The sequence below is a fragment of the Rana temporaria genome, chromosome 1, assembly GCF_905171775.1.
Source record: "Rana temporaria chromosome 1, aRanTem1.1, whole genome shotgun sequence".
NCBI classification, from domain to species: Eukaryota; Metazoa; Chordata; class Amphibia; order Anura; family Ranidae; genus Rana; species Rana temporaria.
In genome coordinates, this window is record NC_053489.1 from 142957781 (window position 1) to 143029869 (window position 72089).

The window sequence follows — 72089 nt, forward strand, 5'->3', positions numbered from 1 at the left end:
ATTGGCTATTTAGCAATTTGAGTTACCAAGCAATTGAACAGGTATAAAAACGCAAACATTAATTCAAAAAAACAAATGAAATACTCAAAGCCCTCTGGGTCTGCCTTTCAACCATAAAACAAATATATACAAAAAAAAAAGAAGACTCTCAGAACAAACAATACATAACATATAATACGTTTTATTAACCTCCCTGGCGGTATTGCCGAGTATGGCTCGGGGTGAATTTTCATTACCAAAAGCGGTAACCTCGAGCCACACTAAAGTTACTTACCTTGTCCCCAGAATCCTGCGATGTCCTCCCTCTGTATCCACGGGCTGTGTCCTGTGCCCGATTCATCACTGTGCCCAGGCTCCGTTCCCTGCAAACATTGTAACGCATAGGGACGGAGCCCGGCGGCAAATTAAAAAAAGTGAAAAATACAGAACACACAATACACTGTAATCTATCTGTAAGATTATATTACTGTATCACATCATTTCACCTCCCTTTGTCCCTAGTGATTTGTCCATTGCCCTGCATGCAGTTTTATATTATACTGTTTTTTTTGTTCTTTTTGTCTGGAAACTTGAGATGTCCATTACATAAAAAAAGTGTCCCTCTACGTCAAAAGTGGTTTTAGACCAGATAGAAAATAGTGATAATGAATTAGAATCACTAGCAGAATTGAGCTATAGTGATTTGTCATCAGACACTTAACCACTTCCATACCGGGCACTTATACACCTTCCCGCCCAGACCAATTTTTAGCTTTCAGCGCTGTTGCACTTTGAATGACAATTGCGCGGTCATGCTACACTGTACACAAACAAAATTTTTATCATTTTGTTCCCACAAATAGAGCTTTCTTTTGGTGGTATTTGATCACCTCTGGGATTTTTATTTTCTGCAAAAAAAAAAAAAAAAATGACCGAAAATTTAGAAAAAAATATTTTTTTTGTTTCAGTTATAAAACATTGTAAATAAGTAAGTTTTCTCCTTCACTGATGGGCACTGATGGTACTGCACTGATAAGGTGGCACTGATGGGCACCGATGAGGTGTCACTGATGTGGTGGCATTGATGGGCACTGATGATGGGCACTAATATGCGGCACTGATAGGCGGCACAGATGGGCATGGATAGGCGGCATGGATGGGCACGGATAGGCGACACGGATGGGCACGGATAGGCGACACAGATGGGCACGGATAGGCGGCATGGATGGGCATAGATGGTGTGACGGTATCGGTATGATATCCCCGTCAACGTTCCCTTCTTCCCATAACGAAAATCACCCCAATATTCCACGAGGAGGGATATCCCTGGAATCGCCCAGAAAGCCACACATGAGACCAGCTTACTGCTTGAACAACACAGACTTTAATGTTATCACACACAGCTTATATGTCATTTCCAAAACTGTTACAATGACAAATCTCCGCCCCCCTCACACTGTGGGGGGTCTTCAATACAGCTCCTTTGAAATAAAGATATTTCTTTGAACTACTCAGTAGCTAGCCGGCTCGGCACCGCATATAGAGAGATAATTATCACAAGGAAGCAATCAGCATAATTAACACAAGCCACTTATCTAATCACAGTAACCAGTAAACACAGGGCTAGAACAATTAACATTTGAAACAGGGCTAGCTGCAGAAGAGTAATTACAATTAACAGCCTTAAACAAGCAGGGAAGATTAAACTGAAGCATATAGGTAAAAAGTCCATCACAATGCATTTGAAACAGGGCTGGCTGCAGAAGAGTAATTACAATTAACAGCCTTAAACGAGCAGGGAGGATTAAACTGAAGCATATAGGCAAGAAGTCCGTCACAATGGCCCCCTTTTTTCTCCCTGCTCCGGCAAACCCGGTTGGACCTTCCCTGGTCCAGTAGGGTTGACGGGTTCAGAGCTTTAAGTCCGAGGTTAACTCCATTTGGCATGACTGACCTCCCTTGACAACTGCTCCCGACTCAGGTATGCCACCGGGTCGTCAGATCACACGCCGGTCAGTCCCCAAGTCTTTGTGCGATCTGCAAAGTCACCAGAAGTCAGTGTGAAGACGGCGAATGGGTCTGTGCGCCGCCATCTAGGTGTCCCACTATGGGAGGGGCAGGTTATGGCTCTGAAGTGACAGTCACAGGAGATTCATAAAAAGAAAAAGTTATATTTGTTGAAATGCTGTAGCACTGGTGCTCAGAGTCCGGGGGGGGAGGGGACTCAGAGCCCCATAAGGTCAGCCACCCCCTGCTCCCTCCGCAGCCGCCGGTTCTCCTCTTTGAGCTTCTCCAGCTCCATCTCCAATTCATGGAGCCTGGGGGGGTCAGCCCGCTGTGACCTCAGGTGGTTGTTCTCCTCCTCCATGCGGCTTATGCACTCCTCCAGCTCTATGTACTCACGGATCAGATCCTGCTTGCTCATGTCCTGCAGGCTCTCCACGTGGTCCTTCATCATCAGGAACTGGGTGGTGGTGTAAGGGGCCACCGGTGGGCCCTTGGCGAACATCTCGGCCCGCATCTGGGGCGCCCGCTGCGATTCCATCTCCTCCAGTCGCTTCTTCTCCTCCCAGGTCAGCTTGTTATACGGCTTCCAGGACCTCTTCTTCGTGAAGGGTGGCCGGCGGTGCCTCTTTCTGCCCAGCTCCCTCCAGGGCCCCTCCGGCTCAGGGCTGTCGCCCATGACCAGCTGACAATGGTGTTCCCTGTTGTCCGTAATAACAGATTGTACCATGAGGGCTTCGTAAGGGGTGCCCAATGGTTCTTCCTGACCCAGCTCCTTTGGATCCCAAGCCGAGTCTACACAATGGGCTGCTGCTGGTGGGCGGTACCCAGGTTGAGACCAATTTGACCTGGTGTTGTCATTTATGGGGCAATTATGCTTGAAGTGACCCAACTGTTTGCACCGGAAGCAGCGTTGTTCATTGTCCTCCTGGCGTGGGTAGCGAGGGCTATATGTCATCGGTCTGTTAGGCGGTTGGTATCTAGCGGCTGGTGGGTGTGAGGGCGCCGTTGGTTGTGGGGGTTGTACCCGTGGTGTGACCTGGTTTGTCTTGCGAGTATCCGCATATTCATCCGCCAACTTCGCGGCCTCTGGTAGAGTCATGGGCCTGCGATCTCTCACCCAATCCTTGACGTCCGTCTGGATGTGATTGTAAAATTGCTCCAGGAGCATTAGTTGCAAAATGTCCTCTGCGGTGGTGGCCTGGCTGCTGTTAACCCAGTTAGAGGCCGACAGGGACAGCTGGCATGCCCATTCTGCGTAAGAGTCTTCCATGGTTTTGCGTGAGTCCCTGAACTTCTGTCGGTGGGACTCTGGGGTTACTGCATAACGAGCCAGGAGCACTTCTTTAACCCTGGCGTAGCTATGGATATCCTGATCTGGCACGGTCCGGAAAGCATCAGAAGCTTTGCCTGATAGTTTGCCTGACAATATTGCGACCCAGTCTCTTCTAGCTATTCGGTGCAGGTTACATTGTCGCTCAAAGTCTGCCAGGAAGTTATCAATCTCACAGTCCTTTTCATCAAAAGCTTTAAAAGCGCTAAACGGAATCTTCCTTGCGTCTGCTGTGCTGTACTCACTGTTCGTAGAAGGTGCGGCTGCTTGTTGGACTGCTGCCAGTTTTAACTGTAGCTCTGCGTCCCTTATTTGTTTATCCTTCTGTAGCTCCGCGTCTCTTATTTCTTTATCCTTCTGTAGTTCTGCGTCCCTTATTTCTTTATCCTTCTGTAGCTCCGCGTCTCTTATTTCTTTAGCCTTCTGTAGCTCTGCGTCCCTTATTTGTTTATCCTTCTGTAGCTCTGCGTCTCTTATTTCTTTAGCCTCCTTCGCTAACAGGTCCATCACTTTCAGTACCACATCTGGCGTTGGGTTCGGGCCGAACCACGCTAGCTTCTCTCTCATTAGCTTGTTGGTTGGTGACTCCTCCTGAATCACTGGTGTCTCCATCTCTTGTACTGCTGGCGTTGCTGCAATCCCGTTCTCCTGGTCTAGTTCCATTAATTCTGCTATGATGACCCGCTTGGTTTTGTTGCTAGCAATCCTTCCACGAACTTCCAGTAGTTCTTTCAGTGTATTTCTTTTAAGCAGGGTGTAGCAGCCTTCCATTCACTGTTCCCAGTGTCTGCTTGGAATCCGGGTGTAAAGGAGAGTAGAGGGAAGATCCCGCTGCTGCCAACCAATTGTGACGGTATCGGTATGATATCCCCGTCAACGTTCCCTTCTTCCCATAACGAAAATCACCCCAATATTCCACGAGGAGGGATATCCCTGGAATCGCCCAGAAAGCCACACATGAGACCAGCTTACTGCTTGAACAACACAGACTTTAATGTTATCACACACAGCTTATATGTCATTTCCAAAACTGTTACAATGACAAATCTCCGCCCCCCTCACACTGTGGGGGGTCTTCAATACAGCTCCTTTGAAATAAAGATATTTCTTTGAACTACTCAGTAGCTAGCCGGCTCGGCACCGCATATAGAGAGATAATTATCACAAGGAAGCAATCAGCATAATTAACACAAGCCACTTATCTAATCACAGTAACCAGTAAACACAGGGCTAGAACAATTAACATTTGAAACAGGGCTAGCTGCAGAAGAGTAATTACAATTAACAGCCTTAAACAAGCAGGGAAGATTAAACTGAAGCATATAGGTAAAAAGTCCATCACAATGCATTTGAAACAGGGCTGGCTGCAGAAGAGTAATTACAATTAACAGCCTTAAACGAGCAGGGAGGATTAAACTGAAGCATATAGGTAAGAAGTCCGTCACAGATGGGCACTGATAGGTGGCACAAATGTACTAATAGTATGTGTTGTACTAATGGATGCCAATCAGTGCCAAACAATAATGCCTGCCAACCAGTGATGCCCATTGTGGGCACTGATTGGCATCCATTTGTGATTGTTATCCCTGGTGGTCTAGGGTGGCATACCTGTGGTGGGCATCCCTGGTGGTCTAGTGTGGGCATCCTCGGGGGGGCTGTGCTGATAATCGATCAGCACAAACCCCCCCTGTCAGAGTAGCAGCCGATTGTCTCTCCTCTACTCGCGTCTGACAGACGCGAGTGAGAAAAAGCCGATTACCAACTTTTCCTGTTTACATCGTGATCAGCCGTGATTGGACACGGCTGATCACGTGGTAAAGAGTCTCCGTCGGGGGCGCACAGTGGCTCAATATCCTGAGTGGATGTCATATGACATCCACTCAGGATATTGAAACCACTTTGCCGACGTCTTTTTGCATAAGGCGGGCGGCAAGTGGTTAAAGTGACGACAGGGACGATTTCAGTGTTTTTATTTATTTTGATATTATCATATTATTATTTGTTATTATAGTTTTTTATTATATTATAATTTTGTGTTTCAAACTTTAGCATACCCGGGATGTCTACTAGACTCTTGTTTGGACAGATTTGAGCAAGTTATTCCAAAAGGCCCGTACACACGATCTGACTTTTTGACAACAAACCTCAGACAGACCTGTTTTTGCAGACAATCGCTCCATCGGACAAACTTTTTCATCGGACAAATGTTGGCCGTGAGAACAGACAAACTTTCCAGCAACAAATGTCATATGTGAGCTAATCCGATCGTGTGTACACAAGTCCATCGGTCTAAAGTAAAAAGTACAAACATGAATGCTCAGAACCAATGCTAAAGATCAGACAACAATTGCAGAAGTTGCCCAAAGGGTGGCGACAAAGAGCAGAAAAACCACGTAGTACGTCTATTACGTCATTACGTTCGTGTTTGTTCCTGCCGTCTGTATGCATACCAAGTTCACGGACAATGCCCTTCGGAGCAAAATCCACGGAAAAGTCAGTTGGAAGTCTGATCGTGTGTATGGGGCTTAAGAGTTACAATACAAAATGCCAAATATCCATGCGCAACAATGTTGGGATGTTTGGAATACACATGATTAGATAGTTGGACTATGTTAGTCAGGATTGTATAAATGTTCTGTATTGTTGGGCCCTGCGTGGCCACGGACTGGGCTAGTGTCATGTTGACATAACCCAGATGTTACTGTATATGTTATACATAAAATCTTGATAAACGAAATAAAAAATAAATACAAATATTGCGACAGAAAAATTAGGGCCGATATACAAATTATACGTATAAAATTTCCATCTGTTTATTTTTATTTTTTTATATATACCACTAGCTTCAAAAACAATCCTGGCAGCTTTGTTGGCCGCACCAATTTTAATGGAGTGAGAAGAGAAACAAATCCAGCCTAAAATTAAGGCAATCCAAACACTTTCTAAAGACACTATTAAATTGAAACTTGGCAAGAAGGGAACCATCTAATTCAGACCTGGGCAAACTACGGCCAGCGGGCCGTATACGGCCCGGCGGACCTTTTAATCCGGCCCCCGGGCAGTGTTGCCAATAGGGTTGCCCCGATACCGAGTATTAGCGGGAGTACTCGTACTCCCGCTAATACCCCCGATACTAAAATAGAATACTTCCCCCCCCACCTGACGCCGAAACCGCCGCCGCTGCCACGTTAATCACTGCGGCGGGGAACATTACAGACAGCGTTCGTTTGAACAGCTGTTTTCCCCGCCGCGCATAGACACTCCCCCTTGGACGGATCTGTCCAATCGCGAGCAAGGGGGAGTCACATAGACACTCCCCCTTGCTCGCGATTGGACAGATCCGTCCAAGGGGGAGTGTCTATGCGCAGCAGGGAAAACAGCTGTTCAAACGAACGCTGTGTGTAATGTTCCCCGCTGCGGTGAGAACAGTAGGTACGGGGGACAATGGCTGCTGTACGGGGGACAATGGCTGCTGTACGGGGGACAATGGCTGCTATACTGGGGACAATGGCTGCTATACTGGGGACAATGGCTGCTATACTGGGGACAATGGCTGCTATACTGGGGACATGGCTGCTATACTGGGGACATGGCTGCTCTACGGGGGACATGGCTGCTATTCGGGGGACATGGCTGCATTTGGGGACACATTTTAAAAAAAGTATCGGTATTCGGTATCGGCGAGTACATAAACAAAAGTATCGGTACTTGTACTCAGTCCTAAAAAAGTGGTATCGGGACAACCCTAGTTGCCAACCGTCCGTAGAATTACGGACAGTACGTAAATAAAAGGCACTTTTTCCCTGTTCGTAAAAGTCCGTAATAAGGGAAATGTGCCCGTAAAAAGATCCGAATGTGAGCCGCAGCGCAGGCAGCGTCTAGTCCTCCTACATTATGCATAGCCTCGCCCTCTCTGACTGCCCAGCCCACCACCACCCGCGCAGCCAATTATCAAAGCGCATTTTCGCGCTAACAACACTGCTGCCAGCCTATTCAAAAGAGCAGCGCAGGGAAACTGAGGAACATCGTAGAATGTGTGGACTCTGTGGAGAGCGGCACCGGCGGGATAGCACACAGCAGCAGATGTAGTGGACACACTGCAGACGCACCCCCACTGTGACGGAGTGGACTGAGTGAAGGCAGACGGAGACCGACCAGTGCGCCTGCCTGCCCGCCCGACTGACTGTAGCAGTCGGCCAGCCGCCATGCTGGTGCCCAGACCTGGAGTGGACCCTGGTCTCCACTCTCTTCGTTGGAGTAGGACTCCTCGCGACGCCTGCTGCCTGCCCTCAGTGCCACTGCCCTGGCCTTGTCTGGTGAGATTCCTCCTCAGTCCAGCAGCAGAGTGTGAAGTGCTATCCTACCTAGACATCATCAGTATGCTGTGTCCTCCTCCTGTGCCCCTTTCACCTCTCCACAGGTCAGATCTGTGGAGAGGTGAAAGGGGCACAGGAGGAAGACACAGCATACTGATGTGAAGAAGTGATATGATAATTTATTTGCAGCCTCTGTGCCATGTCCCCAGCCTCTGTCCCCCTCCTGTGTCATGTCCCCAGCCTCTGTCCCCCTCCTGTGCCATGTCCCCAGCGTCTGTCCCCCTCCTGTGTCATGTCCCCAGCGTCTGTCCCCCTCCTGTGCCATGTCCCCAGCGTCTGTCCCCCTCCTGTGCCATGTCCCCAGCGTCTGTCCCCCTCCTGTGTCATGTCCCCAGCCTCTGTCCCCCTCCTGTGTCATGTCCCCAGCCTCTGTCCCCCTCCTGTGTCATGTCCCCAGCCTCTGTCCCCCTCCTGTGCCATGTCCCCAGCCTCTGTCCCCCTCCTGTGCCATGTCCCCAGCCTCTGTCCCCCTCCTGTGCCATGTCTATAACAAGTACTCGTACCAGTTGTCCAACAATGATATTTACTGCTTTTTATAAAGAAATACAATTGATTTTATGCAGTATTGAGTTTAGCCTTTTGGCCCGGCCCTCCAAAATATTTTTAGTTTCTCATGTGGCCCCATCGAAAAAATAATTGCCCACCCCTGATCTAATTGGATAAAAAGAAGATCATTGTGGGGAAGTCTAAGAGCAATAAAAGCATAACGGCAAATCGGAGAGCCAGAGCAGGAACGCAACTGAATCCATTAACCAAAAACCCAGTTGGTCAGTTTTGCTTTGGAGTAAAGATCTTTACTCTTGTCTGATCTATCTCAACCTGACTAATTTTAATGCCAGAGCATATTTGTTTCTTGGCTGATACGATTTCAGAGATACGTAAAGCTACAAAAAAGGCTAAGGAAAAAAACTGCAGTAAAAATGTGTAAGTAAAAGAGCAGAAAGTAACAGTACATAATCTAAGAATATCCAGGGTTATGGGACTAACCGCTTTCATACCGAGCACTTACGCACCTTCCTGCCCAAGCCAATTTTCAGCTTTCAGCACTGTCGCACTTTGAATGACAATTGCGCGGTCGTGCTACACTGTACCCAAACAATTTTTTTTATCATTTTGTTCCCACAAATAGAGCTTTCTTTTGGTGGTATTTGATCATCTTATTGACACCATCTTATTGACACTCTTCAGGTACCCGAAGAGAACAATGACTGGAGGCAATCTAGAAGACAAGCAGTTAATGTCAAATAGAACACCTTGGTTATTAGTGCTAAACAAAAGTCTTATTTTTTTATAAACATGTTCACCCCAAATTTCAAGGACAACAATAACAGGAAATGATTCCAGTAAAGCAATATTTTTACATAGGCATTTACTGATCCAGGAAGGATGCCAAGAAGCAGAACACTAATGCGCACCCCAAATAGTGGCACAGCCCACTGATGCTGTAAAAAGATAAACGTTAAAGATTGCCAAAAAGTTTTACAATTAAAATGTTCTAAAAATTGAAGCCAGACTAGCATATCTTCTTAAATATTGGCTGTAAGTCTAACATGTAACAGCTAATGCTAATAGGCCATACAACTATTGCATCTCTTAACCACCGGGCCAATTTTGGCACTTCTCTCCTTCATGTAAAAATTACAATTTTTTTTTGCTAGAAAATTAATCAGAACCCCCAGACATTATATATATTTTTTTAGCAGACACCCTAGGGAATAAAATGGTGGTCATTGCAACTTTTTTTCCTCGCACGGTATTTCAATAATTTTTCAAACGCCTTTTTTTGTGAAATTTTTTTTTTTATGAAATAAAAAATAACAAAACAGTAAAGTTAGCCCAATTTTTTTGTACAATGTGAAAGAGGATGTTACGTCAAGTAAATAGATACCTAACATGTCACGCTTTAAAATTGCGCACACTCATGAAATGGCGCCAAACTTCGGTACTTAAAAATATCCAACGATACCTCACATGTGGGGTTTAAACGGCGTTTACATATGTGGGCGGGACCTGCATACGTGTTCACTTCTTCGCGCGAGATATAACGGGGACAGGGGCGTTTTGAAAGGGGCGTTTTTTTTTTTTTTTACACTTTTTTTTTTTGATCACTTTTATTCCTATTACAAGGAATGTAAACATCCCTTGTAATAGGAATCAGTGTGACAGGTCCTCTTTATGGAGAAATGTGGGGTCAATAAGACCCCACATCTCTCCTCCAGGCTTACATGCATGAAATCGGTGAAAAAAAAATCCCCGATCACATACCGACAGCCGCGATTGCGGCTTTGTTTACTTACGGGTACCGGGCGTGACGTCGTAACGTCTCGCCCGGGCCTCCGACGGTCATAGAGATGACTGGTGACCATCTGGTCACCAGTTATCTCTATGCTTTCCAGCAGCGCCGACCGATTCGCTCTCCGGGCCCCCGATGGCACGGGAGAGCCCGGAGAAGCACCGGATGGTGGGAGGAAGGGTCCCCTCCCGCTGCCTCTAAGAACGATCAAGCGGCGGAACCGCCGCTTTGATAATTCTTATGGTGCAGAGAATCGGTGGCTGAAGACAGTGATATCTGAATGATGCCTGTAGCTGCAGGCATCATTCAGATATCACCGCACAAAGCCGAGGACGTTCCAGGGACGTCCTCGGTCGTCAAGAGGTTAATATCACCTTTTTCCTCCAGATAAAAGACAAGAGGAGTGATTTAAGTATGGTCAACTTTTTAATGGGGAGTCTAAATTCCATTTGAACCATGTCAATGGTAATGACTGGGAAGTCAAGACATGTGGTAGGCCACACGATTTTTTTCCAGAGCCAAAAGGAATGCCAAAAAGTCACACACACACACAATAAAAAAAGGTGTACAATAAAAGACAGGTATTGAGAAGAATCAGCTGAACCCATAAACAAAAAATTCACCCAGATAGTGAATTAAAAAGGAAGAACCTGACTCTTGAATAACAACCCACTCAATAAAAGAAGAGAAAGCTTAAAATTAAAACCAGGACAGGGAGCAGCCCATGGGTAGGCAGCGTTCAAAATACAATTTACTATTGAAAGGAAAACTCAGGGAATTAAAACAACTAGGGTGAATTGGTAAGTCCAGAAGTGGATTTAACACCTTGACTGATAAAGGAATACTCCCGCGCTATCTCTGGAAATGGAGAACAACCCCCAAAAATATATATATAAACTGCTGCAAACACTGATAGCAATGATAGAATCGGTTGCTTCGGTAAAACTCCATCTCACCTCTTTTTTCTTCTATTGTACCTTTTTATGAAGTACAGCCTGTACTTCCGATCCATGGTGCAGAACATCATTTCCTTTGTGTGGCGAGCCCCCCGTTGTCTTCTGGGACACCCAGAAGACAGCTGGGCATTCACAAAGTGTTGCGCAACTCGCGCATGTGCAGTAGGAAAAGGGCAGTGAAGCCGCAAGGCTCCACTGCCGGTTTCCCTTAGTTAGAATGGTGGCGCCTGCACCCGATCCGATGGACAGATCGGCCTGGGGGGGGGGGGGGGTGCCACATCGCAGGCTCCCTGGACAGGTAAGTGTCCTTATTAAAAGTCAGCAGCCACTCCCTCCCTGGATGGTGGACTCCTCTAGGACTGCCCCCCATCCAGAGAGACTTACGTCCATCGCCACCCCCCCTTCCCCCAGACAAAAATGACTTTCCTTTTACCAGATTATTGGTTATCATCCACCAACTGAGACTCTGATGCACTTTTAGCCGAAGAGACATGTGCCAGCCAAGAGCCTGGACAGTCTTGTTCCAGACAGACAGAATGTTGTTCTGTAGTAGTCTGGAGTGGAATTGTGCATAAGGGACTGCTTTGAATGAGGATACCATTTTCCCCAGTAGCCTCATACACAGGCGAATGGATGGATATTTTTTCCCTTTTATGACCTGGGCGAGGTCTTTCATGGTTCTGACCTTTCATGGTGCCAAAAAAACTTTGCCTTTACCGTATCTAATATTAGCCCCAGATACTTTAGGCGTTGAATCGGCCGCAAGGCTGATTTTGACCAGTTCAGAATACAACCCAAATGTTCCAAAAACTGAACCGCCAGGGCTACACTCTGCATCAGGTCTGGAACCATTTGATCTATCAGTAAAAGCTGGTCCAGGTATCCTTCAACCCCATATTCCCTGAGATCTTAGAACTGCCAATACCGGAGCCAGTACTTTTGTGAATACACGAGGGGCCATGGCTAACCCTCGCAGCGCCACAAGCTGAAAATGTTGGTTGCCTACTGCGAATTGCAGAAACCTTTGATGGGATCTGCAGATTGGCACATGTAGGTACACGTCCTTGATGTCTATGAATGCCAAATATTTGGGGCAGTTCACAGAAAATAAAACCTTATACAGATATGTAATGATGGAATAAAATACATTTTCATAACATCATATTTCATTGTGTTTTCTCTTTCAAATGTTGCTGGATAGAAGAATGGCAAAACAAATCATGTTTAAAATGGTATTATACCCAAATTTTGTAAAAATGTTTTGCAGCTTACCAATCATTAGATGTGGTGGCTGCATTTGTTTTCTTTTTTTGGCTACCCCCCCCCTCCCCTCTGTTTTCACCTGGTGATCTGGCCAGTAACACACCTCCTGTATTAGGGTGCCCCAACTCTGGACAAATGAGCATGGCACAGCAAACAGCAGCATTGTCAGATCTGGGGGGAGGGTAGTATTAAAGGATAAGTTCACCTTTTGGGAAGAATTTCACTTTTCATAATAAATAGAAGCGTTTTCCACTGCCATTCCTGACCCAGCCTTCCCAATGTGCTTTTCTCTCACTTACCTCATTCACACGATATTTAGAATCTTGTATCTTTGAATGGATTTTCAGATTACATCACTTCCTGTATCAGCATTCACTTCCTGTTAGGTCATCTCCCAGAACCCTTCACTTCCTTGTTGCATCACAGAAGAGGCCCTGATATGGTGTGTTCACCACTCTGGACCACACCTCCCTCATTACAATACCAAGTTCCACCCACTTTCTGTACAATCTCCTTTAGATCTCCTATCAGCTATGTAGTACATGGGCCTGCCTGATTTGCTACAAATTAAATGGATTGTTCAGGTGTGACCTCCATAGTTCTGGTAAACCTAAAGGAAATTGTACAGAGATTGTACATCAGATTACATAGTGTATGCATCTTTATACATAGGAGGGAGTGAACGGAGACACTCAGTCCCGAGGCCTCATTCACATCTCCACTCACATTCCCTCATGCGTATGTTTTCTGTGTTTTGGAGTGTTTTCACTCATCACGCATAGGACAGCCCATTCACTTGAATAGACTGCCCTATGCGCAACAATCGCCCCAGAGAAGCTCCAGGACTATATTTAGGGTGGCGCATGGTGCGTTACCGCAGTTTCCAGTGTGTTTGCTGCACTCCGGGAGCCTTTAACATATGATGACAACCAACACGATGCACATTTGCAGCATTTATGAAACGTATGGCAAAGGTGCACATTTTCTGTGCCATGCATTTGGAAAAACACAAGTGTGAATGGAGCCTCATTGTTCTTCTGTAAACGTACAAAGTTCACTTTCGGGCCCCATTCACACCTAGAGTTGTGGAAGTGCATTTTTTTGGCTTGTTTTTTTCCAGTGACACACATAGGGCAGCCTGTCAATTTCAGTGGGCTTGCTTTACACCTGGCAAAGTAGCTCATAGGAAAATTTGTTACTGCATTTGTCATCTGTTTTTTCATGTGGCAAAATGTGTGTTTTCTTCTGTGTTTGGTCTGCCGTTAACAATTAATGACACTAAAAGCGCAACTAGATCATTTTAGGTGTAAAAATGTGGCCATACTCTATACAATCTCTTTACATCTCCTTTAGATTTATCAAAACTATATGATAAGAGGAGACACCATCAATCCAATCACCCTGTATCCAATCAGGCTGGCACTTGCACTAACTACATCAGGGATGTCCCGTGGGCTGCATGTGGCCCCAAGGAAATTAGCATGCACCCTGAGCCCTTCCGAAGGGACGCTGGGGAAGTCAGGCAAATTCACACATGGAGGAATGCCGGGGGGACTGTGAAAACGTAGTTGATGGGTAAAGAGGACAGCTGGTAAACTCTTTTCTGGGTCATATTGGCTGGTCCTTCCTGTGTGTCTGTCTTCCGTCTACCAGGAAGTTTCTGAAGTGATCTGCAAACTACAGCCATGGATGGGGAGGCCTGGTCTTCAAAACCAAAGAAAACTTGTATTTTTGTGCAACAGAGGTACATTACTGGTATATATACACAGGGTAGTTGGATTTTAGAAAAAAAACTTGGCCTTTAAAATGTACCAGCCAATTTAAATACACTATCAAATTGAGGCCAAACTCCAGCTAACACTTTTTAATCCGTTGCAGCTGTGTTTTTTCTCTTAGGATAAACGTTTACAGAAATAAAAGCCGTTAAATATAAGCACCCCTGTCAGTGTTAAATGGTTTCTCTCATCTCTGTAAACGCATGCTTTTGAAAGAAAGCTTGTTCTTTAAAAAAAAAAAAAAACACAACACACACACACACCAGACTTACTGGCTGAACCAACAGGTGAAAATAAAGGAAAGAGACTAAAAAAAGAAAAATTAATGCATCCATCACATCTAATGCCGCGTACACACGATCATTTTTCGGCATGAAAAGAAAACAACGTTTTTCCAACTTCATCATTAAAACGATGCTGCCCACACACCATCGTTTTAAAAAAATGCTCTAGCAAAGCGCGGTGACGTACGACGGCACTATAAAGGGGAAGTTCCATGCGGATGACGCCACCCTTGGGGCTGCTTTAGCTGATTCCATGTTAGTAAAAGACGATTCGCGCTTTTCTGTCTGTTACAGCGTGATGAATGTGCTTACTCCATTACGAATAGTAGTTTTACCAGAACGAGCGCTCCCGTCTCATAACTTGCTTCTGAGCATGCGCGGGTTTTTAACGTCGTTTTAGCCCACACACGATCATTTTTACAACCCGAAAAACGACATTGTTTAAAACGTCGTTAAAAAATGCAGCATGTTCGAAAAAAATTGTTGTTGTTTTTCAGAACCCGAAAAATGATGTGAAGCCCACACACGATCATTTTAAATGACATTTTTTTAAAACAACGTTTTTTTCATGCTGAAAAATGATTGTGTGTACGCGGCATAAGAGTTGGTAAGCTCCAATATAATAAATGTTTGCTTTTATGTTTAACCCTTTCGCTGCCAGGCAATATGCTCCATTTTGTACACTCAGGTGGCCAGACCATTTTTGCAATTTTTCCTTTGCTTTTTTATTTTTCACTTATGCCGCGTACACATGATCGGTCAATCCGATGAGAACGGTCTGATGGACTGTTTTCATCAGACCAAACCAATCGTGTGTAGGCCCCATCAGTTATTTATCCATCGGTTAAAAAATGTGAAACTTGTTTTTAAAATTAACCAATGGATACCCAACCGATAGAAAAAAAACGATTGTTTGTTAAAAATCCATGCATGCTCAGACTAAATTAGGGGACGGGAGCGCTCGTTCTGGTAAAACTAGCATCGTTATGGAGATAGCACATTCATCACGCTGTAACAGACAGAAAAGCCTTCATCGGTTAACTGATGGAAAAATTCATCAGACCGTTCTCATCGGATTGACCGATCGTGTGTACAGGGCATTAGAGTTTGTAAAAGACCCATCAAATCATACATTTTCGGAAAGCACAGGTGCAAAAGTGTAAAGCACATGACCAGTAGAAAAATAAGAAGGTGCTACCGATTTTTTTAAACCCCGCGGTATTTGCGCAAATGTTTATCAAACCAATATATTTGCAAAAAATACACTAAAACGAATTTTGGCAGATAAAAACAGTCAATTATACAAAATTGATGCTAAATATAAAAGCTTAACCTGTATTGGAGTTAATAAATAACAAATATTTTTAACTTTTTTTGCACCTTTTTGCGAATTTGTGAAAATTGAACAGACGCAAAAGTGTAAATATCAAAATTTGCTGAAGGTTTTAATTTTCCCTTACAGCTTTCAGAGTTTGTAAAAGACCCCCCCCCCCCCCCCCAAACTATATACTTTCGGAAAGCATATGACCTCTAGAATAAAAAGAAGGCGCTACAGTAGGCCTTGTGGTATTTGCGCAAATGTTTATCAAAACAATATGTTAAAAAAAATATGCTAAAAATACACTAAAACCAATATGAGCAGATAAAAACACATCTAAATCGTACAAAATTTCTGCTAAATTCCAAATAAATATAAAAGCTTTACCTGTATCGAGCGAATACATAAAAAATATTTTTAATATTTAAATAGCGCCTTTTTTAAATATACAAGTTTCCCTAATTTACAGAATTCATAATTTGTGACAGACACCCCCCCCCCCCCCCCCCCAAACCATATATTTTCTGAAAGCATAGGACCAGTAAAATTAAAAGAAGGTGCTATTGATTTTTAAGGCCCCACGATATTTGCGCAAATGTTTACCAAAGCAATATTTTCGCTAAAAATATAATAAAATCATTATTAGCAGATACACAAACACAGCAATTTTTTTTTTAAATTCTTGCTAAATTCCTACGTAATATAAAAGCTTAAAGCGGAGTTCCACCCAAAAGTAGATATTCCGCTTATCTTATTCCTCCCCCCCGCCGCGGAGCTGTGACGTCAACACGGGGTTCCCTCCTTCTCCCCTGGCCGCCGGACCAATAGGTGAGAGGAGCGGGGCCTCACGCATGCGCAGTAGGGTTCCCGGCGTGAAGCTGAAAAGGCTACACTGCCGGGCTCCCCTACCCGCAATGGCGACGGAGCACCCGACAGCTGATGTAAACATCAGCTGCGTGTGCCGACATCGCTGGACTCCAGGACAGGCAAGTGTCCATTTATTAAAAGCCAGCAGCTGCAGTATGTGTAGCTGCTGGCTTTTACTAATTTGTTCCCAAGACCGGAACACCACTTTAACCTGTATTGAGTGTTAATAAATAACAAATATTTGAAAATTTTGAGAAATAGTGAAAATCAGAGGTACACAAAATTTTGAGAAAATCTGGAGCAAAGGTCTAAGTAACATACGTCTTCATCTTCTACACCCTAGACCCGTTGGTGGAGTTTTCCTTTTGATATAAGGCTCCATTCACACTTGTACTTGTCACATGACTTTTGATGGGTGCAACTTGGATGTGATTTGTTGTCCCTCTCCAAAGTCCGACCTACTATTGCACCACTGTTGCATGCAAAACATTCAAGTACAACTTTCATGTAACCTTTTTTGCATGAAAATCTGGTCAAAGTAGTGCACTACTTTGAAGTCGCTGCAACTTTACAAGGCACATATATGAATGGTTATCATTGGAAAACATGGTGTATGACATGGTGATGTCCAAAGTTGCATGACAAGTCACACAAGTGTGAATGGGGTTTTAAAGTTGCACTCAATAAGTTGCGTGATTTGGAGTCATACAAGTGTGAATGGAGCCTTAGTAAAGTAGTGCCAACTGGTCTGGTGAAAGCACAGAGGAAGTGAGTTCACAAACAAGCCACTTCCAAATGCAGTCAAAAAAAGTCCATTCATTTGCATCAACATCAGGGCAGGGATTGGCGGCACTTAAAATAGTCATATTGAACAATATCAAATGTAAGCACATCCGTCCTGTCCCTATGCTGGGTACGTGAATGGCAACCTCTGCCTGGACTTCAACCACCCCAACGCGTTTCACTCCGTTCCTCAGAGCTTAGTCATGGGGATCAAATGTCAGGCACAGTTCTAACTATAAACCTTGCCTCCATGATGGGACAGCCCTGAAAAAAAAATACAGAAAGTATAGTTACTAATAATAATTCTCAACATGTGATTTAATTGTATGTCACCATCTAAAAATTTCCAGTTATAACACAGCTTACTCATTAGGTTGTCACCAAGGTAGCCTGATAGGCAAGTGATGAGAACTGCTTTGCAGTGCTAGGATTTAACTCACACCAGAAACATCTGCATGGACTTGGAATGTTCTCTCCATTGGTAGCGTGTGTTTAATCCATTACGTAACATTACTTTTGACTACTACTTACCATCAGAGGGTTCTTATTGCCCCATAGGGCAAAGAGCATATTGACCATGACAAGGCGAGTGTACAATTAGATTGACGGTGGAGGTGCTGCACTGATTTGAACACCTGCACATTTATTTAGAAACACACCTTCACAGTGGCCAATGTTTATCGTTTTTTTTCTCCATCAAATGGACTCCGTTCATATATATTATTTTTTTATTTGTGGACTTTTTGATGATTGCGCTGCACTATTCAGTTTAAGTATTTTATCTGAGGTGTTGTGTTTCTGGCCTTGAGTGTTCAGCTTACATTATACTGTATTTAGTCACATTTGGGTTTGTTTGCACTGATTATCTACATCTGCCTTTCAAAAATAAAACAGTGCCTGTTGGTGTTTGTTTAAAATCGGATATGTGTATAATTAAAGAGAATAGAAGATATGCATATATGTGGCCTCTCTGCGTTAAAGCCCACCCGTCGATAGGCCACATATATGCATACAACTGGTGGGAACAGGTTAATTGTTGCACTTGCAGTTCAGCTGTATAAATACTTTGTTATGGTTTAACATGTCAGCTGCCATAGATTATTGAATATATATACAATTACCGATGAGGAATGTGTAAAAGTGGAGTTGTTCCCGACGGCCCAGTATTTTTGAAGCGCTCTTCCCATCCTTTTGTAAGCTTACATAGTCTGGAAGGATCTCTATCCACATGAACTTGTACCTATAATAAAAATAGAATTTCAGAATGTGGATTAAATTAAAAACTGGAGAGTTGCCCCTAGTTTCGAAAATTAACCGCTTCCACTTCTGCTCAGATCGCAAAAGGCAATTCGAGCAGAAGTACACCCGCTTCCACCCACAACCTTCTGGGACATGCTACAGATCCCAAAAGGCTGTGCGAGTGCGACCATTCAAAAAATGCAGCTTACGCATGCGCAGTGGGCAGCGGGTGTGAGACCATAAGGAGTCACAGGTGGCTGCCCGGCATCGAGGACTCAAAGACTGGCGAAGAACCAGTCCAGGTAAAGACGACGCTGGATCCTAGGACAGGTGAGGGTCTGTTTATTAAAAGTCAGCAGCTACAGTTTTTGTAGCGGCTGACTTTTACATTTTTGCACAACTGACTAAAGCTCCACTTTAACCTGTTTTAGTCTATGTAAAATTCCACATTAAAAAGGAGAAGTCCAGCTTAGGCTTGTTTAGCTGGGCTTCTCATATGGGTCACAGGAGTGCAAGTCCGCTCTCCGATGACATCATATATATCAGTCCAGGCACAGCGTCATCCCGACTGGATCTGCCAGGTGCCTGGAATGATGCCCGTCTGAGCCTCTCAGCGAGCCACCGAGAGCCTGAGATGGCCACTCCCCACCCCTCCACAGCTCAGTGCTCCAGTGAGCATGGAGGAGCAGAGAGCTGCCGATTGACAGCCAGTAACTCTCTGCTAAGGGAGCTAGGAGAACCAAGCCATCGGCGATGTTCGATCACTCGGTTCTCAATGTAGAGGCGTCAGGGGACAGATGCAGCATTGGACCGATGCTGCATCCACCTAGGTAAGTATAATGGAGGGAAAAAAAACATAAAACATACTTCTCTTTAATAAGCTGTTGGGTAAGAGTGCAGGAACATAAATCAGTCTGAACACAATTACAAATCCTTTGACAATGTAAAACAGTTCCAGCTTGGAGTTCAGCTTTAAAGGGGTTGTAAAGTCAGAAGGTTTTTTATCTTATTGCATTCAATGCAATATGATCAAATACAACTACTGTGTAGCAGCCCCCCCCCCCTCAGCCCCCCTAATACTTACCTGAGCCCCATCTCTGTCCAGCAATTTCCACAAGTGTCTCGGCCGTCTGGGACTCTCCTCCTGATTGGCTGAGACACAGCAGCGGCGCCATTGGCTCCCGCTGCTGTCAAAAGCAGTTAGCCAGTAAGAAGAGAGAGTGGGGACAGGGCCGAACCAGGGCTCCATGTCTGAATGGACACAGAGAGCTGTGACTCAGCCCAGGTGCCCCCATAGCAAGCTGCTTGCTGAGGGGGCACTCAACAGGAGGGATGGGTCATGAACACAGAAGAGGGACCCGAGAAGAGGAGGATCTGGGCTGCTCCGTGCAAATCCACTGCACAGGGCAGGTAAGTATAACATGTTTGTTATTTTTAGAGAAAAAAAAAAAGACTTTACAATCACCAACTTTATATCAGGTTACCTTTTCTTTTAATTTCTCTAGTCGCTTCTCTTTTTCTTTCACTTCTTCTTCTTTGGCTCTTTTTTCTTGCACTTTTTCCTCAATTTTCCTTTGATCCTAGAACAAGATTACATAACAGTCATTCAAATTCTGAAAAATATCTGCAAACACTGTGTGGCAGAAGAATTATAAATGCACATTTACTTATTACAAACTAAAATATCCCAGTGAGAGATGTGAATAGTCTTAGAAGTCTAGAAAACACTCGTTGGTCTATTTTTCCTGTCATTGTGCCATTGTAGAGATTTCCCTTCACTTTCTGTCCAAGGGATGCAACAGGAAAAGCATTCTCCGATTGGATAAGGTGGAGATGCAAGGCAGTGGCGTCCCAATCCGCACCTCATTCAATAAAGACAACACTTTTCATTTATTGAAAAAATTTAAAGGGCTCTCTTAATGGCGCAGGTGCAGAGTGAGCGACCCCCTGTGTTCAACAAATACAGTGTAGCTGCTCAGCATGGGACTTGAAAGCTAGCAGCAATCACTGGAGTAGCAGTTACTACTTCAGTAATGTCCAGCTTTCAGGTATGGCACATAAATACTTAGAATGATACAAGCTGGACAAATGTAACTGTGAAAAATGCCATATATTCAATTCAGCTTTAAAAGAGAAGTATGGGAATGTTTTATTTTTCTTGAATCATGCTTACCTAGGTGGATGCTGCATCTGTTCCCTGCTGGCTTGAACACTGAGAACCAAGCGATCAAACACCGCCAATCGCTCGGTCCTCAGAGCTTCGTGAGCAGAGAGCTAGTGACTGTCATTCAACCATGCTCTAACCCCTCCGGCGCTCACTGGAGCGATGGGTTGTGGGAGTGGCCGCTGAGAGCCCGAACCGGGTGCTGCTCCAGGCATGTGGGAAAATCCCGACCATATGGTCACGATCTTTCCCGAGCCTGGACCGGCTCTGTGATGTCAGCTGACAGCAGACTTAAGCCAGCTGTCTGCTGAAAACGGGTCAAAGGAGTCTGCACTCCTGTGATCAACAGGAGAGATATAGCCAAATGAGCTTTGGCTGTACTTCTCCTTTAAACGGCTGCCAAAAGCAAGCTACATTTGCCCATCAAAGCCCTTAAACACAATGGCAGTACCTCACTAGTTTGACATTGATTGTTTGTTCTGAGAAGTTACCCTTTTAGTGTACCTGTGACACATCTTTTAATAAAAGATAATAATAATAATAATAATAAAAAAAAAAAGCCCTTAAACACAGGTTCTTAGCCAGTTGTTACCAAACAAGTATCCCATTTCAGGATTTACCCTCAACTCTTGTCCTGGTGACAAACGTAACATATTGATTTTCTATCATTTTCTGTCTTGTTGATAATGGTCACTAAAAAGAGAGTGCATCTACCCAAGAGCTGGTTCACGCAGGGGCAACACCACTCTGGGCACGACTTTGCGAGGCGACTTCAGCGCGACTTACAAGGCGACTTCAAGTCGCCTCCAGGACAGACAACTTTGCCAGTGGCCAATCAAACAGTAATCAGCTCTGTGGGAGGGAGGGTTTTGCCTGAGAAAACTAGTTTCTCTTCCTGTAAAGTTGCTTCAGTTAAGACTTGGAGGCGACTTCTATTGAAATTAATGGGTAAAAGTCGCCTAGAAGTAGTACAGGAACCTTTTCTGCAGTCGGAGCGACGGCTCTCATTCACTTGCATGTAATTTGTCAAGTCGCCCCCCCAGGTCGTGGTAGTGTGAACCGGCTCTAATGGAGACAGCAATAAAGAAAAATGTACAGGGGTCTTCATCCATCCCTACTCTAGTCAAAACAAAAAAAAAGATGATATATATATATATTTTTTAGCAAATTGCTATTATCCAGAATGTTAAATAGTTGAAATAAAATATTACATTGGTATTGCCTAGTTGAAAATCTCCGTCTATGGTCTGTGTCCTGTACTAAATTTACAAAACACACAGGCTGCTTTAACGCAATACAATTTAGATTTCACTTGGCCAAAAAAATAGAGAAATTGCTCGTTTGATTTGGCATATGTATTCAAATTCAGTACTATTCAAATTTCACGGTCGTTTCATTTTGTCTCATTTTAACTATTGGTCATACAAATACCCCAACACAAACAACTATAAATGACAATAGGGCATTTTGAAATGCAGGGGTTTCTAAAATCATAGTGGCACTGTGACAGAAGGAGTTAAATTCGGAATTATCCATTCTGATACATGTGTTACCACAGGAGTGTGTGCCAGTGAACTGGTTTCCAAAATGAATACCCCTTTAACATATATGATCCATAATTCTACTGTCTAATATTTTTTGGTATTGTATAAGTAAAGAATTTACCCTGTCCTGAAATCTATAGATCTCCATTGCAGCCAGCCTTCTCTTCTCCTCCCTCTCAGCCTCTTCCCTCATCTCTCTTTCCAGCTGTAGAAACTCTTCTTGCTCCTTCCTGATTCTTGCATGTTCTTCCACTATGAGTTTGACTTCCAGCTGCCGCTGGCGCTCCTTTCTCTGTTTTCTCTGCTGATCTTCCTCTTCTTTTAGCTCTGCCTCAAGCTTTGCGGCAGCCTCTATTTCCTTCTGCCTCTTCCAGGCCTCTATTTCCTGCTGCCGTTTCCTTCTTTCTTCTTCTAACTTCTGCTTCTGAGCTTCATCCCTTTGTTGCTTATCAGATTCTGTTATTTCTTTGGTCTTTTCTTGAATTTTTGATATTTCTTGTTTTTCTTGCTGTTTCCGGGATTTCCACTTGTGAATAGCCTAACAGTAAAAAACACAAAACAAAGAAAAAAAATTCAAAGTTCGGTTAAAAAAAAAAAAAAAAAAAAAACTGCCAAAATTTAGGCTCGGTTCAGTCTAGTCCAGCTTTATTCACCGTTTAAAGTATAATTCAGGTGCAAATTTTTACTTTGCACCTAAACCAGACTGAAAAACATACAGGACTCTATTTAAAAAGGGACTACAGCTGGCCCGAACATATGTGAACCGTCACCATAGAGAGCCAATACGGTTCATGTCATGCATCCAATTTGCATATATGTGAACCAAGCCCAATGCCCCGTACACACGATTGGAATTTCCGTTGGGATAAACTCAGATGGATTTTTCTGATGGAATTCCGTTTAAGCTGTCTTGCACTGTCACCAAATTCCATCCAAAACGCGGTGACGTACAACACTACGACGAGCCGAGAAAAATGAAGTTCAATGCTTCCGAGCTTGGGTCGACTTGATTCTGAGCATGCGTGGTTTTTTCTCCGTCGGAGTTCCATACAGACGAACGGAATTTCCGATAGAAATGTTTTTAATCGGAAAAAAAAGAGAACATGTTCTCTTTCTAAGTCCGTTGGAATTTCCGATGGAAAAACTCAGATGGGGCACACACACGGTCAGAATATCCAATGAAAAAATCTGTCTGCCTTGTTCCAACGGAAATTCAGATCGTGTGTACAAGGTATTAGTGTTTTAAAGGGGTTGTAAAGGAGATTTATTTTTTTCATAATAAGCATCCTTTACCTGCAGACATTCCTCTTTTCACTTCCTCATTGTTCGTTTTTGCTCAGAAGTTGCTCTATTTCTTCTCTGTTCTGTTCACTTCCTGCTTGTCTGATTTTACTGACCACCGTGAAGGGAGGCTTTACTGCGGTGGTCAGGGATGTGCTCGCCCCCTCCTGGGAACTACATCTGTGCGGCAGGACGCTCTCTATGTGTTAGAGACTTCAAGGAGGTGTGAATTACTGGGCGTGCCGCAATGCATACTGGGAAATGTAGTTCTTGCATGAACGAGCGCCGAAAACCAGGAAGTGAATGAGAGAACAGAAACTAGAATGCCGGAGGTGATATAGATGAAGGAATTTGATAGGTATTTACTAGTTTTTTAACAGAATCACTACACTATTCTGTCTGTCTACCTTGCAGACATTAATTGTAGGCAAACATTTTTTTTCCTTTACAACTCCTTTAAGCCTTTTAGGTAAAAAAAATAAAAAAAACTTCTTTACAACATGGAGTTTCATAATGCACAGATATGCTACAAAACTTAAATTTATCTTTCGTCGATAGACGGACTCAGCTTCCTTATAATCTTGACTGTAGGGTTATGTTCCGTCTATCAGGAGAGGACTACCTCTCCTGATAGATGGAACATAACCCTACAGTCAAGATTATAAGGAAGCTGTGTCCGTTCCATGGACTTCAAAGAAAAGGATTTTACGGTGAGTACAAAAATCCTATTTTTACATTTCAGAATGGAAGATTTTCCTAAAAAAAAAAAAAAAAAACTAAAACTAAAACAAAAAACATTTTGAATGGTAAAATTTTTGCAGTTACAGTACTACAGTTGAGTCAATATAAGACTCAGTTTATCACAAAACACACTTTAAACATGCAACACACACTGTACAACAATATACAGTAACAGAATTTTGTAATAAGTTAAAATGTTGCTCACTTCCTTTTTCTTTTCTTCCAAAAAGAGAAGCTCCTGATACCAGGCCTCGTGTTGCTGGATGTCCTCCCGTGTCCTGCTAGGTAAGTATGCCAGGGCTTCTTCCAAGTAACCGGGCTTACATTTGTGTTTGGTCCACACTTTCAGGAAGCTCTGGTGGTCATAGTCATCCCATCCTCCCAGACGGCCTCCAGTCTGCTGCAGAAATTTTTCAAAAGCCACCACTTCTTCTGGGAGCTGGCTGGAGAGAATACCATCTGGCAGGGCTTTTCCAGATGGAGCCTTGAAGGATCTTTCAGGTGGATTGATGAATGATGCCTCCATTTTTTTCTCCATGGCAGTCAGCTCAATGAAGGTGGTCTTTTCTTCCTTTAATAGGTCTTCATAACTAAAGCCATCCAAGATCAGAAAAATTTAATTATGTAAATTAATTTTTACATCCACATATGCAAATCTGAAATGTTGATCATTAGTAAACAATAAATTGGTCTGAGAACCACCCATTAATGTAATTTTCTTTGAAATTTAAACCAGTGGCGAAGCTTGACATTCTTTCACCCAGGGCAAAGACTCAGTGTCAATAGGGCAGAGGACAGTGTCAGTAGTTTTTCATTTTTATTACTTTGTACAAAACATGGAAAATCTAAAAAATTTTTTTTCTGAGAACCTGAAATATGACAAACTCCTATTAGAGAGTGAAAGAGGGAAAACACCCCCCTATCCACCCATATTACACCAGGAGACCCCATCCTCCACACACAATTACAGATTTCAGATCACTGTATTATCCGCGGAGAAGGAGTGCTTTGTCATGTCACTTCCCGCTGACTCCATCAGCTGCATGCAGCGCTCACAGGTGAGCCAATCCCGGCATCAGGTAGGGTGATGCTGCCTCCTCCACCATCAGTCCCCTGCTTTCTTCTCGGCTCCTATAATAAGCTCCCCTCACCCTCCCGCCCGGCAGTTCCCAAAGTCTGCCCCTGCCCACAGGTTTTGAGCAGACCCAAAGACAGATTCATGGTCGGCATCAATACCAATCCCCTGCCTCTCAGCAAGGCAGGAGAATCCTGAAGCTCCTAGTGTGTTCCTCCCCCTTTGTCTTGGCCCTGACTAGGAGAAAGGAATCCTCAGCTACCTCCTCCTGTGTTGTATGCTTGCAGTTCCTCCTTCTGCAGGTTCAGAAGCTCTGCCCTGGCAGGGAATAACGGGGAGAGAGAACCCAGTCCTCACCGCCTTTGGCTCTCTCCTCCTTGCTCCCAGCGCCAGGCTGACAGGAGAAGTTATACCACTGTCACTGCTCATGTCAGCAGTGCCCCTCTCAATGCAGTTCCCAGGGCAGATGTCCCTCCTGTCCCCCTAGTTTTGTCTCAAAGGGCTTGTTCACACCAGCATGCTGCAGTAATGCACATGTCGGTGCTTTGCAGTGCCATTTATGTTGATGGTTTTGCACAAGGTTTGTTGTGAACTGGGGAAAATGCAGCATGTACTACTTTTTTTTTTGTATTACATTTTTTAAAAGCCGTAAACACAGAACACATACACAACCTGTGTGCACAACAATCTAGTTGCAGTTAGTCAATAAAAGTAAAAAAGACACAGAGATATGCGAATTGCAATTGCAGCCCATTCATTTTTAATGGGATGCCTAACATAATGTGCCTCACTGCATGAAAATGGTAGGTTTAACAGGTAGGTAGTATAAAACAATTCTGATATGCAATCTCCCTCAGGACTCCAAAGGTCTTAAAAATGTCTCAACCTGTCTGTGTGGCACAAAGCTACCATGTGTTCAGGTTTGAAAATAAATAAAGATGGTGGCTAGCTAGGGGACAATATATGCTTTAAGTACTATGCTATAACATGGAGAATGCTAAAGTGACTGAGAAAGGTTGTGATCGCCATCCATAATAACTAAACTATTTTAAAGGAGGAGAATTTATTTTTATGCTGAGACATTAAATCATCCACCCCTGTATTTTTAAAATACAGGGGTGGATGATTTAATGCTTCAGCATAAAAATAAATTCTCCTTTTTAACATAACTTACCGTATATACTCGAGTATAAGCTGATCCGAGTATAAGCCGAGGCACCTAATTTTACCACAAAAAAAATGGGAAAACTTATTGACTCGAGTGTAAGCCTAGGGTGAGAATGCAGCAGCCATTGTAAGTGGAAAAGAGGGTCAACAATGCCCATTTGCACGCCTCACTGTGCCCATTGCAACCTCACCGTGCCCATTGCAGCGCACCTGAAATGTGGTTACATTCTTTTTCCCTCCTCCCCTTTTTCTTCTATACATTTTTTGGGATGGTGCCACAAAGTGGATGCTTCTTAGCTTAATGCTCGGACCACAAATATATATGTGTGTATATCCCTAGGAGGTTGATTTAAGGCAAATATGCTGTGCACTGCAAGTGCAGTTCCTCTAGATCTGAGGGGGAGCTCTGAAATGAGGGGAAGCGCTTCTGATTTCTATCGTCCAATCATGTGCAAGCAAAAATTATGTATTTTTTCTTTTTCTTACAAGTGATTATACAAGTGAGTATTTTTTGCAAAGTGAAATTGTATCTCATTTATTAAGCTCTGGAGCAACAGCACAGTATATTTGCTTTTAGTAAATCAACCCCACAATGTATTCAACTGAATACTGATAGCTGGTGCAACCACTGCTAGCTTTTGCTGCATTGTGGTGCATTATCACACATTTGTTTAGCCCTGTACACAGGGCCAGTCCAACAGTCTGTTTGGCCAGCTTCTGGTGGACGTGCATGCTGGAAATCCAGCAGCCGACCAACTCGCAATCAGCGCTCTGTTCTGGCGGGGAGGGGGGGGGTTGGCGTCCCCCTGTAAGAACACAACAGCTCAGTGGGGAGATCGCTGTATGAACGTTGGACTGTTAGTACAGCGGCTCTGACCGGAGCTGGCAGTTGTTTTCCATTCACACTAGTGTGTGCCAGCCTTTAACGTGCACTGCATTAAGCAAGCTTAAGGTGGCTGTAAAGGCAGAAGGTTTTTTATCCTAATGCATTCTGTGCATTAATATAAAAAAACAAAAAAAAACTGTGTAGCAGCCCCTCCAGCCCCCTTAATACTTACCTGAGCCCCATCTCATGCCAGCGATATCCACAAGGGCCTTGGCTGTCCGGGACTCTTCCTACTGATTGGCTGAGTCACAGCAGCGGCGCCATTGGCGCCCACTGCTGTCAAACTCAGTTAGCCAATGATGAGAGAAAGAGGGGACAGGGCCAAATCGCGGCTACATGTCTGAATGCAATACTTCATATTCCCATCGCACATGTTCCCTGGTAAGCTCTCAAAGTTTGGGTGCTGCAGCAACAACTAGCTGGATACTGGTTCAAGCCACAAAGTAGATACTTGCCAGCACACCATGGATCGACACAAAGTAGTGTCCAAATGGATTATTTTTTTTGCATGATCACATACCAAGGAGAGTGAAATGTTTCGGAGTCAAACAGGACCCCTTCGTTAGACACATGCCCGACAAATGGATCTTGTGTGACTTTGAAACGTTGCACTCTCCTTGTGTTGTGATCATGCAATAAATAATCCGTTTGGATGCTACTTTGTGTCGATACATAGTGTGCTGGCAAACATCTACATTTCTGAATGGATACACGGTGTATCAAGCTGCTTGAGTGGGGGCACTTAACAGGAGGGAGGGGTCAGTTGCTTCAGCCAAGGACCCGAAAAAGGAGGATCTGGGCTGGTCTGTGCAAATCCACTGCACAGAGCAGGTATCAATGACATGTGGGTGTTATTAAAAAAAAAAAAAAAACACAAGACTTTACAAATCACTTTCATTTGGATAGGCTGCCATGTACCACAACACAAGTGGAACTGCAGCTTTTTTTTTTTTACTGCAGAACACCACAATGCTCACATAGTGTGTGCAATGTGGTGCACTGGCTTGGGGCATTGGGATGCAAAATGAATGGCACCACAATCCACTGCACATGTAATGCATCAAAAGGGGATTTTGCTGTCTGTCATTGCAACGCACAGGCCTGTATAAAGCAAGAAATAATCAATTTGCAGTATCTCAAAAAAATAAATAAAAATCTGAATCTATCTACAAGAGAACAATTTAAATAGCTTACATTATTCGTTGTTCTTCTTTAAAGGCACTGATAGTGTTGTCTACTTCTTCCATCATTTCTCTAAGTTTATCTACAACTGTAAAAAAAAGCAACATAATAAGTCCTACTATAAAAATAGGTACAGTAATAATAATATGCATAAATTAATAATGATCAAATACATATTTAAGATGTATGCCATGGTCAAATAAAAAAAAATACATGTGCAATACATACACATTACCTGTGTTTTGTTCCCTTAAAGTGGAAGTAAACCCTGATGTGTTTTACTTCCTCTTTATTTTCCTGCAAAGGTAAAGCATAATAGGCTACTATCCATCGCTTAACTAAAACCAAAGCCTGCAATGTCACTCCTGTCCCAACTGGCAGCGAGCGTCCATCTTCACCCCTCTTCCTTCCAAGCCCGTGAACTCCGGCTCTGTGACTCGCAGGAATCGCGTGACGTCACTCCCGCACTGAGCCACCAGTCATGGCATGACCCCTTTAGAAATGACACGATCTGCCCTTTCTAAAGTGCCCATGCACCGTAGAAATCGGCAAACGGCTTTATTGTAAATATCTCCTAAACCGTCAACATTTAGGAGATGTTTCCAACACCTACAGGTAAGCCTTAATACAGGCTTACCTGTAGGCAGGGCTGCCATCAGGGGGGTACAGGCAGTACACCTGTAAGGGGTCCGGAGGTTCTCAGGGGCCCGGAGGCCCACATGGCCCCAGATGGCAACCCCCCCTTTTTTTTTTTTTTATAAACAAATATACATTTTTTTAAATATATTTATATTTAATTTTTTATTAAAGGGACAATTTTTTGTTTGTTTTAGGGGTCCGGAGATCCCCAGGGCCCTGGATGACAACCCCCCTTTTTAAAAAAAAAAAATATATATATTTTTTATTTCTTTTATTTTTTATATATATATTATATTAAAGGGCCCAGCCAGAGGTCCCCAGGTCCCCAGATGGCTATCCCCCTTTTTTATATATATTTTTCTTTATTTCTTATTTTTTTTGTAAAGGCCCCCCCCGCTTCTCAATTCGTTGCAGCCTCCCCGCTTCTCAATTTCAGGCGGCAGTCATAATTATATACTGTATGACAATAGGAGTTAAAGGGGTTGTAAAGGTTCGTCTTTTATTCTTTAAATAGGTTCCTTTAAGCTAGTGCATTGTTGGTTCACTTACCTTTTCCTTCGATTTCCCTTCTAAATGTTTTTTTCTTTGTCTGAATTTCTCACTTCTTGTTTCTCCTCAGTAAGCTTTCCACCATCATCCGAGCGGTGGAAAGTCATTTAGAACAGCTTACTGAGGAGGAACAGGAAGTGAGAAATTTAGACAAAGAAAACAAAGAAAAAAAACATTTAGAAGGGAAATCGAAGGAAAAGTTAAGTGAACCAACAATGCACTAGCTTAAAGTAACCTATTTAGAAAATAAAAAACAAACCTTTACAATTCCTTTAAGCTATGGGCGATAGCCATTGGGCTGACTCATTACACATGTTCGCTTGCGATTGTCTCTAGATTGTAAATCTGGACGTTGTTCCTTGTATTGTCTGTTAAACTACCAATAAATATATTTTCAACCCTAAAATTAAGTCATGTAAGTGCTGCTTATACCAGCCAAACAGATTACCCCCTTAATTCCCTGCATACGCTGGAAGTGACAGGGAAAAGCTGATTAGTTACAGGGAAAGCCTGTGGGAAAAGTTCCTCTTTTAGCTACTCTCAGAGATAAGAGCCAATCTGTATTTTTAGAATATAGTAAATTACATTAGTAGAAGGATATACTTACACTCTGAAGTGGGCTTCACATCTTTTAATTGGAGTTGGAGTCGCTTTACATGGTTATGAATTTTTGAAAGATGCTGTTGAGTTTTCATTTCTGTTAAGTAAAATAAAATATTCAAAGGGCAAGTGCCATAAAAGGCTTCTAATTTAAATGAGAATTGCTATAAAAATACCCACAAAGAGAAACTATTATAGGGTTTACCATATTTTATTAGTAGCATTTAACCACTAAAGGACCCCTTTACGCCGATATATACGTCGGCAGAATGGCACGGCTGGGCACAATCATGTACCTGTACGTGTCTCTTTAAGCCCAGCCGTGGGGTCGCGGGCGCGCTTGGGACCCGGTCCGAAGCCCCGTGACCACGCCCGCGGATCCGATCGCCGCCGGTGTCCCGCGTTCGGTCACCGGAGCTGAAGAACGGGGAGAGGTGTGTGTAAACACACCTTCCCTGTTCTTCGTTGTGGCAGTGTCATTGATCGTCTGTTCCCTGATATAGGGAAAGACGATCAATAATGTCACACGTCCAGCCAAGCCCCCTACAGTTAGAAACACATATGAGGTCACACTTAACTCCTACAGCGCCCCCTAGTGGTTAACTCCTAAACTGCAATTGTCATTCTCACAGTGAACAATGCATTTTTATAGCATTTTAAACAAAGTTTTTTTAATATATTTTTGGGGGATATTTATTATAGCAAAAAGTAAAAAATATTGCATTTTTTTAAAAAATTGGCACTATATTTTTGTTTGTAGCGCAAAAAAGAAAAAAAACGCAGAGGTGATCAAATACCACCAAAAGAAAGCTCTATTTGTGGGAAAAAAACAGAACGCCAATTTTGTTTGGGAGCCACGTCGCACGACCGCGCAATTGTCAGTTAAAGCGACGCAGTGCCGAATCGCAAAAAGGGGCAAGGTCTTTAACCTGCAGAATGGTCAGGGTCTTAAGTGGTTAAACAATACTTGTATTGAGTGGGCTGCATCTACCTACCTCCATCTGAAAATGATAGCTGCCTGCCTCAAGACTTATGCCTCGTACGTACGCAAGTCTGACGCACTTTTTCCATCGGAAATTCCGACCGTGTGTATGCCCATCGGATATTCTGAGGAATTCTGTCGGAGTTTACATAGAGACAAGTTCTCTTTTCCTCCGATGGATACTGAATGTTCATGCAGTAAGCAAATTCAGACTGAAGTCAGAACTAATGATTTGCATGCTTAGTCATTAATTTATAATACATTGGAACCAGGGGATCAGCAAAGCAACCAAGATTTGGCCTTATTTGTAAAATAAATATTATTTAAAGTGGTTTTGTGAAAAATTAACATAGCATATCCCTCTATAGTGTGTACCTGCCTTGATCCAAAGCACCTAGTGTGCTTCAGATCACATCTCTCCTACCTCTGCTGTCTGCAGATGTCACTTCTGACAGGTTATGTGGACACAATGGCGATGCCCCCCTTCCAGCACACAGTAGGTGATTGCCAGCCTCCGTTATGCATGTTTTCTTATGAGACTGTGTAGGGGGGGGGGGTCCATTTGGGTCACAGATTACACTCAACTCCCTACTCTATGCTGTGCAGTGTGTGACATCAGATACCCACCCCCCCCTGCCTTCTGAAGATGACAAAAAGTCTGATCTGTGTGTTTTATTAGGCTGTATAGAGGAGAGGGCTGCAGATAAACAGGTACAACTTTTGTTTCATCTCTGCGTATAACGTAAGGCCAGTCACTTCACTGGGTATATGTAAGGGTTTACAACCACTTAAGAGTTGAATGAACCCATCCCTTTTAACTATTAAGAGAAGATAAGAGTTTTAGACCAGGAGTAAGATAACACTTTACTTTCTGCTCCTCTGCCATTTGTCAGCTTTTGCTCATATTCTTCAAGCGAACTGTACTCAGCCCGGAAGTCATTTTTCTTGTTATGGAGAAGCCCATTTCTGTCTTTCTCAATAAGCGTTATTCTGAAAAAAGAAATATCCTTATAGACACAAAAAAATATAAAAAATGGCGATGTATACATAACAAATATTCCATTAAAAACCCATTTTAAACTTCTGACTTTCAACGGGATCAGGGTATTAATTGGTAGGTTTCCATTGTTTCTTCCATCCTCTTTGTTTCCAAAGCAAAGTTGAGATAGCTGCTAACAGAGATCATTGACTTGTCGCAACAACAAACTTTTATTCCCCATAAACATCTGTGAAAGACAGATGCCTTTGCATACCTCTATCATCCCTCTTTCACAGATCAATATATTCAGAGGACATCACAGTACTACAGACAGTGAGGTTTTGGCATTCTCAGAAAGACAGATACTTGATTACACTGCAGTAGGACTCAACTGATCTACTGCTGCCCGATGATTAGAACATTCATTCATGCATTTCATTTAGGTGGGAACAGTGAAAGAGACAAGTGTAAGGCCCCTTTCACATGGGCGGATCGATCAAGTCCACTTGTCAGTTTTTTAGGTGAACCCAATTGGTCCATTATTGTCTTCTATAAAGTGGTAAATGTAAACAGACATGTGTCCGTTTACACCCATTGATAAAAGATCCAATAAAAACAGATGAATGGGGGATCCGTTCCACATTTGTCTGGTGGATCGGATCAGATGACAGTAGGATGTAAACAGACAGGTGGTCCATTTACATCCGACCACCCATAGCGGAATATGGACTGTATCCGTGTCCACTCTGCAGAAGCAGAGCAGACAGAGCCCTGTCATCCACCTGCTCAGCTCCCCCCGCTAAGCAGTCAGATTGGCTGGCGGAGTACGCCAGTGTGAAAGACTCCTTACATTAAACAGTAACATTTACAACAGAGAGGATAAAGTATTGTTTCTCAGCCAAGGTGCCATTTGGGTTTCCCTGGGGTACTGCAAGCACAGGACCCAGTTTGCCCTGGATCAGCATCATGAGTTGTCAGTCTCCAGGCAGGCGGCCGGCTGCCAGAACCACACATTTGTATAACAATCTTTCATTTGAAAGCCTGTTTGCTAGCCAGATTATGCACGCACAACCAACTGCATTTAAATGGCCTCAGGTAGCTAAATATAAGGTTAGAAAACTGAAAAAAAAAGTTAGATCGGAAATGGCCTTCGCCACAAAAGCTTTGCCTGGACGTGGCCTTCGCCACAAAAGCTTTGCCTGGACGTGGCCTTCGCCACAAAAGCTTTGCCTGGACGTGGCCTTCGCCACAAAAGCTTTGCCTGGACGTGGCCTTCGCCACAAAAGCTTTGCCTGGACGTGGCCTTCGCCACAAAAGCTTTGCCTGGACGTGGCCTTCGCCACAAAAGCTTTGCCTGGACATGGCCTTCGCCACAAAAGCTTTGCCTGGACATGGCCTTCGCCACAAAAGCTTTGCCTGGACATGGCCTTCGCCACAAAAGCTTTGCCTGGACGTGGCCAAATTATATGGAACATACTTGCCAACATTCTCTATGTACTCCGTAGTTACTAGCTATCAACAATGTAGTTGCAAATACATGATGGGCAAGTGAAAGACACATTTTTCTGTATTTCAAGTTCCATACAAAAGCTAATTGATCACTTACTGATGTTTAAGTTTTTCAGCTTCACGGAAGAATTCTGCTTTTTTTGATTGCTCCGCTTTAATCTTCCAGTTTTGCACATTATACTCTCTCTCCGCACCACTGAAAAAACTCCCGTCATCCTGTGTAAACAACATAATAATCATGATAAGGCACTAATGTGGCTAGCATTTTTAGAAAAAGGTCAGCAATAGCAGACCCCATATTCTGTTCTGTTTCTGTTTTATGACAGGTTTATGTTAACACACACCTCATGTCTAGGGATATTTAAAATCTGGAAACCAGCATCTTACCAAAAGGAGACCAAACAGCCACTGGTCTTAAACAACAAGTGCTGCCAGATCTCCATAATGGTCCAGCCAGAGTTGCCTAGTTTTTAAGATCCATCTAGAGTCAATTATTGTGCTATTTTTTTAAATTGTGCTTCATAAAATAATGTGGTTGTTGCTTATGGGTCTAGAGAGCCATTAATGTGTGCTGGACCAGCCTGTCACCCAAAAATTTCAACCCGCAAGGTACATTCACAATGCTGCATTGTGACAATGCATGGTAAAACAAGTGAATTATCATGCATTCCCGTCACATCACATTGCACATACTATGGGATATGATGAGCATAATTTTTTATTTTCAAATAATTTATATTGAAGAAAAAAAAATAAAAAAAATAAAAATAAATAAACAGGAGTTCACAAAACTGGGTACAGGCATACCCCACTTTTAAGTACACACTAGGGTTTATTTACTAAAGCTGGAAAATGCAAAATCAGACTCACTTCTGCATAGAAACCAATGAGCTTCTAACCCGAGCTTGTTTAAGCCTGGCAATAAAACCTGGAAGCTCATTGGTTTCTATGCAGAAGTGAGCCCGATTTTGCGCTTTCCAGCTTTAGTAAATAAACCCCATTGTGTACTTAAAAGTGAGGTATGCCTGTATATACAGTGCCTTGCAAAAGTATACACCCCCTTGGCATTGTTCATGTTTTGTTCCCTCACAACCTGGAACTAACATGGATTATTTGAGGATTTGCATCATTCAATTTACAAAACATGCCCACAATTTTGAAGAGGTTTTTCTTTTTGTTGTGAAGCAAACAACAAATATGACAAAATAACAGAAAAAGTCAATGGGCCAGATTCTCAAAGGCGTTACGACGGCGCAACACCATTAGCGCCGTCGTAACACCTAATCTGGCCCCGGGTATCTATGCGACCGATTCTTAGAATCAGTTGCGCATAGGTACCCATTAGATCTGACAAGCGTAAGGCTGTTACGCTGTCAGATCTTAAAAGTAATTTTTTTTCCCGCCGCTAGGTGTCGCATCGTCGCTTTTCCCCGTCGTCTATGCAAATGAGGTAAGTACGGCGATTCCCGAACATACGCGAGGTCGACGCAGCGAATTAACGTAGTTTGCGTAGCGTACCCGACGCGTAAGGTTGCCCCTGCTAATTAGCAGGGGCAACCAATGTTAACTATGGCCGTCGTTCCCGCGTCAAATTGAATAAAAATTACGTAGTTTGTGTAAGACGTCCGTGAATGGCGCTGTACGCCATTTACGTATACATCTAGGCAAATGACGTCGGGGCGACGTCATTTAGCGCAATGCACGTCGGGTAATTTACGCGACGGAGCATGCGCAGTATGCTCGGCGCGGGAGCGCGCCTAATTTAAATGGTGCCCGCCCCATTTGAATTGGGCGGGCTTGCGCCGAGCAATCTAACGCTACACCGCCGCAAGTTTACAGGCAAGTGTTCTGAGAATCAGGATTTAAACCTGTAGACCTGCGGCGGTGAAACGTAGAGCTCATACATTACGCTGCCCAGGAGCAACGCTAATGTATGAGAATCTGGGCCAATGTGCATAACTTTTCACCCCCCTAAAGTCAATACTTTGTAGAGCCGCCTTTTGCAGCTATCACAGCTCCAAGTCGCTTTGGATGTCTCTATAAGCTTTGCCATATCTTACCACTGGGATTTTTGCCCATTCCTCCTTCCAAAACTGATCCAGCTCCTTCAAGTTGGGTGGTTTGTGCTTGTGAACTGCAATCTAAGTCTGACCACAGATTTTCTATTGGATTGAGGTCTGGGCTTTGACTAAGCCATTCCAACACATTTACATATTTCCCCTTAAACAAACTACTCAAGTGTTGTTTAGCAGTGTGTTTGGGGTCATTCTACTGCTGGAAGGTGAACCTCTGTCCTAGCCCCAAATCACACACAGAGTGGTACAGGTTTTGCTCAAGAATATCCCTGTATCTAGGATCATCCATCTTTCCCTCAACTCAGACCAGTTTCCCAGTCCCGACTGCTGGTGTTCTTTTGGGTGATGTGTTGGGTTTGCGCCAGACATAGCGTTTTCTTTGATGGCCAAAAAGTTAAACTTTAGTCTCATCAGACCAGAGCACCTTCCTCCATACATTTTGGGAGTCTCCCACATGTCTTTTCGCAAACTCAAAACGTGCCATTTAGTTTTTTGCTGAAAGTAATGGCTTTCTTCTGGCCACTCTGCCATAAAGCCCAACTCTACGGAGCATACGACTTATTGTCGTCCTATGTACAGATACTCCAGTCTCTGCTGTGGAATGCTGCAGCTCCTCCAGGGTTACCTTAGGTCTCTGTGCTGCCTCTCTGATTAATGCCCTCCTTGCCCGGTCCGTAAGTTTTGGTATGTGGTCGGCTCTTGGCAGGTTTGCTGTTGTGCCATGTTCTTTCCATTTGGTTATGATAGATTTGATGGTGCTCCTAGGGATCATCAACAATTTGGATATTTTTTTTTTTTATAACCCAACCCTGATGGCCCGTACACACGATCCGAATATCGGACGAAAACGATCGTCCGATGAAGAATCGTACGATTTTCGGATCGTGTGTACACTACTTTCGAGAGCCGATCGCGACCGATCATCCGATATTTTTCGATCGGACATGCACGAAAAGTTTCCTCGTACGATGTAAGATCGCACGATTTTCGTTTAGTCAGTACAGTTGTCGTCCAACAATACAATACAAATACATTACAACACATGACATCACTTCCGATTATTTTTTCCGGTCGTACGAGAATTTTCGTGACTTTAATAACCTATTTCACTTTACTTGCGACTATTAAGCGAAAAAAGTCGTATGATCCGTCGTACGATATTCAGATCGTGTGTACGGGCCATGACTTGTACTTCTCAACAACATTGTCCCTTACTTGTTTGGAGAGTTCCTTGGTCTTCATGGCAGTGTTTGGTTAGTGGTGCCTCTTGCTTAGGTGTTGCAGCCTCTGGGGCCTTTCAAAAAGGTGTGTATATGTAATGACAGATCATGTGACACTTTGATTGCACACAGGTGGACATCAATTCACTAATTAAAGGGTCACTAAAGGAATTTTTTTTTTTTTAGCTAAATAGCTTCCTTTACCTTACTGCAGTACTGGTTTCATGTCCTTATTGTTCATTTTTGCTTTGAAGTTGCTGTAATTCTGCTGTGATCTCCACACTTCCTGGTTGTCTGGCTCCTTATAACCATGGTACTGGGAGCTTTTCACGGTGGTCTAAGCTGTCATTACTGTGTGTCTAAAACTCCTCAGAACCAATCAGATTCATTTTAAAAACAAAACACTGCCCTGGATTTGTTTGTTTTTGTTCTGTGGGTCTCTTTACTTCACAGAAACATGAAACCAGTTTAAAACCGAAAGTGAAACTAGAGGCACATTATATGATTGAATTTAATCTATTTTTAATCATTTTTAAAAGGAATCAGTTAACTTTTATGTCTCTATACCCTGTAAACAGTCATTTCAGCAAAAAAATGTTTTTCCTTTAGTGACCCTTTAAGTGATTTCTGAAGGTAATTGGCTGCACCAGAGCTGTTTATGGGCTTCATAACAAAATTGGTTGAATACATACACACATGCCAATTATCAGTTTTTTATTTCTGTATGTATTATTCTAATTTTACTTCACCAACTTAGACTATTGTGTTCTGATCCATTACATATAATTCAGATAAAAAAAAACATTGAACTAAAGGATGTAATGTAACAAAATAGGTAAAAAGCCAAGTTGCATCTCCAATACAGGAATAGGAAATCATGTCAAACAGTTTTCATCCACTGATCCCTAAACACAGGTAATTTCTCCATGTGCAATTACATATGGACACCCTCAAACAGCTGCGGCCAACATAAGATTGTCATTGCTTTGTACAGGCCGAGTGGCCACAATCATTCGCATCCACTTGTGAATCTAGCCACACGAATATGCTGCAGCTGCCACTACAATACCCTGTGAATGAAGCCATAGACAGCAAATATCAGCATTTTGACATTTTGGATCGCAGTTGTGGCGTCGTGCACCTTACGTCAGTATGACTGAATCAGTGGGCAAGTCCACCATATATAGAGAAAAGTGCCCAAATCCTGTTCGCATCTCCAGCTCCGGTCTGAGACGGTCTTTATAAATTTGTGGAGCAATTCCGGTGCCTTGTACCATCTTGTTTTAATTTTATACCCGTTTTCACATTAATAGAGTCTTTATGGATATACAAGTGAATGTGGTCCCAACTAGCTTCTTCTATCACCATGTCTAGCTCAGTCTCCTAGAATGCATGCTCTGAGCGCAAAGAAGCATAAGGTTCCCCCGAAAATGAAGCGTAGAGCACTTAAATCACATGACTCTGGGGAGACGAGTTAGAACACCCTTCATGAAACTTTCTCTGCTCGCTGCCTTGTCTAAATAGTGTTTTAGTTGAACATATGAGGAAAAGGAAAAGACTTAGGGGCAGATCCTCAAAGAAATTACGCGGCGTATCTCTTGATACGCCACGTAATTTCAAATTTTGCGCGTCGTATCTTTGTTTTGGTATCCCCAAAACAAGATACGACGGCATCTGTGTTAGATCCGACAGGCGTACGCCGTCGGATCTTAGATGCAATTTTACAGCGTCCGCTAGGTGGCGTTCACGTCGTAATCCGCGTCGAGTATGCAAATTACCTATTTCCGACGATCCACGAACGTACGAGCGGCCGTCGCATTTTTTAACGTCTTTTCCGTTCGGCTTTTTCCGGCGTATAGTTAAAGCTGCTATCTGGTGGCGTACTCAATGTTAAGTATGGCCGTCGTTCCCGCGTCTATTGTACAGCAAACAATACATTTTATTTCAGTACAGCTCATTGCAATGCAATGTGTGCTAGCGTGTATAATCGCACTGCTACGCAAAAGACTGCTTTAACCACTTAAGGACTGCCTATATACGTCGGCAGAATGGCACAGCTGGGCACAGGCACGTACCTCTACGTCACCTTTAAGAGCCCAGCCGGCGGGCGCGCTCGCGACCCGGTCTGAAGCTCCGTGTCCGCGCCCGTGGGACCTGCGAACCCGATCGCCGCCGGTGTCCGGAGCTGAAGAACGGGGAGAGCTGTGTGTAAACAAACCTTCCCCGTTCTTCTCTGTGGCAGTGACACTGATCGTCTGTTCCCTGTTATAGGGAATGACGATCAGTGATGTCACACCTACAGCCACTCCCCCCTACAGTAAGAATCACTCCTAGGGCACACTTAACCCCTTAGCGCCCCCCCTAGTGGTTAACCCCTTCACTGCCATTTTCACAGTAACAGTGCATTTTTATAGCACTTTTCGCTGTGAAAATGACAATGGTCCCAAAAATGTGTCAAACGTGTCCGATGTTTTCGCCATAATGTAGCAGTCCCCCAAAAAAAAAAAAAAAACGCTAATCGCCACCATTACTAGTAAAATAAAATTATTATTAACAATGCCATAAAACTATCCCCTATTTTGTAGACGCTGTAACTTTTGCGCAAACCAATCGATAAACGCTTATTGCGTTTTTTTTAACCAAAAATATGAAGAATACGTATCGGCCTAAACTGATGAAAAAATTATTTTTTTTATATATTTTTTGGGGATATTTATTATAGCAAAAGGTAAAAAATATTGAATTTTTTCAAAATTGACGCTCTATTTTTGTTTATAGCGCAAAAAATAAAAAACGGCAGAGGTGATCAAATACCACCAAAAGAAAGCTCTATTTGTGGGGGGAAAAAAGGACGTCAATGTTGTTTGGGAGCCACGTCGCACGACCGCGCAATTGTCAGTTAAAGCGACGCAGTGCCGAATTGCAAAAAGGGGCAAGGTCCTTAACCTGCATAATGGTCGGGTCTTAAGTGGTTAAATAAGGTATATTCCTTTGAGGGCTGGGTCACACCACAAAAACACACTCCACATCCATTGCAGATGTGTTTCTGCATGTGTGCTTTTGACACATCAGGGTGCGTTTTCGATGCGTTTCCAAATGCATCCCAGATGCTTTCTTACTTGTCCCCATTTATTTTTACTGTACTGGGGTCCGGTGCGTTTTTGATGCGTTTTACTACGTTCCAGTACAGGAAAAATGCAGCATGTTCTACTCAAACTGGAACGCCCTGGAACTGACGGTACTGGTGTGAACCAATAGCCAGATTCACGTAGAGTTACGCCGGCGTATCAGTAGATATGCCGTCGTAACTCTGAATCTGCGCCGTCGTAAATTTAAGTGTATTTTCAAATTGAGATACACTTAAATCTAGCTAAGATACGACCGCCGGCGTAACTTAGCTGTCTATTTACGCCGGCCGCTAGGGGCGTGTACGCTGATTTACAGCTAGAATGCGTAAATCAGCGAGTTACGCCAATTCACGAACGTACGCTTGCCCGTCGCAGTAAAGATACAACGTTTACGTAAGGCGTTTTCAGGCCTAAAGATATTCCACCAAAAATATGGCGCAGCCAATGTTAAGTATGGACGTCGGAAACCGCATAGAGTTTTTAAATGTTTACGTCGTTTGCGTAAGTCGTCCGTGAATGGGGCTGGGCGTAATTTACGTTCACGTCGAAACCAGTAAGTCTTTGCGGCGCAATTTGGAGCATGCGCACTGGGATACGTCCACGGATGGCGCATGCGCCGATCGTTCAAAATGCTCATGCTTTATTTACATAAAACACGCCCACCTCTTTACAATTTGAATTAGGCGCGCTTAGGCCGGCACATTTACGCTACGCCGCCGTAACTTAGGACGCAAGTGCTTTGTGAATACAGCACTTGCCTCTCTAACTTACGGCGGTGTAGCGTATATGAGATACGCTACGCCTGCCTAACGTTAGGCACATCTACGTGAATCTGGCTATAAGTCATTGGAATCTACTTTCCAAACGTTTTTAATGCAGGGGGGGAAAAAAACGCACATGGTGTGAACTGGCCCTGAAAGAAAAACAAACAGCAATGCATGTAAAAAGCACACCATCGCTTCTACAAGGTGAATGTCCCCTCAGTGCTCCATCCCACCACCAGGCTTCCTGTGTTGGTCTGTTTACTAACAGTGCCATGAAAACTGTTTGCTCCATTCATTCCCTATACAGTATACACAGACATGGCACTGTGTGCCGCTGCAGGGGTGTCAGTGTCATCCCGTGCTATCAGTGTGAGCCCCCATTATTACTAATACACGGTGTGTACCTGCTGCCTGGAATCTTCCCTCTCCTCTGCCGTTGCTAAGGTGGCCATATTCCTCCAACCGTCACATGGAAGCACAACAAACCCCGGGGAGGGGAGGAGCTGGGGAGGGGCGGGGTCAGGCTGCAAGGTGTGTGGTGCTGTGTGTGTACACAAGGCTGACATGAATGGATTGCTGGGAGGTGTCCTGTGCTTTCCCAGCACTTCTATCTATAATGCAGTATTCATGTTACAGCATTGTCACATAGCATTCTGTATACTTCAGTCACAGATAGAAAATAACACGTTTTAGAGGGCTCACTCCCACTATAGGGGGGATTCAGTGAGGACCTCTTCACACATAATGTGCCTAAAAATACATGAGGGCCAATTCACACCATATGCAGTGCAGTTTGTCTGCATTAGAAACGCATGAAAAGCAGGTTATATGGTTTCCAATGACAGAGTTTACACCAGTGCTTGCTGTTCCAGGGCGTTCCAGTTCCAGAGAAAAAAGTAGAACATGCTGCATTCTTCCTGCACTGGACTGTACTGGAACGTTGTAAAATGCATCAAAAAAGCACTGGAATGCACCAAAAACGCACTGGAACGCACATGTTCTTATTTAGGGCCAGTTCAAATGCAGTCTGGGTGCGTTGCAGAAGCTTTTCTGCATGCGCATTTTTTATGCGTTCCAGTGCGTTTTTACTACAGTCAAGTGCATTTTCCCCACTTTTTTCTTAACCCTAAAGAGGAGGTCTGGGGGAAAAAATTAAAAGCCAGCAGCTACACATACTGCAGTTTCTGGCTTTTAATAAATGGACACTTTCCTGTCCTGGAGTCCAGCGATGTCGGCAGTGAGGTTCCCGGCGTGAAGTCGAAAGGCTACACTGCCGCCTGCCTTTGCGGGTAAGGGAACCCTTTCGGCTTCACGCCGGGAACCTTACTGCACATGCGTGAGGCCCCGCTCCTCTCTCCTATTAGCCTGGCGGCCAGGGGAGGAGGAGGGAGGGAGCCCTGCCGTGACGTCAAAGCTGCGGCCGGACTCCTGGAAGTGGGAAAGGATACCTGTGAAAGACAGGTGCCAATTGTGGCTCCGGAGGGGGGGGGGAGGAATCCGATGAGCGGAAGTTCCACTTTAGATTGGAGCTCCGCTTTAAAGTGATTGTAAAGTTTATTTTTTCGCTAATAACACACGTGACGTGGATTTGCACAGAGCAGCCTGGATCCTCCTCTTCTTAGGTCCCTCTTCAGCCCTCCTGGTCCCTCCCTCCTGTTTAATGCCCCCACAGCATACAGCTTGCAGTGGGGGCACCCAAGTCGAGTCACAGCTCCATGTATCCATTCAGACAGCTCTGATTCGCCCCTGTCCCCTCTCTCTCCTGATTGGCTAACTGACCTTGATTGACAGCAGCGGGAGCCAATGGCGCCACTGCTGTGTCTCAGACAATCAGGGATGGCCAAGGAACTCATAGACATCGCTGGAGAGAGATGGGGCTCAGGTAAGTATTAGGGGGTGCTGCACACAGAACGTTTTTTACCTTAATGCATAGAATGTATTAGGATAAAAAACCTTCTGCCTTTACAACCGCTTTAACCACTTACCAACCGTGCCATAGTCGAATGACGGCTCGATAACTCTGGGAGGGCGTACATTGACGTCCTCCCAGAATGGCGCTCCCGCCCCAGTGCCACCTCATCAGTGCCCACCAGTGCCACCTATAAGTGCCGCCATATGAGTGCCTATAAGGGCAGCCTATCAGTGCCCATCACTGCCACCTATTAGTGCCCATCAGCATACATCAATGAAGGAGAAAAATTACCTGTTTGCAACATTTTAGAACAAAATATAAAACTGTTTTGTTTTTAAAAAAATGTAATTTTTCATTTTTTTAACAAAAAAATAAAAACGCAGCAGTGATCAAATACCACCAAAAGAAAGCTCTATTTGTGGGAAAAAAATGATAAAAATGTAATTTGGGTACAGTGTTGTATGACCGCGCAATTGTCATTCAAAGAGTGAAGAGAAACACTGACCTAACCTAAAGAGTGTATCCGTTCTGCACTATAGCAATACAAACAATCACTTCAGCAATCATTATTACCTAAAGTATCTCCCAATCCAATGGTAAATGGGTTTTGCAGACTTTTGTGAAATGCTTTGTAGTGATAGATTAAGGGCCTGAGTCAGCGGACTTTTCTTTACTTCAAACATTCAGCATTTTTAAACAAGTCTATGGGAATGCAAAAACTAGCTTCAAGCAGGTCAAATGCATGTTGGAAGGAGCTTAATGAGCATATTAGCTCATTATAAAGTACTTATCTGAGATCGAAGCTCCCCGCAGCGGTGCTCGGTCACCTCCTCCGTCGGCGCCATCTCTCCACGAGTTACTTCCGCATATCGTGGCTGCGGCGCTGTGACTGGCCGGAGCCGCGATGATGTCACTCCCGCGCATGCATGCGGATGCCGCCACTAACGGCATGATCGCCGTTAGCAAAGGCACGCTCAGTGCACCTGCGTGCCGTTGTCTGAGGTGCATGCGCCATAGACATCAGTGCCTTTCTTTTGAAAATATCTCCTAAACCGTGTAGGTTTAGGAGATTTTTGCTGCACCTACAGGTAAGCCTTAATCTAGGCTTATCTGTAGGTTAAAGTGGTCTGTAAGGGTTTACAACCACTTTAAGTCCCATGCTGAACGCTCTCCACATGGCTATTTTTCCCTCATGTAATATTATTTCCTCATCTAACCACCCCACATACCTTTACCCCTAATGCTCTGTACACACGACCGTTTTTTCTGTCAGAATAAACTCTGGCGGATTTTTCGAACAGAATTCCGCTCAAGCTCTCTTGCATACACAGGGACACACCAAATTCCGACCGTCAAAAACACTGTGAAGTACAACACTACAATGAGCCTAGAAAAATATTGTTCAATGCTTTCGAGCATGCGTCAAATTATTTCCGAGCATGCATGTTTTTTTTCTCTGTCGGAATTCCATACAGACAAACGTAATTTCCAATACAATTTTTTTCCGTCAGAAAAAAAAGAGAACATGTTCTCTTTCTAAGTCCATCGGATTTTCCGACGGAAAAAGTCCGATGGGGCATACACACGGTCGGAATATGATGAAAAAATTCTGTCAGACTTTTTTCATCGGAAATTCCAACCGTGTGTATGCGGCATTAGCATACGTCTGAACTGAGATGACTGTGGACATACACATTCCTCAACTGCCCCTCTTTTTGAGAACAGAAATCTATAAATAAAGGTACTGTTTTAAGCACACCTGTCTTTGGAGAAATATGAGGATTGCCATTGCTGATCTGCTTCTGGAAATGCTGGTTGTTTGCCTTCCCCCAGATTCAGTACTTTCTGAGTCATAAACATGGATCAAGTCAGAATTGTGTATTTCATACTTGTTCCGGGTCAGTGACTCTGAAAGTCTTGAAACCACTGATTAACATGACAGCCACGAAGGTGATATTTCCAATAGGAGTGATTTGTAATAGCATTTTCTTTACTTCTTTACACAAGTTGTGTTTTAAAGTGTGGCTAATTTGTTCTTAATTTGGATTTCTGACTAATTGTCTTTTTCATATTTAACCACTAGATGTCCTCAGTGTGTATGCAAAAAATAGAAGTGAATGCAAATGTTCTTTTTTAGGGCAGATACTGACTAAGCACTCCTTGTAAAAATTATCATGAACAAAAATTTGATAATGCTTTTTTTTTTCCAGTGTTTTTTTAACCACTTAAGGACCGGACAGATTTTCCTCTTTCTGACCAGGCCATTTTTGCCTTACAGCACTGCATCACTTTAACTGACAATTGTGCGGTCATTCGACGTTGTACCCAAACAAAATGTATGACATTTTTTCCCACAAATGGAGCTTTCTTTTGGTGGTATTTGATCACCTCTGTGGTTTTTATTTTTTTGCGCTATAAACACAAAAAAAAAGATAATTTTGGAAAACATAATTTTTTTTACTTTTTGCTATAATAAATATCCACAAAAATTAAAAGAATTAAATTTCTTCAATAGTTTAGGCCAATATGTATGGGAATGTAGGCTGCACCAAATAAATTAAACTAATACCTATAAATAAAACTCAACATACCAAAATTATTTAAATAATTGTATTGATAAAATGTATATATATATATTTTTTAATGGTAATAGAAATGGCCGCGGCACCTTTATTGGTAAATATATAAATATTATATAAATAAATAAATAATCCAATTAATAAATTAAATTCTTAATAAATAAAACTTTCAATATTCAACTTCTTAAAAATAACTTTCAAACTTAAAATTCTCTCTCAAGATCTCGCTCAGTCATAAAACTCGAGCGAATACCATAAATAATTAAATAAATACAAAGGGCCATATCCTCAAAAGAGATACGACGGCGTATCTACTGATACGCCGTCGTATCCCTGTTTCTATCTTTGGAACTGATCCACAGAATCAGTTTCCAAGAGACAGGCCCCGTACACACGAGAGGATCGATCCGCTGAAATTGATCCGCGGATCGGTTTCAACGGATAGATCCGCTGGTGTGTACGATCCAGCGGATATTTATCCGCGGATATATTTCGGGCCGACCAATTTCCAGCGGATAAAAATTTCTTGGCATGCTAAGAAATCTATCCGCTGGAATCGGCTCCAGCGGATCGATCCGGTGGTCTGTACAGACTCACCGGATCGATCCGTCCGAACCCATCCCTCGCATGCGCCGTAATGATTCGACGCATGCGTGGAATTGCTTATATGACAGCGTCGCGCACGTCGCCGCGTCATCATCGCGGCGACGGCGCGACACGTCACCGCGGTGTGAATTCGGCGCGGATTCGATCCGATGGTGAGTACAATCCAGCGGATCGAAATCCTCAGAGGATTTATCCGCAGAAACGGTCCGGAGGACCGTATCCGCGGATAAATCCTCTCGTGTGTACTAGGCAATAGACAGAAGATCCGACATGTGTAATTGAATTACACTGTCGGATCTTAAGGATGCAATTCTAGGCCGGCCGCTAGGTGGCAAGGCCATTGCGGGCGGCGTAGAATATGCAAATGAACACTTACGGTGATCTACGAACGCTCCGACGGGCCCGTTGCTCTAAATCTACGTCGTTTACGTCGAGTTACGCCGTGTAAAAATAGGGCTGAGTCCTATTTGACTAAGCCCTATTAAGTATGGCCGTCGTTTCCGCGTCGAAAATTCAAACTCTACATCGTTTGCGTAAGACGTCCGTGAATGGCGCTGGACGCCATTTACGTTACCGTCTAAGCAAATGACGTCGGAGCTACCCGACGGAGAATGCGCAGTACGTCCGGCGCGGGAGCGCGCCTAATTTAAATGGGACTCGCCCCATTAGATTCGGCACGCCTTGCGCCGGACACATTTAAGTTACACCGCCGCAAATTTCAAGGTAAGTGCTTTGTGGATCGGGCACTAACTTGGACAATTTGTGGCAGTGTAACTTAAATGGGAAAAGTTAAGTTACGCCCGATATTTGTGGATCTGGCCCAAAGTCCCCCCTTGACTTCAAGGGTGACATACCACATAACAGGTGCTGCGACAGGGTGGGGGGAAGGGGGAGCACACCACGCTGTTCCAGGTTACAGCTGATTAAGGCCTCAGGATGCTGGGCTTATATAGCCCCATACACGTGCAATAAGCCCGGGAAACACGTGACTTCCAAAGCCCGGGAAATACGTGAATTCCAAAGCCCGGGAAACACGTGAATGACAAAGACAGGCTTCTACCCGCCCAAATTAAACCTGACAGCCCCAGTGAAGCTGACAGGAAGCCATTTTTTTTTAAACTTACAGACATATTAAATATTATTTATTATATATTTAATTATTTATTCTGACAGCCACTCTCCCCATGTTGTGGGCACTAAGTAATGCCCCCTTTTCATTCTACATATATTTGGCAAAAAAATCACAATAAGCGTATATTGATTCGTTTGTGCAAAAGTTATAGGCCCAGATTCTCGTACATCGGCGCATCCTTATGCGGTCGTAGCGCATCCAAGATGCGCTACGCCTTCCTAACTTAGAGAGGTAAGCTCCGTATTCCCGAAGCACCGGCGTTCAAATTTGCGCCGGCGTAGTGCAAATTCGTTGGCGTATGTGGGCGTAAGTGAAAGTAGGAAGGAAGTGGGCGTGATACATTTAAATGAACCGTGACCTTATGCAAATGATGGTCTGAACGGACGGCGCATGCGCCGTCACGTGACCGGGTGTCCCCCGCCCCTATGCGCATGCGCACAACGCGATTGGCGAGTTGCTCAAAACAAGTGCATAAATACGCCCAGACATGCGCCCATCATGTGCAAAAGTACACCTGTTAGTTTACTGTTGGTGGTGAGCTTACTTTTGCAGTGCTTTGCCATGTCTGCTGAGCGTACAAGTAGAAGGAAAAAGAATTTCTCTCATGATGAGAGGGCCATCATTCTCGCAGGCATGGAGAGGCACTATGACCGCCTCCATGGGTCCAGGAGTAAAACCACAAGCAAGGGGCGAAGGGATGAGATCCTGCAGAGGATAACGGATCAAGTGAATGCTGTGGGCAATGAGGCGAGGAGGCCCCATCATATAGGCAAAAAAATTAATGATCTTCGGAGGAGGGTCAAGGACAAGATGGCCCTCATGGCGAGGCATGCCAGGGGCACTGGTGGGGGACCTGCCTCAAGGATCCGTCTGACACCAGATGAGGAGGTAGTTGCCCGGTGCCTTACCAGGGTTCAAGTTGAGGGAATGCCGGGCTATGATTCTGTTCATCCGCCCTTGAGGACAGGTAAGTGTTTATTTCAACTATCTGGTGTGTAGCATGTGTGTGGGGGGAGGTTGGGAATATGTGACAAGTTTGTGGGTCCACCAACATGTGAATGTTTTGTGTCATCCACAGGTGTCCAGGATGAAGCTGGCCCGTCTTGTGCCCCTGCCCGTCCCACACCATCCCCTGATGATGATGTCCCTGCCCGTCCCACACCATCCCCTGATGCTGATGTCCCTGCCCGTCACACACCATCTTCATCTGATGAAGATGCCCCTGACCCCCAGGGAAGGCAAGCGGCATTGGTGGAGGAGAGTGGTGGCCACGCCTCCATTGAGGAGGTTCTGCAGGATGCGGAGCATTTGGGGGAGGAGGTGTCACTGTCCCTTTTCTTGGAGGATTTGGGAAGCTTGGCTGGTCCATCCCGGACCTCAAGCCCACGATCCTCCATATCCTCGGACTCCATCTCCAACCCAGCCACTCCCTCTGTCTCCATCCCCAACCCACCCCCTCCATCTAATCCCTCACCCTATGCCAGGCCTGAAGCCTCTCGTGGACCAAGGAGGTCAACGCCGAGAACCAGGGGGGTACCCGAGTTGCTGTCTGTGACCCTGACCACTGCGCAGGAAGACCAGACCCGCCTTATGGGTGCGATGGGCCAGGACTTCACTCGAGTGGCTGACAGCCTAGGGGAGAGGGGACATGTCACCGATGTGATTCAGGACATTGCAGGCAACACCACTGCAATTATCACATGTTTGCGGGATCTCGAAACCACCACAGCAAGCCTGGTGAAAGAGGTGCAGACCCTAAATGAGTCCGTCCAGGGGCACACAGCTGCCATTGTTGGTGTTCAAACCGAGACCAATAACCTCCTGAGGAGGATAGCGGTGGCATTAGAGGGCAGGCCTCCAGCCCCGGTGGATGCTCCTCTGCCTGATGCAACCCCCCCCCCTCAACCAGGCAGTTGAGGAGCCGGGGCCGGGGCCGTGGCCGAAGGCAGGCCAATTAGTTTTTCGTGATGATTATTGCTCTGGTAAAGATTTTATTTTTTTATTTTTCTAAGTATTGCTCTGGTAAAGAGTTTTTTTTTTTTTTTTCTAAGTATTGCTCTGGTAAAGAGTTTTTTAAGTTAGTGTTGACAAATGCACACGGTGAGGCGTGCAGAATAGTGTGACTGGTGTGAGAATGGGGGGGGGTTGACACTCCTGCCAGCAAAGGGGTGTCACCCTCTGCCGTGTGAAAGGTGTATGAATGTACAGTAACATAATTGGAGCCTTGGCGCGGCGTTACTGCTCCCTAAAACAATGTGGTTTGATTGGGTCTAATCCAATTCGATGTGCATGTGGGGGGTGTGTGCTAGGGACCACAGTGGTGTGCACGTGTGCATTCACATTGTGCCATTTTTAATGTGTGTGTTTAACGTTCAAAGAGACGTTCAACGAGGCATCTCCTGATTGCTGATCCCTCAGCAGAAGGGGTACCCTCAGGCAGGGGGGGATTGTCGGGTTGGGGGCTCAGGTCATCACGTAGTTCAACCTCCAGGCCCTTTCTCACTGCGAAGTTGTGCAGAATGCAACATGCCCCGATGATCTGGCACACAAAGTCTGGGGAATACAACAGGGTCCCCCCAGACTTATCCAGGCATCGGAAACGGGACTTCAGTTGGCCAAAGGTTCGTTCCACCACTGCACGGGTACTTATGTGTGCAGCATTGTAGTTTTCCTCTCCTGGGGTTTGTGGGTTCCGGAATGGGGTCATTAGATGAGGTCCAAGTGCATATGCAGAGTCACCTGGAAGAGAAAAGACAGGAGGAGGTTAGTCATGCATGTGTCCCTCGTAATGTCTGCGTCATGGGGGGGACAGTCATACCTGACACCCATGTCACTCACCAACCAGCCAGCTGTCCCCGTACACATTCTGGTCAAACTCCATTGGGATGTCGCTTTGGCGGTAGATGAAGCTGTCATGACAGGATCCGGGGTGTTTGGCACGGACGTGCCATATGAGGCCATGGGCATCCACGATAACCTGGACATTGATAGAATGCCAGTGCTTCCGATTGCGGAATAGGTGCTCTGTGTCACGGGGGGGCTGTAGTGCCACATGGGTGCAATCAATTGCCCCGATGGTGCGTGGGAATCCTGCAATTCTGACAAAATCTGCCCTTGCCTTATTCCGCTGGACCTCCTGGGTGGGTCTGACGATTTGGTTGGACATGTGTCTCAGGATTGCGGGTACAACCTGGTGCACACATCTGCTCATGCTGGTTTGTGACATCCCAGCCACACCTCCACTTGTGCGCTGAAAAGATCCAGTGGCCAGGAAGTGGAGTGTTGCCAGGACCTTGATCAGTGGCTGCACTGCATGTGAGCGGTGTGTTGGGCTTGTAAGGTCATCCTGCAGGATTGTGGTTATTTCCTGGATGGCTTGAGTATTAAATCTGAAGAGGCGATACACCTCTGCTTCCCCGATGGCCAAGACGTCTAATGGCGTTCGGTAAAAACGCTGCCGTGCCCTCCTCCTTCTCCTTCTCATTCGAAGCGCCTGGGCGCACACTAGTTGTGCTATGACCATGCCTGCCCCTGGCATGTTGGCATACAGAAGTCTTGTCCTGCAAGTGTGGTTGCTGAGCTCGTCCGTAAGGGTGCTGCTAAAGCTGCTCTCCAGCTGACCTGCACACGTCTGGTGCAAAGTTGCCCCTGCTTTTATGAGGGGCAAGTTTACACCGGACGAACAGCTTACGCGCACCGCTCGTAGCCTGCGTCGGGCGGTCGTACGTTCGGGAATCTCGGTATATCCCTCATTTGCATATTTGATTATGAAATCAATGGGAGCGCTGGGCGTTCTCGGCGTAAATGTGCGCCTACGCTACGCCGGCGCACAAACGTTGCGCCGATCGAAACAAGACTAATTTCTGGCGTACCTGGTTCTGTGGGTACGGCGCACCGATACGACGGCGCATCTGTTCAATTGCGCCGCGCAAATCAAGGTGCCCCGGCATAACGCCTTTGAGAATCTGGGCCATAGGGTCTACAAAATAGTGGATAGATTTATGGCATTTTTATTATTATTTTTTTTTTACTAGTAATTTTAGTGGGACTGCAACCTTGTGGTGGACAGAAAGGACAGAGAGGACACTTTTGACACTTTCTTTGGGATCAGTGACATTTATACAGCGATCCCTGCTATTAAAAGGCACTGATTACTATATAAATGACACCGGCACGGTAGGGTTAACACTAGGGGGCGATCAAGGGATTAAATGTGTTCCCTGGGAGGTGTTTCTAACTGGGGGGGGTGTACTGACTGCAGGAGGAGGGAGATCGCCGTTCCTGATCACTAGGAACAGCAGATCTCTCACTACACCCCTTTCAGATCATGTTGTTTACATTGACAGATCCCCATTTTGTCTCTGCGGAGTGATTGCGGGTGGCCAGCGGACATCGTGGCCACCGGTCACGCGCATCGGCTCCGGCGCTGCGCCACTATATCGAATCAACGTACAGCTATGGTGATTCGCACAATAGAGCAAACCTGCCACAGTATAATGAAGGCGGCTGGTCGGCAAGTGGTTAATAATGGTCGTGTGACAATGATGCAGCTCTACCAGTCTGCAGGAGGGTGGTGGGGGGTACAAAGCCATCAATAGGTCACAAGGACAGTGATGTAGCTGCTGGAGGCAGAGATTGCCTTTTTTGTATTGGAGGAATAATGACTTGGCACTGGTGTTCAGGTATATTTTGCTCCTTACAGTGCTCACATACACTATGGGCCATATTCTTAAACAAGTTACGTAGGCGTATCATCAGATACGCCTACGTAAGTCCGTTTCCTATGTTTAAGTGTATTCTCAAACTGAGATACACTTAAACATGCCTAAGATACGACGGCTTGCGCCGCTGTATCTTAGGCTGCAATATTTACGCTGACCGCTAGGTGGCTAATGACGTCCGTGAGACGTCATTTAGCGCAATGCACGTCGGGTAATTTACCCGACGGCGCATGCGCATTACGATCGGCGCGGGAGCGCGCCTAATTTAAATGATCCACGCCCCCTGCCAGGATCATTTGAATTAGGATGGCTTACGCGGGTGGACTTTACGCGACGCCGCCGCAAGTTTACAGGTAAGTGGTTTGTGAATCAGGCACTTGCCACTTAAACTTGCGGCGGAGTAACGTAAAGTACATACGTTCCGCCACCTTAGATGTATAAGAATATGGCCCAATGGGATTGAATTACTAAAGGTAAAAAGACTGTGCACTTGGCAAAGCGCAGCTGCACTCTGCAAGTGTAGTTGATCCAGAGCTTAGTAAATGAGGCAAAGCTTCACTTTGCAATGAGTGCCCAATCACATGCAAGGAAAATGACAGAAGGTTTTGTCAACCAAGCCCTTCAGATCAACCTAGGAGGCATGACTGGCTGTGAAGTAAAGCAGTGACAACAGGTAATGGAGAGGAAGGGGGATCTGTCTGCTAATCCCCGTGGAGCAGGCAGATGGCTGGTTTGTGTCTACTCCTACTCTCCTTTAGGGGTGGTTGGATGTAAACAGACCCCCTGTCAATTTACATCCAACTGCCATCCGACAGACAGAAGGAGAACAGATCCCCATTCATCTGTTTTTAGCAGATTTGATCGGATTGGATGTAAGTGGGTGTAAACAGACACATGTCCTTTTACACCTCCCGCTCCATAGAGGACAATGGTGGGTCCAATCAGGTCTGCCTGAAAAGCTGATAGGCAGAAACAATCGGTCAGCTCGTGTGAAAGGGGCCAAAGTCTGTTGTTTTTCAAAACAACAAGATCTCTTACATTGTTACATAGTAGGTGAGGTTAAAAAAAGACACAAGGGGGCGTGGTCTAGCCGTACTGGAAGATGGCTGCTTAATTGCATAGCTCCCGCTGCTGCAGTTCTTACCGAATAGATAGAGCGATCATTTGCCCTTCTTCTTTCTCTGGGTTGTGGGAACGGTATCCCGGAACTCTTCCGCCTCTCATTCCAGATCTCCCCGCATTCAAACAGAGGACATTCACGTTTATAGATCGCAAAATACGCGGACTCAAGTAACGCATTATGGCGACTCTATACCAGGATTCATGAGAGGATTTCTTACCCCCATTATCTAACCCCCCACCGAATCCTGATGATGGAAAACCGGGGAATGGATCAATGAAATTACTTCAGCAACACCCCAGTCTGAATGATCTACAATTGATTGCAGCTGACATTAAAGATACATTGTCTGCTGCCATAGCGGATTTGCGCGTTGATGTACGCGCCATTAATATGAGAGTACAGGAGGTTGAAAAAACTGCTGCGCAACAAAGCTCTGCTATTTGTCATGTAAACCGCAAAGTGGATTCATATACCCTTCACCTCAGAGAACTTAATCGCAAAGTGGTAGATTTGGAAAATAGAAGCAAACGCCATAATTTGAGAATGCAAGGTTTACCGGAAAAGGTAGACATTGAACAACTTACTACAGTAGTCACTGCTATTTTCAATTACCTCCTGGGAAGACCTCCGCAAACACTGATCAAAATAGAACGCGTACACAACGCACTCAGATCTAAAGGAAAATCATCTGATCCCCCTAGGGATGTCATATGTTGCCTATATGACTTTCAATTGAAGGAAGAAATTCTTAGAAAGACTAGGTTGAGATCTAAATTTACATATGATGGAGTAGATATCCATGTATTTCAAGACTTATCCGCCATTACATTACAACACAGAAGAGACCTGAGACCTTTATTGGACTTGCTACGCACTAGGAATAAAATATACATATGGAAATTCCCATTTGGCTTACAAGCTACTAATCAGGGCCGTGCAGCTTTATTGCGGGTCCCAGAAGATTTTCAAGCTTTTTGCGATACATTGGGTATTCCCTTAATTGCTGTTTCTAACTGGTATGCTGAATATTGCTTTAAAACCGGAAAGAAAGATCAACCATCTGAAGAAATGATGGATGCTCAATCAACATGTCATCGCAGACAACGCTCCTTGTCAGGCCACAGAGATCACACTGTCTCCCATGATGACCGTGTTGGCTTCAACTCGACTGGATCTCCACGCTCCAGGAAATTCAAACGTGATTACTAATTGACTGATGTTTTATTTCTGTCTGTGTCTAGTAAACCAGATGAACTTTGTTCCCATTCTTCGATACATTTCCTATCCCACTTGATACATACTATGGGGCAGATCCACAAAGAAATTACGCCGGCGTATCTATTGATACGCGCGTAATTTCAAAGTTCCTGCGTTGTATCTTTGTTTTGTATCCACAAAACAAGATACGACGGAATGAGGGATCGATACACTACGCCGCCGTAACTTACGGCGCACATTCTTTGAGGATTCGAAAAAAAAAAAGTAACTTACGGCGGCGTAGTGTATCTTAGATTCGCTACGCCCGGCGGTAATATGCGCCGCTGTACGTGGATCTGCCCCTATATGTTTTCTCTGGACTCTATCAACATCTATGGTAGCTTCAGGTTTGTTTTTATGTTAAGTCCTATTAATAACAATATCTCTATTAAATGGTCAGTTCTTTTAAGAAAATGGTATTCAATGGCATTTTATCCATCGTGTGAATTCTATATTAATATATTACACGCAATATTGAACTTTTTAATCCTCAATATTTATATTTCTACTTTACACATGTTATTTATTTACTGAAAAGTCTTTTATTTTGTTATTAACACTTTATATTTAATACAGTGGCATTAATCAGTTAGCTAATACTACCCTTTAATGGAGGATTTAACCCATGAATTTTTATATATTCGTGGATTTATTCCCCCCCCCCTTTTTTTTTCATTTTTATTTATTTTTATTCCTCCTAATTTTTAGTTCAATTACTATTCTCATTTGATCTTCCTTATTGATGTCTTTAATTGCATTAACATTAATTTCCATATATACATTTTTCTGTATGTCCGTAATGACACGCTCTATTCTCCTATTTCGTTTCATTGAATTTCTTTTTAGGTAAATGATCTGTAGCACCAGGTTCTCATAGTTGCCGCTTTCATCTATCTAACTTGGTTTTCTCCAACCACCCTTAGTAGTAGTTTTCGGTGTCTGTGGGCCAGATTCACAGAGGAAATACGCCGGAGTATCTACTGATACTCTGGCGTATTTTCAAATTTGCCACGTCGTATCTTTATTTGTAATTCACAAAAAAGATACGACGGCTCTTGGCTAAGATCCGACAGGCGTACGGCTTCGTACGCCTTCGGATCCTAGGTGTAATTTTCCGGCGGCCGCTGGGTGGAGTTTGCTTCGTTTTCCAGTGTCGGGTATGCAAATTAGCTGATTACGGCGATCCACGAAGATACGCGCGTTCGTCGCAATCTCTTACGTCGTCGCTAGTCGGTTTTTCCCATCGCAAACTTAGGCCTGCTTTTTCATGGCTTATCTTTAGAACAGCCATGTTAAAGTATGGCCGTCGGTCCCGCGTCGAATTTCAAATTTTTATTTTTTTGCGTAAGACGTCCGGGAATACGAAAGGACGTAACGCACGTCGCCATTCAAACAATACGTCGGGGCGCCGTAATTTTGCGCAAAGCACGTCGGGAAATTTCCTAACAGAGCATGCGCAGAACGTTCGTGGAGGTTCACCCAAAAAAATCAATTTTTAACATTACATTCAGCCGAGTTGTCCTAATGACAGACAATCGGCTGTTTTTTTTTTTCCCCGTACATACCTTATTTTCACCACCGCTTCCGGGTATGTCTTCTGCGGGACTGGGCATTCCTATCTGATTGACAGGCTTCCGACCGTCCCATACTACGCGTCACGAGTTGCCGAAAGAAGCCGAACGTCGGTGCGCAGGCGCCGTATAGAGCCGCACCGACGTTCGGCAACTCGTGACGCGCTGTATGCGACAGTCGGAAGCCTGTCAATCAGATAGGAACGCCCAGTCCCGAAGAAGACATACCCGGAAGCGGCGGTGAAAGTCGGTATGTAGGAAAAAAAAACAAAAAAACAGCCGATTGTCATTAGGACAACTCGGCTGAATGTAATGTTAAACATTTATTTTTGGGTGAACCCCCGCTTTAAAGAACTTACTCTACAAGACACTTGGCGCACTCTGAATCCTAATACTAAGGATTACACTTTCTTCTCCTCACCTCACAATAAATATACTAGAATTGACTATTTATTTTTGACTTAAGATGACCTTGATGATCTTGTCAATGCCACAATTGACCCTATGGTGTTGTCGGACCATCATCCCATCTCCATCACTTTAACTTTTTCTTCAAAACCAACTAGGTCTATGATTTGGAGACTTGACAATTCCCTTCTAAATGATCCCGAAAACGTTAAATCTTTGAATTCTGACATTATGCAATACTTCCAGGAGAATGACACTGATGAAATTCATCCTTTGACTCTATGGTCTGCTCATAAATGTGTGATCAGAGGTAGATTTATCTCTATCGCAGCTAAAAGGAAAAAAAAACAGACAAGCACTTATTGAATCTCTATCTAATCGAATTAATCTCCTGGAAAATAAACATAAAAAATCTCTAGCAAAATATACTTTCTCCGAACTCTTGAAAGTTAGAGAAGAACTTCTTGATATATTGGGGAAAAAATCTAGACGCAACCTCGCTCTAACGCATAAACTTTTTTATGAATTTGGCAACAAATCCGGTAAACTCCTCGCCAAGACTCTTCATTCTAAGTTAGCTGATACTACCATTCACTCTATATATGATCCCTCTGGGAAAAAAATATGCATCTCTGCAGAAATCGCTAGTCATTTTCATGCTTTTTATTCCAAATTATATAATTTATCAACTCCGGTCAGTGGAGACCAAATTATTAACAGGAGGAAGATGATTACCGATTTCTTATCACATTATAGTCCAGGTCCCATTACTTCTGCTGAAGCAGCTAACTTGGATAAACCTATTGGATGGGATGAATCTCTCAATGCACTCAAACAACTTAAGACAGGTAAATGTCCTGGTCCTGATGGCCTATCGGTCAGTTATTTTAAAACCTTCACAGATTCTATTATCCCGCACTTTCTTAAAACATTTAACTAATTTTCTACTCCCTACCCACCAAACAAAGATCTTCTTCAAGCACATATTACCATGATACCGAAACCAAATAAAGATATCTCACTTGTTTCAAACCATATCACTATTGAATGTTGATATTAAACTTTACGCAAAAATTATTGCAAACCGCTTACTTCCTCTAATCCCTAACCTTATTTCTTTAGACCAGGTGGGTTTTTTCCCCCGGAAGAGAGGCTAGGGACAATACCCAAAAGGCCATTAATATTCATCATTGGCTAATTAAATCTAATACACCAGGCTTTTTCCTCTCCCTAGATGCAGAGAAAGCGTTCGATAGAATAGCATGGGATTATATGACTGAAGCTTTAAAAAAAATAGGATTTCAAAACCGCATCCTTCAGTTTATCCTCTCTCTATACTCTTCGCCTACTGCTAGAATTAAGATCAATGGTTGCTTGTCGGACGCATTCTCTGTATCGAACGAGACACGTCAGGGTTGCCCTTTATCACCCATTATTTTTATACTTGTACTAGAACCTATCCTTAGGAGAATTCGATCCAACCCGGATATTAAAGGAATAGAAATGAAAAAACAACAATATAAACTTGCTGCATACGCTGATGATATCTTCCTTTTCCTCACTAACCCAATAACTACAATAGCGAATTTATTAAAAGATTTCTCTCTTTTTAATTCACTTTCAAATTTAAAAATTAACTTTAATAAATCCAAAGCCCTAAATATTTAGTTAGCTGATAATATAGTTTCCCTTTGCAAACAAAATTTCCCATTTGGTTGGGATGATCATTCCATTACTTATCTCGGAATCCAATTACCATCTAAATTACAAGATTTATATGTTAAAAACTTCCCCCCATCACTTAAAAATATCCAAACTGACATGCAGAAATGGCATAAGGTTTTTTTTTCCTGGTTTGGTAGAGCTGCCATTATAAAAATGAATGTTCTTCCTAGGATTCTAAACCTTTTCCAAACCATCCCTATCAAATTACCCGCATCTTTTTTTAGTAATTTAAAAAAAATATGCTTAAAATGTATTTGGAATTCAAGTCAACCTTGAGTCAAATGGGACAAATTAATTGTCCCCAAGCTATTAGAAGGTATAGGTTTACCTGATATTCGAAAATTATTATTGGTCGTGTCATCTAACACGCATAGTTGACTGGCATTTACATTCAGACTCTGAGGCCCCATACACACCATAGAATCTATCCGCAGATAAATCCCATCAAATGGGTTTCTGCGGATAGATCCTATGGTGTGTACACTCCGTCAGATATTTATCCGCAGATAAATCTCCCCTGGGATGGATTTCCAGCAGATGGATATTTGCTGACATGCTCAACAAATCCATCTGCTGGAATCCATTCCAACGGATGGATCCGCTCGTCTGTACAGACTTACCGGATCCATCCGTCCAAAGGGATTCCCCGCACGCGTCGTAATGATTTGACGCATGCGTGGAATTCCTTATATGACAGCGTCGCGCCCGTCGCCGCGTCATAATAGCGGCGACGGCGCGACACGTCATCGGCAGAGGATTTCAGCGCGGATTTCAATGCGATGGTGTGTACACGCCATCGCATAGAAATCTTCTGAAATCCTCGAGAGGATTTATCCGCGGATACGGTCCGCTGGACCGTATCTGCGGATAAATCCTCTCGTGTGTATGGGGCCTAAGGCATGGGTCGCTCTTGAGGAATCTGCTTCTTTTTTACCTATACACCACTTCCCTTGGATTAGTTTGCACAAAATCCCACGTGGAAATAGTACCCACCCTCTTACTGGCCCCACATTACAAATATTTAGATCTTTATGTAACACAATACATATAGATTCTTTTCGCGGTCCCATAACCCCATTAAACTACAATCCAGACGTTTCACCAAGAAATTCAGAACTAGACAAACATAATTATTCATCTAAAGCTTAAATAAGAGGAAATTCTATGTTTGAAAACCGACGTCTTATATCTTTAGATGAATTCCTTCTCAAGCACTATGATAGCGATGTCTCCTCAACCGACTATGAATATTTTAATAGTTTCCTACTTACACCTAATTCTTCTCTGACTTGGAATAGACACAAAACCCCTTCTCCTCCTCCCTACATTTAATTTCTACTATATATACTCTCTTTTTCTCTTCCCTTGATCCCAAAGAGGATACAACTAATCAAAAATGGGAGAGAGATCTTAATATAGTTCTTTCTGGAGAGGATTGGGAACATATGTTTCGATACATTCATAAAGGATCCTTAAATGTTCTGACTCAGAAAAACAGTTATAAGATCTACCCTAGATGGTACAGAACTCCTAGTATAATCCATAAGTTTAATCCCAATACATCACCTTTGTGCTGGCGATGCGAGTCCGCACAAGGAACACTTCTTCACATTTGGTGGGATTGTCCCTGCATTCAACCTTTTTGGAAATAAATACACCGCTTAATTTAAATTATTACAACTTATGTGCCTGATTCTACAGCAGCACAATCCTTATTACATCACACCTCCCTACCTCATTCTACATACAAAAGATCTATCATATTACATCTAATTAATGCTGCTAAGCTTTGTATTTCAATACATTGGAAACAAACTTCACCCCCTACTATCTCCGAATGGTTGAAAAAAATAGGACATATTTCTGAAATGGAAGAATTAGTTCAGCAAGCACGGGACTCCCCTAAAACCTTTTATGATAAATGGGCTTGTTGGATCAATTTTAAAAATACTGCATATTTCCAAAATCTATATGATAACTCTGGATGACTTGTTATATTTAGATTATCTCTTTATGTTCCCCACTCCCCCCCCCCCTTTTTTTTCTCTCTCTATTACTTTTTTCCCCTTATTAATCCCTCTTTTTTATTCTTCTCATTTATAGTTTACAACCTGTTAAATGCATATTATAAATATAGATTTATTTGTTTAATTATATGCACATATACTGTATATTGTTACCCTATTAATTATCATATATTCTTTCTATGCATTTGTATGTTTGAATGCACTTATATTTAGAAAATTTCAATAAAATCTTTGAAAACAAAAAAAGACACAAGTCCATCAAGTCCAACCTATGTGTGTGATCATATGTCAGTCATACATTGTATATCCCTGTATGTTTCCGTGGTTCAGGTGCTTATCTAATCGTTTTTTGAAACTATTGATGCCCCCCGCTGAAACCACTGCCTGTGGAAGGGAATTCCACATCCTTGCCGCTCTTACAGTAAAGAACCCTCTACACAGTTTAAGGTTAACCCTTTTTTCTTCTAATTTTAGTGAGTGGCCATGTGTCTTAATAAACTCCCTTCCGCAAAAAAGTTTTATCCCTATTGTGGGGTCACCAGTACGGTATTTTTAAATTAAAATCATATGACCTCTCAAAAGTCTCTTCTCCAGAGACAATAAGTTCAGTGCTTGCAACCTTTCCTCATAACTAATATCCTCCAGACCCTTTATTACCTTTTTTGCCCTTGTTTGCACTCGCTCCATTTCCAGTACATCCTTCCTGAGGACTGGTGCCCAAAATTGGACAACATACTCCAGGTGAGGCCTGGCCAAAGTCTTGTAGAGTGGGAGAATTATCGCTTTATCTCTGGAGTTTTTAATGCATGCCAATATTCTTTACTTTGTTAGCAGCAGCTTGGCATTGCATGCCATTGCTAAGCCTATCATCTACTAGGACCCCCAGGTCCTTTTCCATCCTAGATTCCCCCAGAGGTTCTCCCCCCAGTGAGTAGATTGCATTCATATTTTTGCCACCCAAATGCATTATTTTACATTTTTCCACTTTAAACCTCATTTGCCATGTAGTTGCCCACCCCATTAATTTTTTCAAATCTTCTTGTAAGGTTTCCACATCATGTGGAGAAGTTATTGCCTTGCTTGGCTTAGTATTGTCTGCAAATACAGAGCTTGAGCTATTTACCCCATCCTCCAGGTCGTTTATGAAAAAATTAAACAGGATTAGTCCCAGCACAGAACCCTGGGGGGACCCCACATCCCACCCCTGACCATTCAGAGTATTCCCCATTTATCACCACCCTCTGAACTCGCCCTTGTAGCCAGTTTTCAATCCATGTACTCACCCTATGGTCCATGCCAACATACCTTACTTTGTACAGTAAACATTTATGGGGAACTGTGTCAAATGCTTTTGCAAAATCCAGATACACCACATCTACTGACCTTCCTTAGAAGGTTAATAGATTGGTTTGGCAAGAACGATTCTTCATGAATCCATGCTGATTACTGCTAATGATACAGTTTTTATTACTAAAATAATGTACATAGTCCCTTATCATCCCCTCCAAGAGCTTGCATGCTCTTGATGTTAGGCCTCGTACACACCACCGGATCTATCCGCTGGAATTGATCCGCGGATCAGTTCCAGCGGATAGATCCGGTGGTGTGTACGTCCGAGCAGACATTTATCGGCGGAAAAAATTCCAGCCGACGGATTTCCAGCGGATAAAAATTTCTTAGCATGCTAAGAAATCTATCCGCTGGAATCCTGTCCAGCGGATTGATCCGGTGGTCTGTACAGACTCACCGGATCAATCTGTCCGCTCCTCTCCCTCGCATGCGTCGTAATGATTCGACGCATGCGTGGAAGTCTTTATCTTCCAGCGGCGCGCACGTCGCCGCGTCATCATCGCGGCGACGGCGCGACACGTCACCACGGATGGATTCCGCGCGGATTTCGATCTGATGGTTAGTACAACCATCAGATCAAAATCCGCCAGAGGATTTATCCGCTGGACCGTTTCCAGCGGATAATCCTCTCGTGTGTACGGGGCCTTAGGCTAACTGGTCTGTAATTGCCAGGGATGTATTTTGGCCCTTTTCTTAAATATTGGTGCTACATTGGCTTTTATCCAATGAGCTGGTACCATTCCAGTCAGTAGAATGTCAGTAAAAATTAGGAACAATGGTCTGGCAATTACTTGACTGAGTTCCCTAAGTGGTCCCAGTAAATTATTAATGTTAAGTTTCCCAAGTCTATTTCTAATTCTGTCCTCTGTTAGCCATGAGGGTGCTTCCTGTGATGTGTCATGAGGACAAACACTGAAGTTTTGGTTACTGAATCCCCCCTATTCCCTCATGAAGACTGAGGAGAAGAATAAATTCAATACCTTTGCCATATCCCCATCATTTGTAAACAGATTTCCTTCCTCACTCATTATGGGGCCAATATGGTCTGTCCTCCCTTTTATACTGTTTATATGCTTAAATAATTTCTTGGGGGGGCGTGGCCGAGAGCGGCATGTGAGAGGACGTGCATCACGGAGCTCCCGCACTGATCCTCCAACGATCCTTCTTCCCAGCCAGCTACTTTGCCCGGAATCAGCTGCAATTTGTTCGGGCTATCCCCTGGACACCCCCGGAGGCATTGGCGGCACTTTTGGAGGCTATACTGACCCGCAAACAGATGGAGACCGGGGATGCCGGAATTCCAACATGGCGCCGCGGCTCCTTTGTCACAGCGCGCACGAGGCCTGGAAAAGCAGAGGGACGTGAGTAAGCCCCCCAAGACCCTCAAAGGTACATGGAAAGACCCCCCAAGGGACATGTTATATTATGCCCAGAAGGTGGCGGGCCAGACAGCACATGGGAGTGGGGAGGATCTGCTGGAAACCCCTGCAGCATTTCATACACAGGCAGAGGAGGGGGCAGACATGCAGGGCCCTGCAGCTTCACCTAGCCAAAGCCTGCATGATATGGAGGAGGGGGAAGAGTGTGGGGATGCCGATCAGCCCTCCCTGGCAGACATCCTGCGAGCAGTGCACAAATGCACAGCTTCAATGCATACCCTGCAGGAACAATTTGGAGGCCTAAAGGAGGAATTGGGGTTTATTAGGCATGATTTGCAGAAAACCCGGTAGCGTACTAGGGCGGCGGAAGGCCGCATTAGTGAATTTGAAGATAAACTGACGCCATTGCTGCGGGAGGCACAAATAACTGCCAGGGTGGCCAGGGCGAACAAACTTAAATCTGATGACATCGAAAATCGCTTGAGGCGAAACAATATTTGCACAGTGGGGCTCCCAGAGAAGACGGAGGGGAGGGACTCCACCAAATTTGTTGAGGAAAATGGCTTTTGCAGGTGTTTGGGAAGGAAGTGTTTACACCGCTGTACTCAGTGGAGCGGGCACTCAGGGTACCACCCAGGCCCTTACCACCAGGGAGCCCCCCGTGCACCATGATAGCCAGGCTGCTCAATTTTAAAGATAAAGAGATTGTGCTCTGGCAGGCAAGGGAGCAGCGTAATATTCAGTTTAATGGGGCCCGTATCTCTTTTTATCCTGATTACTCGGCTGTGATTCAGAAACGCAGAGCCAGATTCACTGATGTCAAAAAGAGGCTACAACGGCTCCGTGCAACATACGCCATGCTTTTCCCGGCAAAACTCCGGATTACAGCAGGTGGCCAGTCTCACTTCTTTGAGTCCGTGGCCGACGCGTCCTTGTGGATTGATGCAAATTAACATATCATTCGACAAGCAGATAGAGGAGCAGGAAAGGGGGATTTATCGTAAGTCCCTGGGATTCCGGACTTCTGCAGGACTGCTTCACCTTATTTGGCTGGGAAGCCACAACCTACTATCACTCTACCAGCGTTGAGAGCGAGTAAGTTTATCCACGAAAAGCAGTTTAGCCCCAGTGGGTTCTGGGATTATGGGTCCTGTTGTTATGAACGACCCAAAAACCTTTTTTACTTTTTTTCCTGTATTTTGCCTATTTGTATCTGCAACCCCCACATGGTGCCCTGCAGAGTGGAGGGCTTTCCTCCGCAGCGCTGGTGTTTTTACCGTCCCTTCTACGTGGACAGGGGTGTCTTGATTATTGGTTTTACTTTCCGTATAGTTTTTTTTATTCCTTTTTTTCTGCTGCTATATTGTCACAGCCATGATGTCAATCTGAACCTGAAATGTATACTTGCCACTGTCTACGTGCCCCCCTTTAATGCAGAGGTGTTGCGTATATTGTTGTTGTTTCAAATGTGTCACTCAGATGTTCCTTTTATTGTAGTGGGGGATTTCAATTGTTATATGGATCCGGTCTTAGACAAGCACCCACTTCCGGTGGCTTTCCGCAGCAGAGCTCGAACAGCATTGCGGAAATTCAGGGAGGAGGTGGGTTGGTCTGATCCGTGGCGCAGCCGTAACCCACTGCAAAAGCTGTTCTCCTGTTTTTCTAAAACCCACCTTTCTCTGTCCAGGATTGACTTATGTCTGTGTACACCTCAAACGGCCCATATATTGGAGGACCTTAAATACTTCATAAGGGGGGTCTTGGACCATTCCCCTCTATTGGTCTCCCTGAATGCTAGGCCTGTCACTGACTTGCCTAGGACGCAATGGAGGCTCAATGCATTTTGGCTTAACCTATTCCCCTCCCATGAATGGGTGGCAGAGGAGATCGCTGGGTTTTGGCGGAGCCATGAGGATCATTTTGACTTGGGGTTGACCTGGGAGACGTTTAAGGTGTTTCTCAGGGGAATTTTGATCACGGAAGTCACAGGTATTAAATCTAAAACAAATGTCTGGGCTGTCATGGGCAAATTTGGCTTTGGCGAAAGGTTTCTGTCATGGGTGCGGCTGCTATACTGCTCGCCCAGGGTGGTCATTAGTGAGGCGGGACACATTTCTGAATCTTTTACCCTGCATAGGGGCACTCGGCAAGGGTGTCTGCTGTCTCTGCTCCTTTTCGCCATCGCCATTGAGGCTATGGCGGCCTTGATTAGGGCAAACCAAAGAGTAAGGGCTTTTAACTGTGGAGGGTTTCAGGAGAAGCTTATGCTCTATGCGGACGACACCATGCTGCTTCTGGGAGACACGGATGAATCCCTGAAGGAGGCGATGGCAGTGGTTGGCAGGTTTGGGACTTTCTTTTGGGTCTCGTCATTAACTGGACCAAGTCCTCACTTCTGCTGTTAGATAATGCTCAGGGCGGCAGGGAGTGGTCGATACACAGGGTGCCAGTGTCTACTTGTATCAAATATCTAGGGGTCCAGATTACTTCGGAGCCGCACGATTTTTTGATGCTCAACCTGACCCCATTACTAAACAGAATTAGAGATAGAGTCAAAATATGGTCGCGTCTTAAGTTGTCCCTGGTTGGCAGGGTTAATCTCATAAAAATGATTTTTATGCCCCAGCTTTTATATTTTCTTCACAATACACCCATGGTTATCCCTCTAAAAATGTTCAGGATTATCAACTCTCTTTTTAGGTCCTTTATTTGGTTAAATGAACCCCCCAGGGTTAGACTGGAGCAGCTACAGAAACCCAAGTCGGCGGGGGGCCTTGCCCTCCCTAACCCTTGGGTATATTATCTGGCGGCTCAGGCACAGAATATTGCCATTGCGATGCCGTAGGGATTGAGACTGGGGGAGGGTGGAGTACAGTCGGACTCTATCAGGGCCCTACTGTGCCATGTCTCCGGCCTTGATGGCGTGTCCACGGGTATGGAAGCTCTGGCGTATGCGAAATCCAACAGACGTTTCCCCACTTATGTTTTGATGCAAAAAAATTGGAAGAAACTTAGACAACTGCAGGAAGTGGAGGGATTCACTGAGTACAGTCCGATCTGGGCCAATGGGTACTACAAAGGAGTTGCTCTCCTTGGATTGCGGTGCGCGGTGGAGGAGGTGCGGAGTCACACACTTGAGACACATTTTTGAGGTGGATGGACTGATTCCCTTTCCGGAGCTAAGGGAGCGATTTCACCTCCCGCAGTCAATGCTCTTCTATTATAGACAGTTGCAACATGCAGTGAGGGCGCAGTCAGGGGGGGACCCTTGGATTATCTCACAAACACCAATATTTAAATATATGGCTGAAGTATCTCAGTATCGGGGATTCATCTTTGGAGCTTATTCCATGATTCTTAATATATACCTGGAGGGATTCCCACTTGCAGCTTCAAGTAGGTGGTAGAGAGATGTATGAGTGTTTGAGGATGAGCAGTGGGAGGAGGCACTCCAAGTGGTACAACTCTGTTCCTTAAATGTGGCCCAGCGGCTCTCACAACTCTACATTATTCTTAGAGTACATTATACGCCCGACAGATGTGCGAGAGATCATGTGGACCAAATCCATCTGTTGTGGAGGTGTCCCAAGCTATACCTATACTGGACAGGGGTTTTAGCCACAGTTAACGGAGTGTTTCAGACTACCATACCTACAGACCCGAAACCTTGCATACTAGGAGTCTTGGATGACATCCCTATGGACGATAATTCAAAACAGGCCATGACTAGGACCCTGTTTCAGGCCCGCAAACTTATTCTTAGGCATTGGAAGGCTACTGAGCCACCAACGATGAGGGAATGGATTACCCAAATGGGTGACACCATTCGTTTGGAGAAATTTATATTTCAGCATAGGGGTCGTCGGGGAAGTTTGACAGACTGTGGGCACCTTGGCTAGATACCCCCTGCCTGTCTCCGGTTGATCTGGTGATGGATCGACTATTGAGGTAGAGGGTGGGTGAGTGATGTAAACATTGGGTGAGCGGAGAGGGTAATCTTCTTGTGGTGTATGACTTATTGTGGTGTGGGCTTCTGCAATGACTATCCCGGGTCAAAGCGAGACCTGAATCTTTGTTTTATGCGTGGTGACAGGTGTTTGCAGTACTGCCACTGTTTTCCTCTTGCAACACAGATGGTGTTGAATGACTACAGATGTGTCCTTTATAGGAGCTGTGACACTTTTCCCCTTTTTTATTTTCCCTGCTGTGTAAGTTTTTTTTTTCTTTCCTTTTTCTATGTTCCGTTTTTATGTTTTGTATTTTATGTTGTTTCTTCTCAATAAGTTTCCCTGAGTTGAGGAAAAAAAGGAGAAAGAATTGGATGTGATATAGTGCAGCACTGTGAATGACACTGTCTAGAATGTTGTGTGGGGATGGAATACCTTGCTCTGTAAACCTTTGGTATGAGTAGAGAACTGTGTTAGGATAAAGCCTGTACTCTGTGTTCTTTCTGCTGCACAATGTAATGTGTATGTTTGTAACTTTGTATGGTTCTTTTTTTTCAATAAATACCTTTTCTGATTTAAAATTTTTTTTTCTTGGGATTATTTTTTGCTATGTGTCTTCCATGTTCTAGTTGCCGCCCTAATTGCACCCTTACATATCTTGTTGCATTCTTTGTAAAGTCTGAATGCTGATGATGATCCCTCACCCTTATATTTTTTGAAGGCCTTCTCCTTTGCTTTTATATGTATTTTTACATTGGAGTTAAGCCATTCAGGACTTTTGTTCGCTCTTTTAAATGTATTTCCCAATGGGATGCATTGGCTAATGCCCTTATTTATTATACTCTTAAAGCAAACCCATCTATCCTCTGTGTTCTTTGTTTCTAATATTTTATCCCAATTTATATCTTCTTGCAAGTTTCCTAGTTTAGGAAAGTTAGCTATTTTGAAATTCCGTGTCTTTGTGTTCCCCTTGTGTTTGCTATTTGTGTGATTTATACTGACGCCAATTGAGCTGTAATCGCTGTTTCCTAAATTGCCCCGTATTTCCACATCCGTGACAGGTCTGTATTGTTGGTAATCAGTAGATCCAGTAACGCGTTGTCTTTAGTTGGTGCGTCTACCATCTGACCCATGAAATTGTCCTGCAAAACATTTAGAAACTGGAGAGCCTTAGACAAATGCGTGGTTCCCTCAACCCAGTCTATGTCTGGATAATTCAAATCCCCTATTATGATAACACTTTCCATCTCTTGCAAATGTAGCAGTTACAGGAATAAGACAAACCATTTAACACTGAAAGAGGTGCTTACAATGGTTAGCTTTTAGTTATTTGAGTAAAACCTTTATCCCAAAAGGAACAAAGCTGTTTACTATAACTGCTTATAAGGTGTAAGCTTCAAATTGTTAGTGTATTTAAATCTGCTGGTACATCCAACATTTCCCTCCAAGTCAGACTGACAATGCTGCTATCCAAGAGTGCCCCCTGTGCTTCTTTATCCAGAGTGGGGGCACGCTAATACAGGAGGTGTGTTACTGGCCAGATCACCAGGCGAAAACAGAGGGAAAAAATGCCAAAAAAAAGCAGCCACCACATCTAAGGATTGACAAGCTGAAATATATGTCTATGGCTATATGGCTATATTGAATGAATGGGAACATCTTAAAGTGATATTTAAGTCTTTTTTTTTTTTTTTTTTTTAAATAACAAACATGTCATACTTACCTGCTCTGTGCAGTGGATTTGCACAGAGCAGCCGTGTCCTCACACTACTCACATGAATAAAAACAAAATGCGCTTTGTATAAATGCCCCAATTGATGACACATATGACAAAAAACGTGCTGGGCTGCGCTAACGAATGTGACGTCGCCACGCCTACCTGGACCGGTAATTTTTGTGAAGCATTGTTTGAAACCTCTATCATGCATCTTGGGATTGTTATGCATACAAAGTGCATACCGTTTTATTCTTATGAGTAATATTCATACTTTGAGTGCTGGTTCACACATATGCGATGACAGGCATCATATGTGATTCGCACCGCATTGCTGTGCAGATCACATGCAATGTCTGTGCGATGCGGATTTCAGCCATACAAATTGTATGGTTGAAATAGCATTGCATTTGCACCAAAATGGTGCAGGACCTTTTTTTTGTTCTGCACTGGAATCGGATCATATGGGTGTTCACACCTATGCGATCCGATTTCTGCACCATTCGACTATTTGCACTGTGATATGCGAACCGATTTGGGGGTGTCATTAACTTTCTATCGACAGCCATAGCGGTTCACATAGGGCAGTGTGAACCGCCAGCGGGTGACATGCGATGCATGAACCCGTACTGGAATCAGATGGGTTCTCGCATCACATATGTGTGAACCAAGCCTTATGTGTAATAAAACCTTTTAGACAGTTTTACACTATGCAGATTGTTCCATTTTGATTTTATGTGGAATTTCATGCAATTGTGGTTTCCATTGATGTTACCATTGATTGGATTCACAAGATATACTGCTGTATGATGGGATGGTCATATTAATGCTGATTTGACTCTGTAGTGGAGTCCTCATGTTCTGGTAGGAGTCCATTGCTTGTGGTTGGTGAAGGCTCACGTGTTGATTGTCAAAGTGGATTGAACACTCCCTTTCTGCAAAGTGCCACTGCAGTGTTTTGGAAGACCTAATCTGGACTTTTTTTCACTTATGCAGTATCTCACAAAAGTGAGTACACCCCTTACATTTTTGATTTTTTTTTATTATGTCTTTTCATGTGACAACACTAAAGAAATTACACTTTGCTACAATGTAAAGTAGTGAGTGTACAGCTTGTATAACAGTGTAAATTTGCTGTCCCCTTAAAATAACAACCCAGAGCCATTAATGTTTTTTTTAAATAAAATAATTTAAATTAAATTATTATACAAATACAAAACCTTACATACTTTTCCAAGAACAATTATACATTTCATTCATAAAAACACATTCATGTTTGAACCACTGGCAACAAAAGTGAGTACACCCCTAAGTGAAAATGTCAAAATTGGGCCCAAAGTGTCAAAATTTTGTGTGGCCACCATTATTTTCCAGCACTGCCTTAACCCTTTTGGGCATGGAGTTCACCAGAGCTTCACAGGTTGCCACTGGAGTCCTATTCCACTCCTCCATGATGACATCACAGAGCTGGTGGATGTTAGAGACCTTGTGCTCCTCTACCTTCTGTTTGAAGGTGCCCCACAGATGCTCAATAGGGTTTGGGTTTGGAGACATGCTTGGCCAGTCCATCACCTTTACCCTCAGCTTCTTTAGTAAAGGCAGTGATTGTCTTGGAGGTGTGTTTGGGGCCTTTATCAAGTCCGCCAATCAGGAAGCGCGGTTCTGAAAAAACGTTTTCCAATTGGCCGAAAGTACAAGAGATCCTATTGGACACCTAGGAGGAGGAGGCAGATGCACGGCAGATGTTGCCGTGATCCACAGGAGGAGGGGGAAGAAAGAAAGCTGGGGCTTTGATGTCCCGACCACCCTCCCACCAGCAAACTGAGACTTGTCATGCAAATTTGCAACAAAAGTGTCAACCAGAACTTGTTCTTCAAGTTCTCTGCAAGTGTACAACTTGCCAGTGCAGCAGGTTAACAGACTTACAATTCAACACTGCCACAAATTTGTGGCGAGTTTTAGTTGCTATCGGGGATGCGAATCCCACACACCGTCTGCCACTCTGTCACTGGGGTTTCCATCCTATCCTGGTCTTCTTTTGAGTTTGCCATCTTTGGGCATCTTGATCGGCTGGCTGGCAATAACATAATTCCCATGCATGTGTATATGGAAGTTAGATCACCATGGGACCCAAGGAATGCAAAGATTGTGCATTGAGCTACACATGCATGGCCTACAGTCTGAATAAATTTGCTAACAGCCAAGGCAGAACCTTTTATGGCAGAAGAGACATACAGAGATTCTGCAATAAAAGCCTACTTACTTTTTATAGACCATCGTTCCACTTAATAGCCAATAATGTGGTGTCATTTCAGAAGTTGGAATGGCATTGTTTGAATAATTTGCAAGATATGTTGCTTACAAGTAATTTAGATTTCCCAGCAGTTTAAGACATAACACACTGAGAGCAGAAAATGGCAAATTCATCTACTGCACTGCTACCAAGGGTTGATCCACCTGCAAACAAAGCTCTTAAATATGCATACAGAGGGAAATAATCAGCACATTCAAGAGGCTTGGAGTCTTTAAGAGATTCAGTTCTACTGGTATGTGTTTATACACAATTGACATTGATTACACTTATTGTACTTTGCAAGAGTTTTGTATAGATGTATCAGTCGTAAATGACTAACCGAAAATGTTTCGACTCTTAAAAGACGTTTCCATGGGAACTGGTGATTCTGTGTGTCTTTGTTCTTTAATTTCTTCTTTTTTTTTTTCTTGGACAGATTATAGTAAGTTAAAGTTGAACTTCAGGCAGATATAACAATTAAATCCTGCTACGTATTCATTAAACAATGACATAGCAATGTACTGTATTTTTTTTTATAAAGCTAGTAAGAACACTTGAAACTATATTGATACTAGCTCCCTGTATTTCACAAATACAGTAGTACTCACTCCGGGGAAAAGAGACTCAGATCTATATTGCTTTGTGTGATGCTTTAAGTCAATAAATGTATTATAAATGTAGCGCCTGTGTACTTTTCAGTACAGATGCTATATTAAATTTAGTTGGGGGATGAGAGAGTTACTTGCTCTCATCTATATTGATTCGCTAAATTTCGGCTGTCGCCAGCCCTGAACTGTCCTGTGGGTCACTCTGTGCTCCAGAGATGCAGTTTCATCTCTGGGTGGCAAGTGGCGCCAGAGGGGTCCAGGCGGAGCCGCTTCTCCCCAGCAGCCAATTAGAGGAGTTTTCCCTCGCGGAGAATGCTGGGGAGGGGTATTTCTGTGACGGAGGCTGTTGCTCGGGGTTCTTCGCGGGTTCCTGGTTCCAGATGCGGCACCCACCTTTAGGGTGTGCGCACATCAAGGGCTCCGGCGATATGGCCTACCAGGCCGGGGCGCACGCAGAGTTCCTGACTCTGGGCCCTCATGGCCTGGAGCAACTGATGCTGCTAAGGGGCCCCAGTGACTTACTGGGTTCCCCATCTCTATTGAGAAGATCCCAAGCCAGTTGTGCTGTTCGGTGGGGGATCGGTCTGAGGAGAACCCGGAGGCAGGTGATCCAATAGGGCTTGAACGAACCATCGGGTATCTGGGTGACCGGACACTGACAGGTTGTATGCTGCAAACTGTCAGTCGGCAACCCCAAGCTAAGAAGTCCACCTGAGAAAGATTCAGGCGAGTTATAGTCTGGGAGGATTCGCTCTACTATCTTATGTTCTTGTGTACTAGGC

General features: G+C 44.0%; 1 protein-coding gene across 1 annotated transcript; it reads right to left on the minus strand.

Moving 5' to 3' along the window:
• Positions 1–17068: 17068 nt before the first annotated feature.
• CCDC112 (coiled-coil domain containing 112) lies at positions 17069–41461 on the minus strand. Its single transcript, XM_040343737.1, has 10 exons — positions 41360–41461; positions 33866–33984; positions 32149–32270; positions 30306–30395; positions 28523–28598; positions 24406–24790; positions 22300–22716; positions 19955–20050; positions 18353–18471; positions 17069–17495 (listed from the first exon to the last, which is right to left on the minus strand). Exons 1-10 carry the CDS (start codon positions 41405–41407, stop codon positions 17465–17467), a joined length of 1503 nt encoding a protein of 500 aa, XP_040199671.1. The 5' UTR covers positions 41408–41461; the 3' UTR covers positions 17069–17464.
• Positions 41462–72089: the final 30628 nt, after the last annotated feature.

Excerpts from the sequence above, each read along its gene's own strand:
- CCDC112 (XM_040343737.1), bottom strand. The coding sequence starts at position 41,407 with ATGGCCACCTTAGCAACGGCAGAGGAGAGGGAAGATTCCAGGCAGCAG. Across the intron at positions 32,271-33,865 it reads GCTGAAAAACTTAAACATCA|AATAACGCTTATTGAGAAAG; the intron begins GTAAGTGATCAA and ends TTCTTTTTTCAG. Across the intron at positions 20,051-22,299 it reads TCTATAGATTTCAGGACAGG|GATCAAAGGAAAATTGAGGA; the intron begins GTAAATTCTTTA and ends ATCTTGTTCTAG.